The sequence below is a fragment of the Cervus elaphus genome, chromosome 30 (genome assembly GCF_910594005.1).
Source record: "Cervus elaphus chromosome 30, mCerEla1.1, whole genome shotgun sequence".
Classification (NCBI taxonomy): domain Eukaryota; kingdom Metazoa; phylum Chordata; class Mammalia; order Artiodactyla; family Cervidae; genus Cervus; species Cervus elaphus.
The window spans coordinates 28,395,207-28,463,893 of NC_057844.1; the positions used below are offsets into that span (position 1 = coordinate 28,395,207).

Here is a 68,687-nt window from a genome sequence, read left to right on the forward strand (position 1 = left end):
AAGTCATTTTATGATGCTGTTGACATTGTGTAACGGTATCCAGAAATAAAATATGCACTTGTCATTCGCGTTAAAAATATTGTGGATAAAAATATAAATTCATGTTAGCATGATATTCTTAAAGACTTTTAAAGACATCAGTGCAAGTCATCTTTGTGTGTATGCTCAGTCACTCAGTCATATCCAACTGTTTGTGACTCCAAGGACTGCAGCCCACCAGGCTTCTCTGTCCATGGGATTCTCCAGGCAAGAATACTGTAGTGGGTTGCCATTTCCTCCTCCAGGGGATCTTCCCGATCCAAGGATCGAACCTGCATCTCCTGCTTGGCAGGCAGATTTTTTTTTACAACTGAGCCACCTAGACAGCCCACAAGTGATCTTTACATGCATCAAATACGCACAGTTTCCACTTAACTTTAACAAAATCGCAAGGGTGAATCATGATGATGGATGTTGAAGAGAACCAGATCCAACTGTTCAGAAGTCCATCATATAAACAGTTACGATCCTTGGTAGACTTTGTACATTTGTGCTTTACTGCCAGGGTCGGAGAGATTGCTGAGATGTTCAGCTCAGTTCAGTCACTCAGTGGTGTACAGCTCTTGTGACCCCATAGACTGCAGCACACCAGGCTTCCCTGTCCATCACCAACTCCCAGAGCTTACTCAAACTCATGTCCATTGAGTCAGTGAGGCCATCCAACCATCTCATCCTCTGTCCTCTCCTCCTGCCTTCAATCTTTCCCAGCATTAGGGTCTTTTAAAATGAGTCAGCTCTTCACATCAGGTGGCCAAAGGATTGGAGTTTCAGCTTCAGCATCAGTGAATATTCAGGACTGATTACCTGTAGGACCGGTTTGATCTCCTTGCAGCCCAAGGGACTCTCAAGAGTCTTCTCCAACACCACAGTTCAAAAGCATCAGTTCTTCGGTGCTCAACTTTCTTTATGGTCCAACTCTCATATCCATACATGACTACTGGAAAAACCATAGCTTTGAGTAAATGGACCTTTATTGGCAAAGTATTGTCTTCTGCTTTTTAATATGCTGTCTAGGTTGGTCATAGCTTTTCTTCCAAGGAGCAAGCGTCTTTTAATTTCATGGCTGCAGTTATCATCTGCTGTGATTTTGGAGTCCAAAAAAATAAAGTCTCTTACTGCTTCCATTGTTTCCCCATCTATTTGCCATGAAGTGATGGGACCGGATGCCATGATCTTAGTTTTCTGACTGCTGAGTTTTAAGCCAACTTTTTCACTCTTCTCTTTCACTTTCATCAAGAGGCTCTTTAGTTCTTCTTCACTTTCTGCCATACGGGTGGTATCATCTGCATATCTGAGGTTATTGATATTTCTTCTGGCAATCTTGATTCCAGCTTGCGCTTCATCCAGCCTGGCATTCTGTATGATATACTCTGCATAGAAGTTAAATAAGCACGATGACAATATACAGCCTTGACATACTCCTTTCCCAATTCGGAACCAGTCTGTTGTTTCATGTCCAATTCTAACTGTTGCTTCTTGACCTGCATACAGATTTCTCAGGAGGCAGGTAAGGTGGTCTGGTATTCTCAGCTCTTGAAGAATTTTCCACAATTTGTTGTGATCCACACAAAGTCTTTGACTTAGTCAATGAAGCAGAAGTAGATGTTTTTCTGGAATTCTCTTGCTTTTTCTGTGATCCAATGGATGTTGGCAATTTGATCTCTGGTTCCTCTGCCTTTTCTAAATCCAGCTTGAACACCCAGAAGTTCTCAGTTCACAGACTGTTGAAGTCTCACTTGGAGAATTTTAAGCATTACTTTGCTATCATGTGAGATGAATACAATTGTGTGGTAGTTTGAACATTCTTTGGTGTTGCCTTTGAGACCTGGGTTTGATCCCTTGGTTGGAAAGATCCCCTGGAGAAAGGAATGGCAACCCACTCCAAAATTCTTGCCTGGAGAGTTCCATGGACAGAGGAGCCTGGTGGGTTACAACTCATAGTGTTGCAGAGTCGGACATGACTGAGCGACTTTTTCACCTTTCACTTTCTTTGGGATTGGAATTAAAACTGACCTTTTCCAGTCCTGGGGCCACTGCTGAGTTTTCCAAATTTGCTGAGATATTGAGTGCAGCACTTTCACAGCAACATCTTTTAGGATTTAAAATAGCTCAGCTGGAATTCCATCACCTCCACTAGCTTTGTTCATAGTGATGCTTCCTAAGGCCCACTTGACCTCACATTCCAGGATGTCTGACTCTAGGTGAGTGATCACACCATCGTGGTTATCTGGGTCATGAAGATCTTTTTTGTACAGTCCTTCTGTGTATTCTTGCCACCTCTTCTTAATACCTTCTGCGTCTGTTAGGTGCACACCATTTCTGTCATTAGCCATGCCCATCTTGCATGAATTGTGCCCACCTTTGCTGGGATGGTAGGGATTCTATTTTCCAACTGTACTGCAGTTGGGTTGACAATGGTCTCCCAGTTTGCTTTATAAACTCTACAGCATTTCACGGACCCTTTCCTTTCTTTCTCTATCTCTTTAGTGATGATGGGCAGCAAGTCATTGCTCCATCCTAACAACAGGTAAAAAGCTGAACAGACTGAAAAATCAATAGTTGTTCTGGGGTCCATAAGACAGGGTAGGACATGGGGCACACTGCTGCCCCCAACTGGAGAGATAAGACAGACACACAAAGGACATCAAGGCTTCCCAGGAAGAGGCTCATAAATGGAAACCACCTCAGGAGTCAATACAGGGTAAGAAAACCTGAACTGTAATTCATGAATTGCCAGAGGTTCCGTGTGGACAACTCAGAGATAAAAACTTGCTGGTGGTCCGTAGTTAAGACTCCGTACCTCCACTGCAGGAACATGGCTTTGATCCTTGGTCGGGATCATGCCACACAATGCAGCCAAAAACTAACCAACCAAACAAAAAACTCCAGGCAGACCCAGTCATAGGAGAAAAGAAATCATTTTGAAACATGCCAGAGCACTCTGGCATATTAAATGTAAGACCAGATAACTATAAAACTTTTAGAGGAAAATATAGGCAGAACATTCCTTGACAGAAATAGAAAGAATGGATCTACTTTCTATTTTGAATCCACCTCCTAGAGTAATGAAAATAAAAACAAAAATAAACAAATGGGAGCTAATTAAACTTAAAATAATTCAAAAAATACATACACCCCAGTGTTCACTGCAGCATTATTTATAATAGCCAAGACATGGAAGCAACCTAAATGTCCATTAACAGAGGAATGGATAGAGAAGGTGTGGTAAATATATACAATGAAATATTACTCAGGCATAAAAACAAATAAAATACTGCCATTTGCAACAAAATGGATGACCCTAGAGATTTTCATACTAAGTAAAGTCAGCCAGAGAAAGACAAATATCATATTATATCACTTTTATGTGGAATCTAAAAACAATGATACAAATGAACTTATTTATAAAACAGAAACAGACTCACAGATGTTAAGCAGAAACTTATGGTTACCAAAGGGGAAAGATTAGTCAGGGGGATAGATTAGGAGCTTGGGATTCTTACGAACTGGTTCAATAGATGTTGGAGGGGAGCTTCCCACATGGTGGTTTGAGGGATGGATATAGTTTGAGAGTAACACATACACACTACTGTGTATAAAATAGATAAGCAATAAGAACCTACTGTATAGCACAAGGAACTCTACTCAATATTCTGGAATAACTTACATGGGAAAAGAGTCTGGAAAAGAATGGATCTATGTCTCTGTATAGCTGAGTCACTTTGCTGTATCCCTGAAAATAACACAGCATTGTAAATCAACTATACCCCAATGTAATAGAAAAATTAAATTTAATAAAAACATAATTTGAAGAGCAAGTATCATTTGTATCATCATTTTAGATTCTTTCCTTAACTGTGTCCAGTCTACTTTACAGACAGGCTTAAAGCCCATCAAAGGCATTCTTCATTTCTGATACAGTGTTTTTGATCTCTAGCACTTCTTTTAGGTTCCTTCTGAGACTCCCATCTCGCTCCTTACCCTGCCCATTTGTCCTTGTATGTTGTCTTCTCTATTCGCTAGAGTCCTTAGAATATTAATCATAGCTGTTTTAAATTCCTGATCTGATAATTCCAAAATTCCTGACCCCCTTCACTCTGCCTGATGACCATGACACCCTGCCTTCTTCACCTATTTGGAGCTGAGCCCAATCTCAATCCTCTATTGCAGTAATCACGATCCCTAGTCATTTGTCTTTAATAATAACGTTGGAGAGGTACTGTTGTTTTGTTCTGTTCCTATTTGCTGGAGGTTTCTGTTGAGATATTCTCAAGCTCAGAGATTTCTGGTTCATAGTTTTAACTTTCCATTTTAATCACCTGGGAGCTTTAAACAATACCACTGTCTGGATCCCACCTCAGGAGAATCGGATTTAATCAGTCTGGGGATATTTTAAAGCTCCCACATGACTCTAACGTGTAACCAAGGTTGAAATCTACGGGTGTTGATAACTCCCGCTCTATACATACAAGAACAATAAGACTCCACGGACTTGGCGGCTTGCTCCAGGTTATAAAGCAAATTGAAGAGCGGGACTAGAAACCGGAAAATCCCAATCTGGTTTGGGGCCGCCTCCACCCTCCTGGAGCCCTTTCCTTCCACACTGAGGCCTCTGTTCCCAGCTGAGGAGCTGGCGTGACCCTTGTTCCCCGGAGACATCTCCATTCACCTGCTCCTGTTTCTCATCTTAGGAATGTTCTGGTTTTCTTGCTCTTGTTCAGTTGCTGTCATGTCCAACTCTTTGCGACCTCCATGGACTGCAGCACACGAGGCTTCCCTGTCCTTCACAAAGTTCCCAGAGTTAGCTCAAACTCATGCCAGCTGAGTCTGTGACGTCATCCAAACATCTCATCCTCTGTCGCCCTCTTCTTTTGCCCTCAATCTTTCCCAGCATCAGGGTTTTTTTCACTGAGTAGCTCTTTGCGCCCATGGCCAAAGTATTGGAGCTTCAGCTTCAGCATCAGTCCTTTCAATGAATATTCAGGGTTGATTTCCTTTAGGATTGACTGGTTGGATCTCCTTGCAGCCCACAGGACTCTCAAGAGTCTTCTCAAACAACACAGTTCAAAAGCACCAATTCTTTGGCGCTCAGCTTTCTTTATGGGCCAACTCTCACATCTGTACATGACTACTGGAAAAACCATAGCTTTGACTAGACGGACCTTTGTTGGTCTGGCTTTCTGGACACACCTTAATGCCTCTCTCACCATCGTTTTTGTTTTTGTTTTAATTGAAGGATAATTGCTTTACAGTATTGTGTTGGTTTCTGCCAAATATTAACATGAATCAGCCTTAGGTGCACATGTGCTCCCTCCCTCTTGATCATCCCTCCCACCTCCCTCCCTGCCCCCCCTCTAGCTTGTTACAGAACCTCATTTGAGTTTCCTGAGTCATACAGAAAATTCCTACTGACTATCTATTTTACAAATAGTAATATATGTTTCCATGTTACTCTCTCCATACATCCCACCCTCTCCTCCCCCTCACCCCACTCTGTATCCATAAGTCTATTCTCTATGTCTGTGTCTCCAATGCTGCCCTGCAAATAATTTCATCAGTACCATCTTTCTAGATTCCATATATATCTCTTAGAGGAAAACACAGGCAGAACACTCTATGATATAAACCACAGCAAAATCCTTTGTGGCCCACCTCTTAGAGTAATGGAAATAAAAACAAAAATAAACAAGTGGGATCTAATTAAACTGAAAAGCTTTTGCACAGCAAAAGAAACTATAAACAAGGTGAAAAGACAAGTCTCAGAATTGGAGAAAATAACAGCTAATGAAATAACTGACAAAGGATTCACTTCCAAAGTATACAAGCAGCTCATACAAATCAATACCAGAAAAACAAACTACCCAATCAAAAACTGGGAAACAGACCTAAACAGATATTTCTCTAAAGAAGACATACAGATGGCTAATAAACACATGAAAAGATGCTCAACATCACTCATTATTAGAGAAATGCAAATCCAAACTACAATGAGATATCACCTCTCTCACAGTTTTCATCTTTGTTTTACGTCCCTCCCCTCCTCCACTGGGCCCACTCTCATAAGCACTGAAATCATTCTCAGACTTTCCAGCCTCTTTGTAAATAAATGCCCTTCCCTGTATCCTGGACTAACATTCTCTGGGCAACATCACCTCCAATGGCATTGCTTCTCCACATGACCCTCTTGATACGAACCCAAAACTCATCGTGAGTTCTGACATTCCAGGGACTGGCTCAGTCCCTTTCTCCTTCCGTCTCCCTCACCTTCTTGCACCCACTTCTCTCGAGGGAGCCCCTTTGCCAGACCACAGGTGCTGCAGCCATCTTCCCAAGGGCACTTCAGAGAGTGGGGACTGTAGTTAAAGTCATCTGCATTTTGAAATCGCACCCCTTGATTCTGAGACCCAGCTCCACCCACAGGCTCTCCCCAATCCTGCAAGCCTTCCCAGGCTTCCTGGTTCCCTCACCTCAGCCCTTCCTGTCTATGAACCACCGCTGCCCAGACCCCCGCACTGCCAGGAGCTTGCAGCTCTAATCTTGTCAGTCAGGTGGACCAGTAACCCCCACTGTGTTTGTTTTGTTGGTTCATTAAATCCAAGACAGTCACAGATAAAATAAGGACATTTTAGAATGGTACCACTTTGGAAGAAAATCTGGTCGTGATGTCCTTTGCTAATGGAATATTTTCACCTGACTCGTCAATCTTTAGCTCTAATTATATCTCCATTTCACCGCTCCGTGGCTTACCACTACTGCCCCTGTCGATTGAAATGCTTTATTTTGAAGTCTTTGGACTACTTGCCAGAGACTTATAATACCCATAATTTAAAGAGGGAAAAAAAAAAACTTACAAAGCCTTCATGTCTTAAATGAAACAGCAACAGCCTTGAAACACTATAGAACCTTCAAATCTAACAACTTGAAACTAAATTAGCTAAAGCTTTGATTCACATACAGATGGAGATCAAAACAGGCTGAAATGCTTTAGGCAACATTTATGCTTACAGCCATAATTAGACAACCGCTATAATATTGAAAGAAAAACGAATTTTACAAACTAATCAATTGAGCCTTTCAAAAGAAAAAAAATGTCAGCTTATTCCAGCAATTTATTAAGGAGTAATGTTTCAGTTGCAAATAATTTATATCAAATAAGTAAATGCATTTAAAATTAATTAGCATTACCATAAATAAACATATTGAAGACTATACCAAAATCTGAAACTCACCAAACATTTTTGAATCACATAAAAATTTAGCTAATGGGCCTCCAATTATTACCAACTAAATAGCAAATAAACAAATTTCAGCATTTTGCCTGTGTCATTAGATTATTTCAAAAGAGCAGATGGCACAACAAACTGATATAGAAACATCTTTTGCCAAATTATCTTCAAGATTCTATCAATCCAACATTTGTAAAATTCAAATCCAAGAAAAGAATCTAGTATTATTAAGTAAATGTGGGAACTGGTTTTTGTTTGTTTATTTAGTTTTACCAAGGACATTTTATGAAGATGTATATTCAAAGCCACAAATAAAATAACTAAAGGGCTTCTGGGTGTATCATTTGCCTGTAATAGGCCCTGGTTTTATGTTACTGAGCTCTAAAAATCTGATTAACAAGAAAACACACACACGTTAACAGTAAGTGAAATCAGTCTAGGAAAAATTACTTCTAGGGTAGGTGCTTTATTTACTGAATACTTACTATGTTCACCACTGTGCTACAGCAGGTTCTCCCCATTTTACAGATGAGGAAACTGAAGCTCAGTGAATTTTGAACATGGGTCTTGCTGACTCTTTCCCCTATACTTTTCTGACTCCATTAATATGTAGGTTGAAGTGTTTTTTCTTCTCTAACCTATTTGATCAAAAAAGGAGCTGAATATCAATCACCATGTCACAGTCATGTTGTGAAATGGGATTTCACCATATTTTAGGTGTCTTGTCACTGGCATTTCCACTCTTTACTCAAGGTTCCTTGTAGTTCTTGACTTCTTTCTACTTGATATCAAAGGGCATTTACCACAAAGGTATGAAACAAAAATGGTTTAGGAAATGCACTATAACAAACAAAACTCCAACAATATTTAATGGTTATAAAAACTGATAAAGGTAATGGGTCTGAGCAAAAAGCTACATGTTCTAGGAGATTACAAGTATCCACAGAGGATGTAAAGAGATTCCTTCCAAATGAGCTCCCTATTTTTATTTACAGATAAAGAATTTAACCTGATAACAAGTCTTACAAACAAAAAAGGTTACTGAGTAGTTGAGGGACAGTGTGAATGATGAAGAAAAGAGCTATAATCCTCTCACCTAGTTATTAGTCTAGAGGTGATGACAGGTTAGCTATTTACTGCCTTGCCACCTAGAAAGACAGGTTATCAAAGGTTATTACAAGTAAGTCATCATTTGCTCCTCTGAATACAAAGAACCGAGCTGTGTGTCACCTAATACACAGCAGTTTCTCTTTCTTGACAGATGGTCTCTACTAAATCAGTCTCTGGACAAAGGTGGTATCAGAGAGCTGATTCTATTCATTCATTAACTCCATCATTCCTTCCCACATCTTTTGAACTAATAGTGTCTTTTTATATTTTTAATGTGACTACTAGAAAATTTAAAATATGTGGCCTGTATTATATCTCCGTTGGAGGGCTCTATAAAAAAATTTAAAAAAAAAAAGAAATGCTTCTGAGGCATTAGTAGATTCTAATTACTGTCTGTGGAGTCAAAAAATAGAATGAAAAATGACCTTAAATGAACCTGAAAGTCCATCCTTCCAAACTAAGGCAAAATGAATGGGGCATAAGTGCAGGGCCCCCTACCTCCATTTCCTCCCCCACCCCACTGTCAGTTCAAAGGAAGGAACCAGGGGGGCAATATGGGGGGAAAGTAAATATGACAGAAATTAGCCCAGAGACCTTGGGAGCCACAGCTTACCACTAATGCCCCTGCAGAGCTGACCCCAAAAAGTACTAAGGGATGCAGGACTTCCTGGAGAATGGTCTCTCTTTCTCTCTCTGTCTCTGTCTCTGTCTCTCTCTCTCTCTATATATATATATGTTTTAAAACACATGTAAAGTGGTGAAAAACCCAGTATTTATGAAAGTAAAGCATCAGTGAAGAATGTAAGGCCCGGAGAAGCCGGTGAAGAAATGAGGATTCTTCACCCCATTGGACCAGAAAGGCCTTCTAGCCCCTTCCACTGCCCCCAGTTTCCAGCCTCGTCTGGGAAGTGCCCTGTCTTCTTTACCGCCCGTGGGGAACCACCAATCTCCCACTGGGGACCAAAGGGTCTCAAAGTTAGCCTGATGCTCAGCTGATAACTTCGCTGAGTGGTGCTGAAGGATCATTTCCCTTTGGTTCTTTGGCATCTCTTTCAGGGTCTGAAATTCCCTCTCAGATCAGCCGTAGGGACTAGCCTGGGGCACCCTCTTCACCCTTATTCCAGCCTCGAAGTTCACTCCTCCTGTTTTCAGACCCCCTTCTTCACAACTCAGATCATATTCTATGTGGTTTAAGTAACTCAAAAGAAAAACACTTAAGAAATTTATCTAGTCATTTGATCATGTAAGAAGACAAAGTTGAGAGTAGATTTATTACAAGACTTTATCAAGGGACAGGATTACTTCTCTCTACACTCAAGGAAATTAAATATTATAGCAGGAAAATTATTTTTAAACAACATCCATTATTTCACAGTAATTAACAATAAGAAACTGGTCCAACAAATAGGAATGATTAAATAAATTGTGATAGTGGAGTTACTCTATAACTATTAAAAATCATGCTTTTGAAGACTAATGACAAAGGAAATGCACACAATGAAATTTAATAAAGACACATAACTATTTACAATAAGATCTGACTATACAAAATATCATACATACACTATGTTAACAGTGGCTATCTCAAGGTGGTGAAATTACAGGTAATTTTTTTTCTTTACATATAGTTTCTGTGATTTTAAATTTTTTACAATGAGCATATATTACTATTATAATCAGAAAAATATACACATAAAATAAACTATTATTCCCTAGTTTGTGATTTTAACAGTAAGTCCATTTTTAAGAGTACCACCAAAAAGCTTATCTTTCATGGAAAAAAATCATACCACCTCTAAAGATGATATATAATACAGTACAGTTTTTTTTAATTCACTAGAACCCTGTGTCAGCAAGATTAGTTATGCCAGATATGATATTGGTTTATCTTGCTTGATATCATTTTGGCTTATCTATAAAATCACCCTCAACTCCAGTGTAATAGACTTCCCTGTTTGAAAATCAGCAAGATTTATTTAAGGGGCATTAAAGGATAAGACCCAATTAGCCCTTTCTAAAAATCAGTAGCCAGTTTCAGTATAAAAGTTCAAAGCAAAACTCATGTAAAGCTAGCTCCACAGAAGTAGCAGCAAAAAATATAAAATGGACCTCAGCAATTATAGAAACAAACCTTCCAGTGTTATTAGACCAAATGCTTTTGAAACTATTAAGAATTTTTAAAACTCAATTCAAAGAAATTATGGCACATTCTAAAGAACAGAAAGTTGAGTCACTCCTCATAAAATGAGTTATTGTTTCATTCTTATTCTTTCAGAAAAGGTCACCTCATTCATTCCAAGGTCTGCTCTAAATAAAAGAGTTTGTAATCAAATTAATTGCAATGTTGCTTATAACAAGGATTTTTTCCTCCTTTCTGTCCCCTCCAGCCACTGCGCTATAATGCATTTCACAGTCGGTTTATGCTTTCTTAAGGGCCCAATATTGCATAATTCATGCTTATTTTTCTGCACACATTTAGTAAAAGTCCCCTATGTGCAGGCCCTCAATAGTGACATAAATCCCTCAAGGGCCTGGGGCTTAGAGAGTGTCTCAAAATACAAAGAAATATATTTTATACTTATATAAGATACAGAATTCTGTAATTTGCTCTGCTAAGCATATCATTAAAAAGATATATAAATTAATATTAACAGTATTTGATAGAAACCTTGCTTTTAAAAGGAACATTCCAACCTAGGGCCCTTTGTCATCTATTCTATATTCTGCCATCTTCTTTTTCAAGGGAAACTTGGTTCCACAAAGACCATCAGGCATATCATGGTAGTTCAGAATGGTTATTCAGGACTTAACATTTGATTCCAATGCTTGCAATTATGATTTAAAGGCAAACATTACACAAAGGAATGGGCACAGATAAAAATAATCTTAATCTTAATGTATGTAGAAATGTTACGAGATGGTTCCCATTCTTCATGCTTTGTTATAGAATGTGTGCAGAAACGATGGCCCTTATCAATCTTTTTTAACATACCTCCCCTGGAAATAGAACAAATTCAGGCACTATTCACATTATTCAATATTTTACAATCACGCTCATTTCAAAACCTATCACATGCCATGAAAAGGTTTTCTAGAAGTCAGATATATAAAGTCTACAGTTCACAACACTGAGAAGTGCAAATGTTAACAGCTGATGTGTGTGTACAATTATTTCAAATAAGAAAAGTATCAAGACTATTTGTAACCTCTTCTGCCTTTCTTAGAGTAGTAAAAAATCAGAGAAAGAGAAATAACAAAGGCAAAAAGTAGAAAAGCTATGAAAGCCAGTAAAGACTTTCGGGTATGAAAAAAGCTGCACTCTGCACACAGGGTGAATTCTTCTGGACAAAATCTTCCCAGAGTTTCAGGACCTGGAAAGCCATTGTTGTCTATAATTTTCCTGTAATATTTCATGGACGGTTTGGGCTCAAACTGATTCGCCGCATAACGATAGAGGCCAAACTTCGGAGCTGTGCGATCGTTAAATGAATAAGCAAAGTATCCACAAAGATTGATACCATCCAATATATAGGCTAGAAAAACAAAAGGACAGGAGAAAAGTTATTAAAATATTTTGCCCACAACATTTTGCCTTTACCGAGCCCTGGTGCATCAGAGAAAGTGTCAATACCATTTCAAACAACTTCCGATTAAATTAGATTTCATCAGTAAAGCTCCTTTTATCCGAAGACAAAGTGGCAACCATCAAGACAAATACTTAGCTATATTTAACATAGTAGGTTTTACATACTTTAAACCTGCTTTGATGTACTCGGGTTCAATCTTTAAGTGCATGAAGTAGGCAAGACTGCTATGAAGCCATCTGATGTGGAGAAGAGATGGTCCAGGCTCTTAGCCACCTAGAATAGGTTTGAGGAATTTTTTTCATCTTCCACTTTTAGTCAAACTCCTCTTTCCTCGGGAAAACTAGCTAGCGCTTGGGCTTTTTCAGTGTTATCAAGGAATGGATAGCACTTGCTCTGTGGGTGACAGTCTGTGTATATGTTTGAGAGTTTCTATGGATCAGGTTCTCAGGTGGCATAAACCCCAAGAGACCTCCGTACTGGGGGCGCCTTACCTTTCAGAGCTTCGTTCACATAATTCTGCATGTAATACACCCTCAGACTGTCCTGGGCTGCGTGCGGATCATCATCGATGCCGTTGGATATGATATACATGGGGAGGTCTCCGTACTTGGCCTTCAGCCAGTTCAGGACCTTGCGTAAGCCCCAGGGCACCACGGCCACCTGGCCGGGGGAGTTGAGCCAGGTGATGTCGGTCATTTCTTGCACGGCCAGGTAATCGTTGTATTTTATGGGATCTTCTTTCTCCCAGTCTACAAGGATCGTGGTGTAATGGCTCAACGCCAAAAAGTCAAAGGAACCCCGGATTAGCTTTTTTTCCTCGTCAGTGAAATAAGGGAGGAGGAAATTGTTTCTCTGGTTCAGCCAGTCTCTCATCACGCGTGGATAATCGCCGGAGCCGAAAATGGGCTCGGCCAGCCAGCCGATGTCAAATTCCAGAACTCGCTCGGCCACCTCGCGGTCCTCCGGGGAGAAAGGGCAGGCGGGTTCTATCCAGTCCGCCTGCAGGGCGATGGATATTTTTCCTTTCTGCGAGCGCCTGAACTTCTCATCGTAGGTGCGCCAGGCCAGCGCGTGCGCCTTCAGGAGGTTGTGCCCTGCGCTGTAGGTCATGTTCCGCGTGGACGGCTCGTGCATCGTGATCCAGAACTTGACGTGGCGGCCGAGGTCTTGAAAGCACAGGCTGGCGTACTCAGCAAAGGCCAGGGCGGTGTGGGGGTTCTCCCAGGCGCCGTGCCGGGCCAGGGGGGCCGGCAGTCCCTGGTGGGGGGCGGCCGGGCGCCATAGCGCCACCACCGGGGTGATGTTGGCGCGCACCAGCTCGCTGGCCACACAGCGGTAGAACCGCAGGACCGTGAGGTTGACCTGGGACCGGTTCCCCAGCGGCAGGATCAGCGCCCAGTCCAGCGAGAAGTGGAAGTGCGTCACGTGCATTTCCTGGAGTAAGGCGATCTGGGGTCGGATGGCGGCGAAGTCCACGCAGTAGGATTTCCTCGTCTTGGTCACAGCCCCGTCCACCTTGATGAGCCTCTTGCTGTGGTGCACGTCCCACAGGTAGACGTTGGGGTCGGTGAACTGAGACAGGGTGGTGTCCACCTGTCAGGAGGAGAGGAGCCGTGAGCCTCACCTGGTCAGTCCTGCAAAGTCGTCCAGTGCAGTGCTGGTTCTGTCAACAAAACCAGCCAGCACAGTAGGCAAAAATACTGTAGAAACATTCCTAGCTGAATTTTTAAACTGTTTTTCATAAATAGTTAAGTTCCTGGGGAAGAAAATATTCCACTTTGCTCGGTGCACATTTGTTTCACCCACAGTTCTCGGTAAGCCTGGAACTGTTACTTTAAAAAATCTGAATTTTGGAGGTCACTTCAGATAACAAGCATTAATAATCCTCACACATCTCTGGTCTGTGTTAAGCAAGCAGAGTATTTTGGACATTTTTCTTTTAGAATGAGAAATCGCCAATGATATGAGACTTTCAAATTAAAAAAAAAAAAAAAAAGACCAAAAAAATGATAAAGCTTAAAACCTGAGTGAGAGTCAGAAAATGAAATGATACTTAAAATTAAATTGTGTTTCTTAAAATCACATTCTAAATGGAGGTTTGCTAAAGGTCACGGACATGGGAAGTATGCAAAACTATTGCCTTTTATTGGCATTAGTGTCCATAAAAGAATTTAGCAAATTTACTCTGACTGATGGTAGAAAAAGAGAATGTGGAAATGATACTGTCATCCACATATAATGGGATATTTTAACATCGCTTTTAAAAATTTCTAAATTATTTTTCTGTGATGATCATGAGAATGATGATTCTCAATCTCTGATCTGTAAGACTACAAAATGAAAATAAGTATTTAGGAAACCTAGACAAACTGCAAAATCAAAATCACAAAATCCTCCCTCCACTTGCAAACAAAACTTTAAGTTTATCCCAAGGTATGTGTGTGTGAAAGTCGCTCAGTCATGTCTGACTCTTTGTGACCCCATGGACTACAGTCCATGGAATTCTCCAGGCCAGAATACTGGAGTGCGTAGCCTTTCCTTTACTCCAGGGGATCGAACCCAGGTCTCCTGCATTGCAGGTGGATTCTTTACCAGTTGAGCCACAAGGGAAGCCCAAGAGCACTGGAGTGGGTAGCCTACTCCTTCTCCAGGGGATCTTCCCAACCCAGGAATCGAACCGGGGTCTCCTGCATTGCAGGCAGACTCTTTACCAGCTGAGCTATCAGGGAAGCTCTTATTCCCAAGGACCCATCGCCTAAGCCAATTTTCTCCTCAGAAATAATCCTGTCAGAGTTGGTTCCTGGGTTTGACCCTCTGTATAAAAGCAAAGGTCAAACTCTGGTTTTGAATCTCTAGCAGAGGTTTCCTTGCACTTTTCAGGCCTGTTGCAAATAAGCTTCTGTTTCTCTAGCAGGGTCAGTGCTGTGTTTATAAAGGAAAGTAATAAAATATAGCATGTCAGAGGGAAATTGCTTTTTCTGGAGAATTGTCCCGTGTAGATCACCCACGCATACATTTCCTCTAATTTGTGGGAATGCTGTCAGAAGTATTTTTCCACTGTGATGCACCCACAAATCATGTTTCCTCAACTTCGCAAGAAAAATATTTGCATGCTCTTTGGAAGTGAAACTGTTCATAGCTTGAAGGAATTCTCTGGATTATTTTTATAGAGCTCTGAGTTGACAAAATTCATAACTTCTCTACCATAACAGTTCCAAAACAACAGCTCTTATTCAGTCCATCTGAAAACAAACATGAGAGACAAAGGTGTAATTTCTGAGCAAAAAGTCTATTTCTTAAAAATACAGGTCATTTATAAATGGGTGTTTAGGCAAAATTCTATAGAATCTCCATTAATTTGCTTGACTTATTTATTAATAAAAAAATAAGTTGAACCTTTCAGAAGGGTATGATGTTATGTGTTTAGTATATTATGGAAGAAATGTCTCCCTAACAGTAGCCAATGTTAAAAAAAAGCTGTCCGTCCCCAGTACATAGCAGATTCTGTGTTTACTATGAACATTAGTGATTATGGAAAAACAAACCTCTCAGCTGGGAAATTAGGTCCAAGGACAATGATAATCCATGTGAATAAGCCTAAGATCAGACTTCAGACAGGTCTGTCATCTTGACAGGTGAGATATAATTTAAATTTTTTTTCAGGTGAAATGCATGCCTCATTCATATTAGGAATTCTTGAAATACTAGCCAGAAGTGAAAAGATAAATTTCAATGGTTTAAAATTCACTTTTCAGAGCTCTAATACAATGCATTAAAAGTATAGAGACCCACTTGTAAATTAAAACTTATCCATACACTTATCAGAACTTCCCAAAAAAAAAAAAACCTCATTTTTGCTCTATCAATTAGGAAGTTAGCTTGGAAAGCACACTGCCAAAACAGTACAAAGCTCAAGGTGAAAAGCAGAGAGAATAAAATAGCAACCGCAGCCTTTTTCCACTGGCGAGCTCCTGGAGGAGTTCACGGTCGTGGTGGTTTGTGTCTGGCTGGGTCAGCGAAGGAGATGACCGCGGCTCTGCGAGGTGCAGGCGCCATGACCCTGAGCGGTGCAACCCGAGAGCAGAGCCCCCGGGCTGATGAGTGGCTGGCACTGGATCAAAGTCTAAACAACTGCTTCTAGGAAGCAGAAAAAGGAATTCTCTCCTCATCTCCCTTCCTCTTTGCTGCCATACTTGTTGCTTCTGATCAGTTTTCTTCTCTCTGGAGGAAACAGGATGTATTCTGAAAATGTTCTCACCGCTGACCAGTTCCCAAGACAAACACAATCCCTGGATGGGGAACAGAGCAGAAGTAAAAGACCTCCCCACAACATCCCCACTGCTCCCCGAGTTACACCGCCTGCACAGAAACACTGGCGGAGCCTTCTCTTCACGAAGGATGAAGCTGGGAATTATCAGCCCTGGCTGGGCTACTGTTGGAGATAGGACAGAGCACAAGCCCTAGGGTGGCCCAGGACCCAGCAGGAAGCAGGGCTCAGCAGAAGGTGGAGAGGCAGAACAGGGATGCGGGACCAACCAGGATGGATTGCGGGATAGCCTTCCTCCTCTGTCCTCCATCACTAGCACCTCTTCTGTCCCTTCAGATCCTACTTGAACCCCACCATGGATCCCACTTGCAGGAGAGAAGTTAGAATGGGGAGTTTCTAAATAGCAGTGGGTTAGCTTTATTGACTATGCCAAGGCCTTTGACTGCGTGGATCACAATAAACTGTGGAAAATTCTGAAAGAGATAGGCATACCAGACCACCTGACCTGCCTCTTGAGAAACCTGTATGCAGGTCAGGAAGCAACAGTTAGAATTGGACATGGAACAACAGACTAGTTCCAAATAGGAAAAGGAGTACGTCAAGCTGTATATTGTCACCCTGCTTATCTAACTTACTTGCAGAGTACATCATGAGAAACGCTGGGCTGGAAGAAGCACAAGCTGGAATCAAGATTGCCAGGAGAAATATCAATCACCTCAGATATGCAGATGACACCACCCTTATGGCAGAAAGTGAAGAGGAACTAAAAAGCCTCTTGATGAAAGTGAAAGAGGAGAGTGAAAGAGTTGGCTTAAAACCCAACATTCAGAAAACTAAGATCATGGCATCCGGTCCCATCACTTCATGGGAAATAGATGGGGAAACAGTGGAAACAGTGTCAGACTTTATTTTTCTGGGCTCCAAAATCACTGCAGATGGTGACTGCAGCCATGAAATTAAAAGACGCTTACCCCCGGAAGGAAAGTTATGACCAACCTAGACAGCATATTAAAAAGCAGAGACATTACTTTGCCAACAAAGGTCCATCTGGTCAGGGCTATGGTTTTTCCAGTGGTCATGTATGGATGTGAGAGTTGGACTGTGAAGAAAGCTGAGAGCAGAATAATTGATGCTTTTGAACTGTGGTGTTGGAGAAGACTCTTGAGAGTCCCTTGGACTGCAAGAGATCCAACCAGTCCATCCTAAAGGAGATCAGTCCTGGGTGTTCACTGGAAGGACTGATGCTGAAGCTGAAACTCCAATACTTTGCCACCTCATGCGAAGAGTTGACTCATTGGAAAAGAGCCTGATGCTGGGAAGGATTGGGGGCAGGAGGAGAAGGGGATGACAGAGGATGAGATGGCTGGATGGTATCACTGACTCGATGGACATGAGTTTGAGTAAACTCCAGGAGTTGGAGATGGACAGGGAGGCCTGGCGTGCTGCGATTCATGGGGTTGCAAAGAGTCGGACACGACTGAGCAACTACTGAACTGAACTGAACTGAGGGAGATGGAGGAACAAGGAAAACCCCAAACAGAACCAGGTAGAGCTATGAAGACAAGCTACTGGGCTCAGATATCCTTGAGAACATAGCGTTCTTGGTTGCCTTTGAAATGTAAGGTAGGGGGACTTCCCTGGCCATCCAGTAGTTAAGACTTCGCCTTCCAATACGAGGGGTGGGGCTTGATATATGGTCAGGGAGCTATGATACCACATGTCTCAAGGCCAAAAAAGCCAAAACATAAAACAGAAGCAATATTGTAACAAATTCATTGAAGACTTTTAAAATGCTTCATATTTTGTAAAATCTTAAACAATCATAAGGAAGGGATTATGATGGTTGGATGGCATCATCAACTCAAAGGAAATGAGTCTGAGCAAACTCTGAGAGATAGTGAAGGACAGGGAAGCTTGGCATGCTGCAATCCATGGGGTCACAGAGTCGGACATGATTTAGCTACTGAACAACAACAACAAAGGAAGGGATTAAAGTCAAGATTGTCCTTAAAACTAACTGGAGGTCTGAATAAGATGTAAGCATAATATGACTCAGCAGGGGAAAAAAAATTTTAAAAGGATCATGTTGATTTATTTCCTAATGAATCAAAGATTTCAACTAGATATTTACCAGGAAACAGCAACTCATCTCAACTAGAAGGCCTTTCCCCAGATCCAAGCACTCTCTCCAAATACCTTTTTTGAACCAAAAAGTAACAGAATATGATGCCCCAAAATACAACTGTAGAAGTCAAGGCATGCCACCCCTAAAATGCCCCTTCAGTATATTATTTTGAGCTTCAGGCACTTGAAAAAATAGCAAATCCAAGGGAAGGGCCTTCTCTGAATTCCCCTTATCTGCCTAGAGATGAATCCTCCAAAAGAAACTCAAAAAGACTGTCATAAATCCCCTTTGTGGGAGTTTTGCCAATGAGGGAAGCCTGACTGTTATCACAGAGGAGGGCATTCGAAGTCAACATCACATTCAGGCAAACTTTGTCACAAGCTATCAGAGCTCTCATGTCTTCTTTTAAGGACCTATTCATCTTTCCTAAAAATCACTTACTTTTCCCCTTTTCTAATTAAGATGCTATTTAAGCCTGAAATTTTAAGCCACCTTGGTGAGTTACTCACTCTTCTCAGGGTATCTCCCATATATACATGAGGTATACATACTAATAAACTTCTGTTTGTTTTTCTCATGTGAATCTATCTCTTACCACTGGGGTCTCAGTTAAACACTCATAAGGGTACAGGGGAAGTTATTTTTCCTCCCCTGCAGAACCAACAAATTGTCTAGAAGCACCCAACGTGCTAAAAAAGCTCAGTTTGTGGACACCAAACTTCGTTTCTATCTTGGTCTCTATTTTCACACACAGACTCTGTTCAGCAACACCTCCATCCCCTACCACCCTGCTCACTTGCCACCATGCTCTGTTCACACTCTTATACTATTTGTGACCCATTTCCCCTCAATAGACTCCTCTGAAAGCAGGAATCATATCTTACTCATCTCACTGTGTACTCCCCTCAACTGAACCCTCTTCCCTCCAACAATTAACAATATACACACGAAGCTTCCAATAAGTGCTCACTAAAGTATTTAATCAAACCCTAGAAAACAGATTCTTTTGAAGCTGGAAAAATGAAGAAAGATGTTGAGGGCTAACTGCATATAGGATGCTCAATAAATACTTGGGTGACCATTTTGAAGAACTTCCTTACCATTTCAATTCGAAAACTGTTGTTAGAAATGGCATTCTGATCAGTGCATCACTGAGCAAGGGCTCTCATTCCAGAGATACTTCCACAATCTTGGGGGTTCCACAGTTATGGTCAAGAGGGCTCTGCCTAATGTCCCTGCCTCCATCTCAGCAGCTCCAGCGAGATCTCAGATAGTGTGGAATTCTGTATTATGTCTTGTTTATGGAAGAATTCAACAACTACTTTAAAAGGGATTGAAAACCATGGTATTAAAAGAGAGCATTTTATCTTTTAGTATCTTATCAGATCTTAAAGATGGGTATATTTTAAATCTGTTCCCTTTCGGAGCTGATTTAAAGTGCAAGATGAAGCCAGGAAGATTTTTGGAGAGAAGTGTGCAGCATTCCACATGATGCCTTTCGTGCACTCGCTAAGGAACCATGTTTGGCCTGAGGAATGGACCACGTGCCATGACAACCTAATAAGGAAGCACTACTTACTAGAGATAGGGCTGGTGAGACTGCGGATTGATTTTGTCAGCTGACTTACTTGAATGCAGTTGTCAACAACTCCCCAAGCAAAGTCACAGGGAAATGTCCCTTCTAGGGGTTGGTTTTCAGGTAAAGGAGGGAAGCCATTGTTCTCTATCAGCTTTTGGTAGAACAAGGCTGAAGACTTCGGCAACAACTTCTTGTCCTGGCTTAGAAAGTCGACATAGAAGAGTCCACGTCTGATGCTGTAGCCCCGGTGCCACTCGAAGCCGTCCATGAGTGACCAGGCCGTGTACCCAATGACATCCACCCCGTCCAGCCTGATGGCTGCAAAGGAAAGAGGACAAGAGCATCGTGACCCTGTGATGGGCACTTGCTACATGATTCAAGAGCATTTGAGGATTTTACTATTTCAGGAAATAAATTAAGTATAATGTTTATTGTTTGGTAAACTGATGACCTTTCTCACAGATGAAAGGCTCTGATAGGACCTATTGCATGCATGCTCAATCCTGTTCAGCTCTTTGCAACCCCCATGGGCTATAGTCTGCCGGGCTCCTCTGTCCATGGGATTTCCCAGGCAAGAATGCTAGCGTGGGTTGCTATTTCCTACTCCAGGGGATCTTCCTGACCCAGGGATCAAACACATGTCTCCTGCACTGGCAGACAGATTCTTTACCACTGTGCCACCTGGGAAGCCAATAGAACCTAGAGAACTCTGCAAATAAATGTCCTCAAAAATAGGCTTATCTCCAAAAATTTTTATTTGGATTTCCCTTCTTTCTAATGGGCACTCTTTGGGCCAAGGTGTCTTGTTCTACTTTTCTATCCTAAGTACCTACCTTTGTGCTTGATGCAGTAAGTGAATTAAGTCTTTAAAGACATGAACTACTTACTCTTTGCCAGAAAGTATTGATATTCCTTTTTGTAAAAAAAACAAATACAAAGTGTTTTATTCAGTACAAGCAATCTAAGCCAGAAAAATGTGTACAGGGATCTAGATATCTTGGGATTTACTTAATCTTTAATATAATGTAAAAATCTAGAGTAGTAACTCTGAAAGTCAAGTAATTTCAAACATTATAACCTTTATAATTGTATAAACATTATAACATTTCTCATTTATGAAACAAACTTAAAAAATTAAGCTCCTCAATTCCCCAGATGAGAAAGGTGCTATATAAATGCATTCCTACTATTGCCAAAATGAATTTCTACATTCTGATTAAAAACTATAAATTCACACAGTTTATTAAGATCATCTTAAGGATTGTTTTTCCAGTGGATTTTGACAGGAAATTAGGATTTTATCTTCAATCCTACCTTTTAAGGTTTCCATTATGAATTTTTTCAGGTAATACATATATTTGGCATCATCTCTCTTGGTGGTCCCTGAAACAAACCAGCCATTCTCCACAATAAATATTTGAGGGTGGTTATACTCAAGGTCAATCCAGGAAAGGAGTTGCCTCAGGCTGGGAGATTCCAGTTGGCGGAATTTCATCTGAGGGTCCAACAGTTGAAAACTCAAGGTTGGGCCAAAAGAAAGAGCAAAAAAGTCGGCTGTTCCCTTGATGAACTTTTTCTCAGATTCAGTAAAATCAGGCAGAAGAGATGAAAGGTTATTCTTCATGCTCTCAGGATAGTCTCCATCAATAAATATGGGTTTGGCAAACCAGCCCAGGACAAAGTCAAGAGATTTTTGACATTCTTTGATGCTGTGTTCAGTCATTCTTCGAGGACTGATCCAGTGGGAGCTTAGGGCAATGGACACCTGGCCTCCCTGAGTGGGGCGGAAAGAAGTATCGTAGAGATGCCAGATTTTGGCATGAGCCTATAAAGAGAAAAAGCATGGTGAATTTATCTCTGATTGTGAGCAGAAAAACAACACATATTTGAAAGTCCAGTTCTAGTCCTGTTTCTCATCAAGTCTAACTAATGACTAATCCCTCAATGTAAAAGTCACCTGAAACCAATAAAAAAATTCAGTGGTAAGTCAGGTCACAGTGAGCTGCTACCATAACTGGAATCATTGTCATGTTTTTCAGAAGCCCATGGAAAAAATATGAATTTCTAGTATTGAATGTGTTATTATTCATACTTTGAAAAGTTAATGGAATAAGAATTTGTAATATCTTACTACTTAACTGACTTTGGATTATGTACTTTTTAATTAATAGGTTTCATGAAAAGAACCAATTCCACATCTGTGATTACATCAGGAATTTCTAAATAGGATTATATTTTTTTTTATCCTAAGAGACAGGGAGTTTTCAAGTTGACACAAGTTGTTGGAGTCAATTTAATATTTTGTATTCATCTCTCATAACAAAATTCTAACACGTGTTCTCACAATCTTTGTTCTTCTCTTTAAGAAGAATCAGTGCGTTAAATGAAAGAACCAACTCCAATATCTAACCTTGGCCCACTCTCCAGAACTCTGGGACACTGCTGGCTTATTGCCAACCCTTGCAGAGTACAAGACACAAGCCAAAATCAGAAAACACTTAAATGCAGCTTCAAGGAAATCAGATGTCCACAGTCAGCACTCAGCTGGGAGTTTCCTACAGCAATAAAATGGGCTTTGCTTCCATAAGATCAGCTGAAGACTCCCATAAGATCTTGCTGACTTCTGATATCTTATTTTCATTTGTTTCCTTTCTGTTTACAAAGAATAGTGTTTTTTTCCTTCCTTAAGTTTCTCTTACTTTTGAATTCCTGATCTACTCCCCCTGTTTGTATCTAAATACAAGAACTATTTATCAGCCTTTTGCTCTCCTAACATATTCTCTTAGAAAACTCCATTCTAATTCTGTTTGATTCACATTCTCCCAATGATCTTGCCAATTTTTATTCCACTCCCTGGCCCTGAAGAAGCTCTTGCACTCATATGCCAAATATCCTCTTCCTTGTCCTTTAATATTTTTCTCTTGGTTCATTTCAGTGCAAGTGTCCAAGAATGGCCTTATCCTCATTCTTATGGGTTCAGCCAAACATTTCAATGGAATAAAATAATGCATTCTTTCATTTTTATTTTCTTAGTAAATACCTGCTATTCTTCATTTAATGAAATATATTTTATTTATGACCTGAGGCAGCTATCTATATGCTAAGAAGAAAAAAGAGAATAAAATATTGATCAGAAGAATAATGGCCTTTGCCCATGTGATTCAAGGAACTAGGATTTGATTGTACTATGCTGCTGGATTTGTGAGGTGTCCCACCCTTCTCTGTCTTCCTCACCTCTATCATCCTAGCTCACCCTTCCCAGCTGAGAAGAAATCTCATCAGTTAAAGAGTTAAACAGAACAGAAAGGGAGAAATTCAGGCTACAGTAGGCAGAATGTTAGACTAGAGGACTTTCCTAATTTGGCTGGTATGAAGCCTACAGAGAGTCATCTAAACCTACCAGACATACCTCCACAGAACAAGTGCTGTGATGGGGAAAGTCAGAAGGCCAGAGAGAAGTGTGAGTAGCCAAGAATTTCCCAATCTGGGTCCGTTTAGCAGGTAGCTGAGTCAGAGCCATACAGTAGAACATCTACAATCACATACCACTCTTCTAACCTTGAGTGCTTTGACATGGCTCAGAGGAGGTTTAGCAAGGAAACAAATGACCTTGGCTATAGGAAAGTGCATATGTGGTATTTGATGGCAGATAAAATTCCTGTGCCACCACTTTCTATGTGTGCCTTTGACCATATGCCTTAACTTGAGTAGGTAAGACTAACTTTCATGTGTCTCTCATAGGCTATGCATGCATGCTAAGTCGCTTCAGTCGTGTCCAACTCTGTGCAACCCCGTGGACGGCAGTCCACCAGGCTCCTCTGTCCCTGGGATCCTCCAGGCAAGAATACTGGAGTGGGCTGCCATTTCCTTCTCCACTCATAGGCTATAATAAGGATTAAATGAAATACTTTATGTAAAACACCTAATAGAATTTCCATACGGTAGGGTCTCCATGAATGCTTATTCTTTCTTTCCCTAAAGGATCAACAGAATAAAAAGAAAAACACATTAAGGCAAAGGAAAGTCCACCTGCTAAGGAATTCAGCCCATAGCAGTGACTGGAGTCTGGGTTAGAAGACTCTTAGGTTGGGCTCCCAAATCCTCTTCCCATTATCAGTATGAGCCTCAGGTATTTCTTTTTTTTTTAAATTAATTAATGTATTTTAATTGGAGGCTAATTACTTTACAATATTGTAGTGGTTTTTGCTATACATTGTCATGAATCAGCCAAGGGTGTACATGTGTCCCCCATCCTGAACCACCCCCCACCTCCCTTCCCTTCCCATCCCTCAGGGTCATCCCAGCGCACCAGCCCTGAACGCCCTGTCTCATGCTTCTTTGTACAAATGGGAATAGCATCTGTTCTCCTGCAGGAATGTGGCAAGGATTAAATTATATGATACAATTCCAATGTTTTTCTAGTGGCCAATTATCTTAGAAAAGTGTAGTATAAATTTGTAACATTGGAAAGTGTGATGATTAGTTTTATGTGTTGATTGACTGGGCTAAGGGACCCAACCAGACTGCTGGTAAAATATGTGTCAAGAGTTTAACTAAGCTACTTCTTGGTGTTCTGCCTTGGCATCCCTTTTGTTGAACCTTGTGACCTGCAGGTACCTTGTGTCCACTAGCCCCATCAAGGTAGCACATGCCCTGGATAACAGCCCACAGTCACAAATTACTATGAGTTCCTAATATGGCTTCCCCACCAGCCCTTGTGATCGACAGTTCTCCCCTGTCTCCCACCATCTACATGCCTTATGCACCCCTGAGGTGAGACTCCCCTGGGGCTTACCAAAAGCCCGCTTTTGATTTGAATTGACCCATCTGGCCCAGGAACCCCAAAGCACTCACACATGGACCCTCTTAAAGGCATGTGTCCAGGGTCCTGTCTCCCTCTCTCTCTCTGTGTCATCCTGTGTGGTCCCTCAAGGGGTCCACGTACTTCCTCCAGGACCTGTCAGTAACAGACATCTCTATTTCAATTTCTCTTTTGATCTATTATTAAACCAAGGCTCAGCTTAGGCACCCTGTGTTCCACTTAACAAATTAGGTTCTGTTTAGGTCATGGGTTCATCTCAATGAAGATGCCTGGTTGGCAGCTGGGTAAATAAGTAAGTCTGAGGTTGGAGAAAACATGGGTGATATTAATCACTCAAATGTACTTCAGAGGTAATACTGAATGGGTCACTTTTAAAAATCATTCTTTAAATTTTAAAAAATTGAAATGGAATAATTCTTAAAGGATTAATTTAATCCTACAAATAATCTTAATTAAATGGACTGAGACCAATGGTGAAATAACTGAAATGCAGGCCATAAGCAGAAAATCATTCAGTTCAGTTGCTCAGTCATGTCCAACTCTTTGTGACCCCATGAACTGCAGCAGGCCAGGCCTCCCTGTCCATCACCAACTCCCAGAGTTCACTCAAACTCATATCCATTGAGTTGGTGATGTCATCCAACCATCTCATTCTCTGTCATCCCCTTCTCCTGGCTTCAATCTTTCCCAGCATCAGGGGTCTTTTCAAATGAGTCAGTTCTTCACATCAGGTGGCCAAAGTAAATTATTCTGATGGCTAATTTGTGTCCACTCCCTACCCAGGAAGAGCCCTCAAGATGTTGTTTTGGTTCTAAAATAAAGGTGTACTCTTCTGAGAAAGGTCAAAGGAGCAGACAGATTTCAGAGAGCACTGGAGATTTTTTTTCCCTCATTTGGCATCCTCTTACTACTAAGAACAGTATCACAATTACATAGCTAAGGACTTTTTCTTAAAAGTCATAGCTACCCTGCACTGTTATACAGGTACACCAACTAGCCTAATATTCATGATTGTAGACCAAATTATTACTCTTACTTCTATCAGCACAGCCTCATGGATTGTAAACTGAAGTTTATTAAGATAGAATTTCAAGCAGCCTCCCCCCAAAAGAACCATTTAATAGTGCACATAAATAATTTCCCAAAAAAAGCCATCTATAGCTTTTATCCCCCCAAATAGCCAGTAGCTCTGTGTGCAATTTGTCAAAAGTTTCCTGGAACCTGCTTCTATCACCCAGGCCCTAACCTGTGCCCAGAGCCTCAGGGTGTCACACTCCCTGACACCTTGTCACACAAATCATGGATATAGGAAGCATCTGAGCTGGCTTGACTTCATTTTGTACTTCATAGGCCATTCCCTTCTCCCAGGGATCAAACCTGGGTCTCCCACAATGCAGGCAGAGTCTTTACCATCTGAGCCACTTGAGAAGCCCTCTTAGGCAATTAAACAAGTAAAATTTCTAGCTCAGTCACCAAACCATACAGCCTCCCACAAATTAACACTTTCCTATCAACATATACCTCATCACTCCCCAACTCAGTTCTTTGGTTACAGTCAGGTCAGTTTCTCAGCACCCTTCATCCAGGCCTGTACCTAACTTGGATGACAATCTGTCAATCCTGAAACAACATTCTACTTTTTCCTCTACATCTATATCCCTTCTGTTTAGACTTGCCTCTTCCAAGAAGCAGTCCCTCATCAATCCTGATCACTCTTACTGCTGGGCTTCCCTGGTGGCTCAGTGGTAATGCATCTGCCTGATGCAGAGACCTGAGTTCAATCCCTGAGTCAGGAAGATTCCCCAGAAAAGGAAATGGTAACCCACTCCAGTATTCTTGCCTGGGAAATTCCATGGACAGAGGAGCCTGGCAGCCACAGACCACAAGAAAGCAAGAGTTGGATGCAACTTAGCAACTAAACCACCATCACCACTACCACTCTACTGCTGCTTTCCCCAGTTATTACTTCTTTGATGGTAATGGTACTTTACAAGATCAATCTCCAAAGTCTTTGGAGCTCAGTTCTGTGACTCGTCCCAGCATCTTTCTAATAAAGTTCCTTTGCCTCTTTAACCTAGTATTAGCTGGGCTTCAGTTCAGTTCAGTCGCTCAGTCGTGTCTGACTCTTTGCGACCCCATGAACTGCAGCACGCCAGGCCTCCCTGTCCAGCACCAACTCCTGGAGTTTATTCAAACTCATGTCCATCGAGTCGGTGATGCCATCCAGCCATCTCATCCTCTGTTGTCCCCTTCTCCTCCTGCCCCCAATCCCTCCCAGCATCAGAGTCTTTTCCAATGAGTCACCTCTTCGCATGAGGCGGCCAAAGTATTGCAGTTTCAGCTTCAGCATCAGTCCTTCCAGTGAATACCCAGGACTGATCTCCTTTAGGATGGACTGGTTGGATCTAGTTGGGCTTAGTCATTTGCAAATATAGAAGTCCTTAATATACATGTAACCAAATGAGAGTCTATAAGAACTCACTCAAAGGCATGCTTTTACATCCAGACAAGATAGAGATCAAGGTAGATTTTTTTTTTTTTCAGTGGGTTTTGTCATACATTGACATGAATCAGCAATAGATTTTTTAAAACCATGATGTAGTTTTGGAGTTTTGTTACTTATGATCAATTTGTCTGGATTTTTCCAAAGTAGGTTACAGAAAAGACCTTATTCATTTGTTTTACTTCAAATGAAGTTAAAAATTATTTCATAGCTCACTCTGGGAAAATATGTCAATAAATCAGAGATTAGGTTTTTTGCCTCATTAATTTATCTGTACAGAACCAATCAACACCAGTTAAATCATTCTATTTAATACTAAATCATGCTGCTACCAAATCCTTCTAAATCACTGATACTAGGTTGTTAACAAAATATCCGGCTTATGACCAGAATCTGTCTGGTCCATTAATCACAGCATTATCAGAGACACAGAGGAGTTCCAGTTCCTGGTGTTTGCATCTGTTTTTCTAACAGCAACAAAATGAGAGCTGAGAAAGGAACAGGTAGGGGAGACATTAGGCTAGATGAGAAAAAGCGACAAGAAAATCAAGGACTCAGATAAGGGATATATTCACAAGATCAGCAAAAGCATCAGAAGTTCCATCAGTCAACCAGGTTCTTTTCAATAAACATCTATCACTATAATCACCGAAGTAATCCTATAATACCCTCATGAAACAGCTACTCTCTGATTTCAACAAAGTTGAGAAAAATGGGTTTTTTTCCGTAACAGTCACCTTTACTTTATAAATGTTTACCTCTGCCTGCTCCTCTAATTCTCCTTCTTTGACTTATCAACAGCAGGTGCCAACCAACTGACTCTCTCTGAGACTTTAAGATCATTTCTCAGCTCCCAGGCTCATTTCTAGCTCTTTGCTTTGGAAATAACTCAATCTTTATTGCAGGAGAGAACACTTTTCACCTAAAGAAAAAGTGACATGTGGATGTGTCACGAGGGCTTCTATACTGTGAGACAGGATAAGATTACAGAAATAGGAAATATTTAGCTAATAATGAAAGTAATCTGCCTGCCCCCCTTCCCCTCTTTTTCCCATCTGCCTTACGTGGCTACAGTTTCTACACGGTTTTAAGTTAAAGTTTTTCATACTACTGATTCCAGTTGTGAAATCAAGTTCTGTGTAGCCACAATGATTTTCAAAATGAAAATAAAATAGAACTAATTTGAAAACATCAGGGGACTTCCCTGGTGGTCCAGTGGCTAAGACTCTGCACTCCCAATGCAGGGGGCCTGGATTTGATCCCTAGATCCCAAGTGCCACAACTAAGAATTCAAATGCCACAATTAAAGATCCTAGATGCTGCAATGAAAGATCCCACAGGCCTCAACAAAGATTGAAAATTCCATGTACTACAACTAAGACTCAGCGCAGCCAAAATAAACAAATATTTTTAAAAAAAAAAAACAAAAAAGAAAATAAAGCGCACCACATGTCATAAGGCTAAGTATTGCTTTGTGAAACTTCTCTGTTGTGAATGTGTCAACATGTGAAATGCCTTTCTTACTGTTGGGGGTCAAGGTCAAAAGAGTTTGAAAGTCACTGATCTACATTAAGGAATATTTTCCTTCCACAAGTATTTATTAAGCACCTACTATTTGGCAACCCACTCCAATATTCTTGCCTGGGAAATCCCAAGGACAGAGGAGCCTAACAGTGGACACTGGGCGAAAGCGTCAGATACGACTTGGTGACTAACCAGCAACAACTATAGGCTTGGCCCAGTTCTGGTGTTAGGGATCCGACAGTGAACAAGTCAGAGAAAAACATTTGCCCTCACGGAGCTTCCCTCTCAGGAGGAGGAAGGACAACAAACCACAAACATAACAAATGTGAACTAAAAAGAATGTTAAAGGGTGATAAGTGGGGAGTTGCCTGATGGTTCAGTGGTTGTGGGGTCCACCTGCCTACTAAGGGATGTGGGTTTGATCCCTGGTCCAGGAAGATCCAGTGCCACGGAGCAGCTGGGCCTGTGGCCACAACTACTGAGCCCGCACTCTAGAGCCGTGCCCACAACCCAAGAGGCCATCGCAATGAGAGACTGCTGCTGCTGCTAAGTTGCTCCAGTCGTGTCCGACTCTGTGTGACCCCATAGACGGCAGCCCACCAGGCTCCCCCGTCCCTGGGATTCTCCAGGCAAGAACACTGGAGTGGGTTGCCGTTTTCTCCAGTGCATGAAAGTGAAGTCTTTCAGTCGTGACCAACTCGTAGCGACCCCATGGACTGCAGCCCACCAGGCTCCTCCGTCCATGGGATTTTCCAGGCAAGAGTACTGGAGTGGGGTGCCATTGCCTTCTCCTCAATGAGAGACTAGCACACCGCAATAAAGAGTATCACCTGCTTGCAGCAACTAGAGAAAGCCTGCGTGCAGCAATGAAGACCCCGCATAGCCAAAAACAAGTAGATAATTTTTTTTAAACAGGTGATAAATGGTATGAAAACAAGGGAGGCCTGGTGCCAAGGAGAGGAGATGCAATTGTTTTTAGTGACACTCACAAAAGTATTCCTTTTACTTTCATTGACTATGCCATCGTTTTGATCTTTTCATTTTCCATTTCAATAAGACAAAATCCATATATGGATTGCCTATGAGGCAAGAATCCTTTCCATAAACCTCTACCCTTATAGAACCTAAAATACCCTGATCCACAGTAAACAGCACACCTAACAAAGGTCCACTCTCTTCTTTACCCGCAGAGTCAGAGAACGGGATTAACCTGGGCAGGCGCTCAGAAGGACACCAGTAATCCTTCTGCCCCATTTCCAAGTCTAGGAAAAATGTTCCTTACAGTCTCCCTTTGTGATCATAAATAATCCCCAAAGATTATTCTTTATCACACACAAAAAAAGCGGGTACACTCGGGCTTTCGTCAGATTCATTTACCAATGTTCATCAAGGGTGTTAATTAACACACATAAGCCTCTTGCCCCTGCAGTGTTGCTCACCTACTAAATGCAAAGAATGAGCTTCTGTCTGGGGGCTGCATAAGGAATCGCAGGCTGCCTTCTTAATAGCCACTATGATGCCAGAGGCCTTGCATTTGTTTTTGTTTTGTTTTTAATTGCTCTTCTAGGGTCTTCTATTCTGAAGCTAAAAACCAAACCCAAGAAATTCATGTTCACACATTTTATCTGCCGTACCTACGAAGCTGATGAACTCCTCTCCTCCAGGTTCCCAGGAAGTGCTTCTTGAGCCAGGAAGGGGTCCCCGTTAAGTCTGGGGTGCTGGGAGAAGCATTTTGAATAGAGTGTTCAGGATATACCACATTTGAGAAAGTGGTTCCTGAGCACAGGCTTACAGGAGGTGAGGGAGCTATGGATCTGGAGGTGGGGTGATGGGGAAGAACATTCCAGGCAGAGAGAAGAACCAGATAAAAGGGCCCCAAGGCACAGGAGCAAGTCCTTCCTGCTGCTGGAAAGCAGTGGGTGAGGGGACAGGGGACTGAGCTGAAGCCAGATATGTTAAACAGCTGTGAAGTGAGGATGCTTCCAGCACAGGGAACTGGAATCCTAACTGCTTGATCTGTCTTCTTCTATGACGAAAGGGAAAATTCAAAACCACAGGGCTTAAACATGAAAGGAAAAGAGAAAAAAAGAAGAAGAAAATCTTTTTAATCAAATTGTAAATGACATGGTTTTCATTCCCCCATCTTCTTTATTTCTCACAGAGTAGCAATAAACACCAGGAAACAGCCACATTCAGTTCCTGCTGTAACTCCTCCTGAGAGACTGTTTGGTTTCTTTCCGTTTTCAGAAATGAGAATGGTGGGGGAAGAAAAGAGCTCTGAATTGAAATGCACTTTTTCATGACTATTATTTGAATTATCATGGAATCATTATCTCACTAAGCAAATATTTGCACAACAGGCAATTTATGATGCAGGGAATATGCAGAGACCGCAGCACAGGTATACAACGTGATGATGACGACACCAGAATTAAAGTGTCATAAGAAGGATTTTTTTTAAAAAAAAACAATATTTGGGAAGGACTTCCCTGGTGGATCAGTGCAGGAGGTGTGGGTTCAATTCCTGGTCAGGGAGCTAAGATTCCCTGTGCCCCATGGCCAAAAACACCGAAACATAAAACAGAAACAATATTGTAACAAATTTAATGGAGACTTTAAAAATGGTCTACATCAAAAAAAATTTTTTTAATTAAAAATACAACAGGGATTCAGAGAAAATAAAAAGTGCTTCTTCTTGAGGGACATCATAGAAGTCTCCGTGGAGGAGGAAGTTTCTAAACCACATATTGAAAGATGTGTAGGTCCTGGGGAGATGGAAAAAAGGCATTCCCCGCAGATCACAGTGAGCTAGAAAGCCTGAGATGCTGTGCCAAAATGTTTTTTCTGAAGATAACACATCCCCCTTGGCTCTCAACATTGTGACCTTGCCACTCCTCACAGGGGGTGGGGGGTCGTGGGGGGAGGGGGGTGTTATGACTTCTCTGCCAGAAGCTGACACTGCATGACATCGAGGCTAATCAAAAGTCAGCACTACGTCCTCCTAGTTCTCTTGGGATGCTTGCTGGGGGAAGCCAGCTGCCGCACAGTAAGTCTAAACTAACCTGAGACCACCGTGTTGGTAAGGCTCTGCAACGTCTGGTCATTTTGGACGCCCAGCCTGGTCAAACCCTAAATGACTTGCAGCCCACTGAAAAACTGCCCAGATGCGCCTTTCCCCAATTCTGATCCACAAAATTAAATGTTTTCTTAAAGCCAAGAAGTTTGGGCATATTACACAGCAATAGTAAGAACAACAGTTGTCTATGGGTTAGTAGTGTTGTTTTGTTATTAGCAGTGATGAGTCTCCAGACGTTAATGAAGGTTAAAGACATTGATGACTCGGAACTTCCCTGGTGGTCCCATGGTTAAGACTCCATGTTTTCACTGAAGAGGGCACAGGTTCGATCCCTGGTTGGAGATTTAAGATCCCACATGATGCCCAGCAAGCCAAAAAATACACAAACAACCAAATAAATGAAGGCATTGGTGACGCCTCCATTTCTGAGCACTGCATGTGAGGACAAGGAGGGAACTCAGTCTTAGAGTAAGGCAGTGAGCACTGGAAACAGGAGTTCAGAAAACCTGGGTTCTGAATCCAATTCAATCCCTTGGTAGTTTAGATCCCTAACCTCTGAGCCTCTCAACTCATTTACCTGCCTGCCCCCCTAAAAAAAATACACAAAAGCATTTCAGAAACTTTAAAGCATTATTCAGTGGTACAGGTTTTTTCAAAATTATTTTAATAAATCCATTCATGTAGTTTAAAAATCAGAGGCTTATGAAAAACAGGAAACATCTTTCCTACCCCATCTCAAACTCCCACTTCTGCTCCCTGCAGACAACTACATTTAACTTTTTGCTGTTTCTTTTAGTAATTACTGCCATATTTCTAAATAATATGCTTCTTCCAACATTTAATAATTCATCATAGTAATCGAAAAGCCAACTTTCACACCTCTCAATTTTCTTCCCTCATTCTTCTAAATGTTTGCTCTTATTCAAATCATTAATCAATAGCCATACCCAGGATCTCATATTATTGTTCACTGCAGAGCCAGATAGGAGTCTATAACATTTCCCTTTCTTTTGTACAGCTTCTTGTTTTCCCTTGAATAAATAATCACCTCATTATTAAATCTGTGTAATATTTCCTATGTGTTTTAATGTTTTTGTGATTCTCCATCATATTCACTACCATACCCTCTATTCTACTGATTCTGCTTTTTCACTTAGAGTTCTTCCTTCTCTTGTATCCTTTTGGTTCCTCCTGGACTAGATGCTGTCTAGAACTGCTCTCATCCTAGGATTTTTCTTTATTTCTTACTGATGATAGTCATGGTTTTCTAGATCCGATTTCTCCCCATTTACTCTGTAATTTTGTTGATACATGCCTTAGCTTCTTGAGATAGATTACACAGAAGACAAGCTTTCTAAACCCCTAATAGAACTGTGCATCCATTGTGCAAGGAATTCAGAAGGATCTTTAAAGCTAAAGGCTTGTGTTCTTCAGTTCTGGAGGATTTTCCTGTATTAGTTCTTAATTTCCTGCTCTCCATTGCCTTAGTTTCTTCCTGGAACTCCTATTACTTTGACGTTGGACTTGTGTGTTTCATATTTTAAATCTTTTCCCCTTTCTTTAATATTTCCAGCTCTTGGTCGTTTTGTACTACTTTGGAGGCATTTCTTTTCCTCTATCTTTCGATCTTTTTACTAAGCATTTTATGTCAGCAATCACCTTGTTCAAGAATGTTTTAATATTCTCTGATTCTTCCTCTTTCAGTCTGTGTGTATTCAATTTCCTGCATAATGTGTTTTTTCCTGGTTTGTTTTTGTGGGTATTTATTTTATTCTCACTGTTTCATGTTGAGCACTTTCCTTAAATATCTTTTGATGACTTGCCATCCATTCATATTTAAGAGAAAAATACTTAAAAACTGGTCAAAATTATAGGCATGGGAACACCTTATGGGGAACAAGCTATCCCCTATGTTGATTTACCAGGAAGTCAGTCACTTCATTAGGGACTTGTGTATGTGCTCAGTTGCTCGACCCCATGGACTGCAGCCCACTAGGTTCCTCTGTCCATGGGATTTGGGCAAGCATACTAGAGTGGGTTGCCATTTCCTGCTCCAGAATATCTTCCCGACCCAGAGATCGAACCCGAGTCACTTGCATCTCCTGCACTGGCAGGCAGATTCTTTACCACTGTGTCACCTGGGAAACCCATATCAGGCTTACTTTTATTTTTTTGAGATGGCCTTTAAAAATCAAGAAATTTCACTCAAAATTCTAAGTTTCTAGCTTCTTTTACAATCAGAGAATCTCACAGGACCATCCCTCCTCCCTCCTGACAGAGGTTTACTTGAGGTACGTGCTCCCCAAGGGCCACAACTTCCCCCACATCAGCCCACTTCACTCGAGTGAAACAACCTCTTTGCCCTGTTAGGCATTACACTTCTCAGCAGGTCACCCAGCCAGGCATGAATTCATCAAGATATCAACCCCCATGTTACTCTGAGCTTGCTCAGCAGAACTGTATCTATGTGAAATAAAATCTAGGGCTACAAGCTGCGTATACAGTGCATGACGTGTACAACAGGCACAAACACTCAATGATATTCAAGTGGTTGAGCTTATTTGCACAAAAGACATCTATTTCTAAAAATCAGTTTATTACCCTCAATGTAATAAAGTTGATTTGACCATCAGCACTGCGTTGGGAGATTGACTGATCATTTTAATTATCTAACTTCCTTAATCCACTGCCTTTGTTGTGTCTCCTGAAGACCACCAGGCCTGCTCTAATCTTCCAGATCTTTCTTAGATTGTCTTTATCTATCCTGGAGAGTCCTTTTAACTACTGTTTGCATGTTTGACTCTGTTGCCTCTTGCCCTTCTATCGTATCTATCCTCAGACTATGTTCTAGACTTGGATTCCTAATCACAGCAAGAGGAAAGCACTCCAGGAGACTACATGCCATTCCAAATGCATCATCTCCAAAAAGGACCTACCAAAAGGATTTGCAGTTATAATTATGAAACGGCCATCCAGTACTTTGAGGGATCACCGAACATAAGGTGCTTGAAGATTGAAAATGTTCTTAATTTTTAACAGGGAATAAAATATGCATTTCAGAAACAACAGACCCATGAGCAAAATTACATAGCAGTTTAATAAAAATACATCAGTACAGGAAGAGAGGAAAATGAGGAAGCAACATGGATTCATGAAATAAGTGCCAAACCAGCACCCAATTAATTTTTTTTACAGTTTTATAGCTTGTCTGGAAACACAATAGACTCTCAATGTAACAGTTTTGACAACTGTCAGTCCTTCTTGGAATATTCTTGGGGTCAAGAAGAAGAAAAGTCAGACATATGCAAGGATACTATTGTAGATATATGAATAATGCTTGAAGGGCCATATTTTAAGAGTGTTTATTGATTAAACAAAAATTTACTGATTTGTTGTTAGGTGTCAAACACTGATAGATGTTTGAAACATGATTAGTGGGAGACAGTCCACTTGGGAGAATGTGATTAACAATACCCTATAGAGTTTACTCATGGCCCTGTTTCTTCTCAACATTTTTATTTTATCGAAAGGATGAAGACTCAGACAGCATTAATCTGAAACTTGGGAAATACCTCAAAGCTTGATTCAAAAATAATTCTCCAGGCTGAAATGCTGCAAATATGTGCTATAACAACAAAATTAAGTGATGGTAAAATATATTTCTTTTTTTAATTTTTGGGCAACTTAAAATAATAATCATAGTTTCCTGCCCTACTCCCCACCTCCATTGTCCCCAGTTACCTCCCCAGAGGTAGCCATCTATGACTTTTATGACATTTTCTTTTGATATCTACACATTTCCCAGGGGCTTCCCAGGTGGCTCAGTGGTAAAGAACCCACCTGCCAATGCGAGACACATGGCTTCGATCCCTGCGTCGGGAAGATCCCCTGGAGGAGGAAATGGCAACTCACTCCAGTATTCTTGACTGGAGAATTACATGGACAGAGGAGCCTGGCGGGCTACAGTCCACGGGGTTGCAAAAAGTTGGACATGACTAAGCACATAGCACATTTCCACACTTCCCTACTCTAGACAGGATCCGTTGACTTCCTGACAGGGTAGACGAGGATTTAGCTCTCTCACACAGGCAATGTCGTTATACAGCAGAATCTGGTTGAATAATATTCAGTACTGACATTACTCTGCCAACATGACTATGACTCACAGCTGGGCATTCTAATGTGGTAATTAAGGCTAAGTTTCCATTCTCATTTTTGTTTTCCTTGAAGTTAATCATTGCATTGCTTTTTTACTTCCTTGGTTTTCTTTGCACCTATGGTTAATTCTTCTTACACTTTCCAATAGCACAAACTTCTGCAAGGTCACATCAGCCTCCAATATTTTCCCTGGAGACACACTTCTGGAATCGTCCCCTCTTCCAGACTGGTTGCTCTTAGGTCTGCTGCACAGCAGATTTTCAATTCATCATCATGCCCCCAAGTTATATCTACTGTTCTGAACATTCTATGTCTTCTTCCGTCTCATCTATATCATGCTACATGGAGTTCTTCCTCCAATAACTTCTCTATAAGGCGTTCAAGATGTATCTTCTGAGACTGGATGTCTTGAAATCTCATTATTCTACACTCATGAATGACTGATAGTAGAGGTAAATACATTCTGGTTGGAAGTAATTTTCATTCCTTTCTTCTAAATGGCATAACTCGCTGGTGTTTTTGGTAGCAGTGAAAATGTGTCACTCAGTTTTCCTGCTGTGAGAAGCATAACTGATGGATTGCACCAGTTGCTACCCCCGTCACCCTCCACTGCACCGGCCCTGAGGCCATGCTTCTCAATGGCTACTCCCTTATGAATGAAACAAGCCAGGGGTACTAAGCAGACCTGTTCCTGCAAGCCATGGACTCCTCCAACGGGAATGATGACTCAGAACTCCTCACTGGCCTGGTTGGATCGTTCTTAGCCCTATACTGCCATCTGAGACTCTTCTCGTCCCATGCCCCCTCCTTCCCACGCTCATGTGTCAGACAGCCATCATGTCCTAAAGGCTCATCTGCCTTCTCTGGCTCCTCGCCCTTTTCACTCTACTGTTGTTGGCCATTAATAAATGTCCTGCACATCTAATGCTGTCTTGACATCTGCTTCTGAAGACCAACTAAACCCAACTGAGGCTTAATTTCCCAGAAGGCAAAGCAAATGCCATTCTGAGTGATATTCAGGGGGGCAGACTGTCCTCTGTCACAAGATGGTGCCCTAATTGCTAATTATTTCACCAGCAGTAACCAGGGGGAATGTCTTAGTTGGGAGGAATGCTGCTACAGATGCAATGATTCAAGCATTCCAATTCTTATGAAAAGAGAAGCATGAACTGGTTCCTGCTATATTGTATTGGGTCTTTACGGAGAGATATGAGAGCCAGAAGGTCTGATTGGTGGCCTACAGAGAGGCCCTTATCTCTGGTACTTTCAAGAGGGAGTTATCCAGAAAGAGAAAATTTCCTGCATGAAAGTAGTTATCAAGTTTTTGCTTGCATCACACTTGTTACTGTCCCATTGAACAAAACAAGTCACATGTTCTAGCCCATAGACTATGTGAGATGCAAGTATACAGAACTGAGAAGCATAGTTCAATGAGGTCCCCAGACACACTATTGCACCCTTCTCTTTCCAGAACTCCTGTTATCTCAATGTTGGACCTCTGGATGGTTCACTAATTTTCTTACTTTTATTCTACAATTGTCCATCTTTTTGCCTTCTTGCTCTATTCTTACAGAGATTTTATCACCTGTATTTTCTAATCTATTAAATTTTTCAATTCTGCTATATTTAATTTCCATGTGTTCTTTCCCCCTATCTATTTTATTGTATCATCCTATTCCTATTTTCTAGATGCAACATATTCTCTTAACTCTTTAAGAGTTTACTGAGGTTTCTTAAAATGTATTTTTCTTTATTGAGATATAATTCACATATAATGTTATATTAGCTTCAGGTACACAACATAGAATGTATATATTATGAAATGACCATCACCATAAGTCTAGTCAACATTTATCACCAAACACAGTTATAGTTTTTTTTTCTTGCAAGAACTTTTAAGATCAACCTCCCTTAGCATTCTCAAATACACAATACAGTACTAGCTATAACCACAAAGCTGTACATTACATCCTGTGGCTTCCTTATTTGTATAACTAGAACTTTGTATCTTTTGACTGTCCTTTTTTTTTCTATCTTTTTTTCTCCACATATATTCTCAGTTTCCTCCAAGTTTTCTCCCCCAAAAGTTGCTTTTTTTCCTCTCTATTTAAGTGGGTCTCAGTCTTTCACATTAGACACTTTCCTCAGATCCTGTTGATTCCTAATTGTCTACTCATGTTTAAGAATGAGAAATAACAACCCTGACTGGAAGATCTGAGCATGTGGGTGGGGTGTGTTGACTTCAAGCTTCACTGTGGCGTGATCTGTCTCCGTCATTTTGTTGTGGAAACTTTAGGACCAGCGTCTTAGGTCTTTCTGCATGAGCTCATCAGATTCCCAGGAGAAGATACTTCCAGTCCCTACCTGGAGAGCAGAATCACATGGCCAACATTCCAAGAGCCTGTTGGGCAAGAAAAGCTGGGGGTGGAATAAAATGAGGGGCTGGGAAAAGGGGTGCGGGTCTCCACTCCCAGGCTATATGCTCACTTAGTCCCTCCTTTCAGCATGGTGCTCATGCCCTCAAAGATGCCTGAGGTCCCTCAGTCCAGACACTGTCCATTTTATATGCTCCAGAAAATTCACTTTGAGTTTTCTCCTTGAGTGGAGAGGTGGCATACGCCCAACAGTGGGGATGATGGGGAAGAGATCCAGAAATCTAGTTTCTTACACAGCTTTCAACCAGTTCTCACTTTAGTACCCACGCCCTTCAGCACCCATTCCAGAGTACCTGGTCTTGCTATTCTCTGGGTTCTGCAATCGTAGGATTGGTTCTTGGCTTCTCCCACAGCCAATCTAGTAGTCAGCTTGCTCGGATCCACTGAGTCAGGCATACACCACCATCTGCTTCTCAGCTTTAAAGTTTTGTTTCCACCCTCTTCTCTCCACTCTGGGTCTTCCTCCATTTCCCTCCCCTCCTTCCCTCCCCTTGCCCATTCCCGTTTCTTTAACTGTTTCTTTGCTAATGGTTACCTTATTAAAGGGTTTCCCTCATGGTTCAGATGGTAAAGAATCTGCCTACAATGCAGGAGACCCAAGTTCTGTCCTTGGATCAGGAACATCCCCTGGAGAAGGGAATGGCTACCCACTTCAGTATTCTTGCCTGGAGAATCCCATGGACAGAGGAGCCTGGCAGGGTACAGTCCATGGGGTCACAAAGAGTTGGACACAACTGAGAAAGTAACAGTTACTGAAGTTTAATGGGGTTTCAAGAGAGAAAAATTCGATGGGTAAATTCAATCTACCATCTTTTCCCAGAAACACTACTTACGACTTCTCCACCACAAAAGTATCACATTTTGCTTATAGAACAATTAGAAAAAATCCAGACAACCAGAGAAAAAAAAACAAATTACCCGTAACACTACTATCTAGAAATACCCCCAAATGGCAAGTGATATAAACATGACTCCCGGCATCACAAAGCTGAGATCTTTGCAGGAGGAAGACCAAGAAAAAAATCATTTCAATAAAATGTGCGAAATATTATGACGGGCAGGACAGAATTTTATGAAGCAGAAAGCAGGGATAGCAAATCTAGGCTTGGCATGTCAGGGAAAAAGCTGGGGGAAAGGGCAGCATCTGGAGAATGCTCTCTACTCATTCAGACTCACTCACACAGCTAAGGTATGTAAGAAGCATAATACAGCAAATGGCATTTTTCTCTTAATAACATACCATGTGCAACTTTTTAATCACCATACATTAACTTAATGGCCAAACACTATTCCACTATGCCTGTGCACTGATACTCCTTTAACTGCTCACCCTAATATATTTAGGTGATGTTCAATTTTTAAGACGTATTCACCATCTGTCATAATCCTCTTCTCACCTTTACATATTGAGGATGAAATTTAATAAGATTAAAAGTTTAAAAATAAAAAACAAAAGGACATGACAGGGAAAATCTGGTTTAAGAACAATTCACACACGGAAAAATGTTAAAGCCTGAGAGGTTTTAGCTGACCTCAAACCAACCCGAGTCCGCAGGAAGGTGACAGCCAAAGCCATCAATGCAGTCTTGGATGGCAGGGCCAGGATCTAGTGTCCAGAATAAGAAATATGTGCTGAATCCTGGGGGCAGCTGAAACTTGGTTTGCACATCGAATCTTAAGAGAAGCCTCCACGTCCTTCTCTTTGCCCCTCCAGCCACTGATCCTGTGAACTGGGCATTGCTTCACCCGGTGTGACTGCACAGCTGGACCCCAGGACACAGAACCCAGAACACCCTTCCAACCCGGATGTCCTCAGTCATCTGCACCATCCGCAGCCCCTTGGTAAGGACGACGGCCACGGGCAGGTCCCACAGACAGCCAACTCTCTTCTGCACTGTTCTTCAAAGCCACACCCCCCCGGGGAGATAATAACAGAGAGGTCAACTGTTCCTTCTCCCTCCCCACCTTCTCCTCAAGGGTCAGAAGATAAAGAGGCCTCTCAAGGGTCACATTTGCTTTCTCAGAATTCACCTATCTTCCTATCTGCCCCACTGCATCTCCCCAAGAAGGAGCCCTGACTAAATGGCAGCTCCCTCTAATTCTTCTTGGAGGCGTGACCCTGAATGTGAATAAAGGAGAAAATACTTAAGAAGAACATAGTGGCCTTCTCAGATATTTGAAAAGCTGTCTCCACAAAAAGTAATTTATTTTTTGACACGAGGAAGGCAGAGACAACCAGGGGTGAGTCCTCTATAGAGGCAGGTTTCTAATCAATATAAAAGATAAAATCAAGTGGGCTACTTGAGAGAAGCTGGGTTGCTCTTGCTAGAAATCGTCAAGCAGAAGGCAGAGGATCCCAGGACAACTGCAAGGAGTTGGTCCAGAGAAGAAATCTGACCTAAGATTCCTCTGTTGCCTTTTTATTCTAATTATCAAATAATAGTGCATTTACAGACATGGAAATAATATCTCTTCAACCATTATATTTAAAGCATTAGCCACTCAGTTGTGCCTGACTCTTTATGACCCCATGGGCTATAGCCCGCCAAGCTCCTCTGTCCATGGGATTCTCCAGGCAAGAATACTGAAGCAGGTTGCCATTCCCTCCTCCAGGGAATTTTCCCAACCCAGGGATTGCATTGCAATCTCTGCATTGCAGCCAGATTCTTTACCATCTGAGCCACCAGGGAAGGCTTAATGTATAAAACTGGCTTCACTTTATTTTGACTATTTTATCAAACTATAAATGATACTGGTTCATGGCTGATGTTCTGACATCCATACTGCAAACAATAATGTTATTAATAAAAAAATATCTATTTGGACTGGGGCCATGCAAGTTAACTAAACATTTATTTTAAGTCAATATACCAAATTATATCAGCCATAAATTTTAGGAAACGTAGTAAATTTCCTTTAAACATCAAGAAAAGGTACTTGCTAATAGGTTTTATGTAAAATAGGTCATCTCAAACTGATTTGAAAATCTAGCCAAATGCTGCTGAAATAACTGCAAAGACTGTCCCACTGAATGCTGAGGGTTACGATTGAAGTTAAGTGAGGCAACAATTTCTAACGCATTTGTCTAATTCCTTTCATCTAAACAGCTCAAGAGGATCACTTCTCAAGTTCTTTTGCCTTTATTAACTATAAAGATTCATACCTCACCCTTGTAGAGCTCTTTACATTTTTCAGAACATGATGACATACCTGATTTTGTTTTAATTCTCACAATGTATCTGAGAGGTGGACAGTGTGGGGGAGATCCCGGCTTGTCCTTCATGACCTGTTCCCGATTGATTTGCTGAGCACACAGCTCCGCAGCTGCAGTACGCCTCCGCGCCTTGCACCACGTGACTGAATTCTGTCAATGGGAGGTGAGTGCAAGAGATCGTGCAGCCTTCAGGTGAAGCTCCCACAGGGTCACATACTCCTCCTTCCCTATCACCCCGTCCACTGGATGAAAATGGAGCTATTATCTGCCTTGGAAATGCACAAAGGTCACATTCCTGTCTGGGTAGAAATTGCTTCCCTTGTTCTTCCTCGCTTTTTAAAACTCCTTCCCAGATACTGGGTGAGAAAGCAGATTGCAGATATTCAGTTTACAAAAAAGAAAAGAAGGACATACTGAATTAAGTAAAGATTATTTTACATCTGTGTTTATTCATTCATTAAAACTGGTATCAGTATTTCCTCTGCTCCAAGGACTGAGATAAGTGCTAAAAATTTAAAAATAAATATGATATACAGTCTGTGGCCTCAAAGAGCTACAAATGAGTAAATGATTCTCTGCCTCTTGTTACTGCAAAAGGGGAGTACTTGAGTTAAGTCTTTGAAGGATAAATAAGAGTTTATCCCAAGATAGAAGAGCTATAGTGATACTTTAGTTTATCTCTGTACCCAGACTATATCAAGATAGAGCATATAAAAGGTAGATTAAGCTTATCTATTTAAATATATTATGCTTATCTGTTTAAATATATGCTTAAATTATTTTTAAGCACATAAATACATAATTATATAAATAAAGCATAATTATATATTTAAATTATGCTTATCTGTTTAAATATAGATCACTGACTTGATGGACATGAGTTTGAGCAAGCTCCGAGAGTTGGTGATGGACAGGGAAGCCTACAGTGCCGCAGTCCATGGTGTCGCAAAGAGCTGGACACAACTGAGCAACTGAGATTACACGTATCACTTTGTAGTTTCCTAAGATGTGGATCTTGAAGGATTCAGAAACCATATGCATTTTTACTTACCCTCTCTTTATTTCTTGTCCTCCCAATTTTGTTTTTTATTCTCTTCCTAGACCTAAAATTTCCTTTATGCCTTAAAAAGATAACATTCCTTTTAAACATCCAGAAAAGGTATTTGGTAATATGCTTTATGTAAAGTAGATGACTTCAAAACTGATTTGAAAATCTAGTCAAATGCTGCTGAAGTAATTACAAAGAAACATACTTTTTGTACAAATTAATTTTAAAATTCTGGCTTGGAACATCATATTGTTTGAAAAATTAAGATAACTCAGAAGACTTCTGTGTGCAAACTTCATGACTAACTACTATATTCAGGTAACACGGTTATGCATTTGGTTATTTTGCACTTGAGAAATGCACATTGACATTATTTGAATGCTTATTCCCTCTTCAACTCAAAAGAATTGACATTGTTAAATACTACTTTGATTTTGAAATTATTTTATTAGTTTTTTTCCTATTCTTAAATTTTTTCTTGGACTTGACTGTGACCTTCAAAAAACATTATGTTCAATCAGATATTCAAAGAAGAGTGAGTCAAGCTCTTCAGGAGATATTTTAACCATTTCTGATTAAATACACTATTGAATTCAGTAGTCTATAAAATACATTAACATTCAACTCAGTTGATTATTCCAGCAATGTTCCAAAAAATTTTAATGAGTGAAAAATTGGTAAAGTGCTTCACAAAAGTACATAGCCTTATAATTCGAACATGTATCTAATAAATAAATTGCCTCCACTATTACTTGGGGAAGGACAGCTCAACCAGATAACAAAGCCACTTCCAATACATTCTCCTAAAACCAGCCAGGAGCATTCCCCCATCTCCCATTCTGAAAACTTTGTCATAATGTTTCATAGTGATTATAGACAGTTTTCAGTTGTTTGGAAACTTTTACAATGGAATCATACATGTGATGATGAACCTTAAATTTTTACTGAAAATGTCAGATTCTGCACCATTATAGTTACTGATCTTACTCTCTGATTAGGATTTAATACTCCCTGTCCCATAAGAAAGTGGCTAGAAAATTGATGAAGAGAACAGATCCTAGGAACATGAGTTTATAAGGGCAAAGTCAGGCTGTTAAATAGCCAGAAGTCACTTACTGAGCACTTACCAAGGGCAAGATGGCATTTTAGGACAGAGGAAGTGAACATGTTTTCCTCACTTAAGGAACTACCCGGCTAGTGAAGCAAATGATTAAATGAAAGAAAAAGTGTGGTAGGGGGCATCAGAGTGAAGCACTGTGGGTTCCACAGAACGAACAGATGGCATTTGAGTGTAGGGCCAAAGGGAGCATGTGAGCTAGTTCTTAAAGAAAAAATCTGATTTTAATAAACAAGGGACTTTATCCTGTTCATACATAATGATATCCTTGGGAATATCCGCCATGGCAAACGGCAAGAAGCAAGGGCAGAAGCAAGGACATCAGTCATTAGGCTGTTCCAGTGATCCAGGCAGAATGTGATGGGCCTTGGACCTGGAGTTTTAGATAAAGAGAGAAGTGGCTGGATTCTGTATACATTTCGAAGGTAAGTAGAGCTATAGGATTGGTTGATGGATTGAATATAAGATTTAAAAGAAAGGAAGAAGTTAAGCTTTGGTGTCCAACCAACTGAAAGAACAAAACTACCATGATGGAAATGGAGAAGACAGGAATTTGCTTTTGGATGTTAAATGTGACATGTCTATTTGACATCAAAGAGGATAAGTTCTACACTCTCTCTGAGTATAGAGCTCAGGGCAGAAGTTCTGGTTGGAGACTCAAAATTTGGAGTCATCAGGATATAGAGTCTTCAAAGAACTCATTTGGAGTGAATCTAGAGCACAGGCCCCAGGAGGGAGCCCCCGGCACTCCAACATTTAGAGACATGATAGGGAGGAATAAGCAAAGGGAACTGGGAAGAAGTTGCCAGTGAGCTGAGAGGAGAAGGGAGAGACAGTGGGGTTCTGGAAGCCAAGCTAAGAAAGTGTGTCAAGAAAGAGAAGAACGGCTGGACAGATGCTGTGGACAGATCAGCTGACAGGAGCACTGATGGTCAGCACAAGTCAGGTCTGCACTATATGTAATGCGCAAAGTAATATCTCCCAGCCCCACCTCTTTAAGCAAAAGAAGCTGTCTTTTGGGACTTCCTTGTGGTCCAGAGGCTAAGACTCTGTGCTTCCAAGGCAGGGGGCCCAGGTTCAACCTCTGGTTGGGGACCTAGATCCCACAAGCCATAACTAAGAGTCCATGTGCTGCAATTAAGACCCAACACTGTCAAATAAATAAATATCCCCTCTGCCCCCCAAAAAAGAAGTTGTCTTTTTGTCACAGGTTCCCTGAACAAACATGGGCAAACTCCCTGGGAGTCCCATGTGTATCTTCATCTTGGTCCTGGTCCTCCGCAGAATCCCATGGGCAGAACAAAAACTCCCAGGCACCGTTGGAGCTGGACTCCAACTACTGGCCTTAACACTAGCTCTTCAGGGGCCGTTAAGACCCGTCTTTCTAGAGCTGTGAAGGCACAGCAGTCCCTCTTCAAGCCAGAGAGAAGAAGTTATGTCTTCTTTCCGGGTTATAATTGGATGAGCAAAGCAGTCTGGATTCCATGGGCTCTGCAGGGAAATCCTTCTGTCAGTTCGGGCTCTGTCAGGCTCCGTCTCTGTCTCTCATACATACACACAGAGAGGCTATTTTTATCAAGGGGACCTCAGTACCAAAACCCCACACAAAACAGGAAGACCTCCATTCTGAGCAAAGCTTCCCCATCCCACTATTCATCCTGCAGTTTGTCTGGTCTGCCTCTGTCCTCCAGGCCATCAGACAATGATTCTTAAGTATCTGGTGCCAGGGGAGGGGGTGGGGGGGTGCAGAATGTCAAATTTCCAGTCTCCCTAAGGTGTCTTCTTAGTCTACTTGTAAATTAGTGGAAACACAGAATGGGGGAGGAGAGGGGTGCTGGCCAGACTGATCCTTCACCAACATTAGATCCCCAAATGTAAATAAATGTGCTAAGGGCTCAGTAGCCCCTACCAGGAATACCTAAAACCTGGCTGAAAAGTTCTACTACTATCACCAAAATGTTCCATTACCAAAATCTGAGCATATGATTTATCTTTTCAAATAAGATCAAAACTTCCATAATCCCCTCCCTGTAACACAAATACCAAGAAAGTATATTAACATCAGAATGAAAATATCTCATAGGAAATAATTAAAGATATCATATTTGATCATAACAACTGACTTCTTCATAAGATCCAAGAATGACTACACTCTGAACCAAAGATATGTGAAAGCAAAATTAATTTTTTACAGCAACTGTAATTATGTTTGCAGCATCAGCAAAAGCAACTGTCCACTTGTTACTAATTTCTTATGAACACAAAGTCCACTGGGAAGGATGGTAAGTTTTTGGGTAAGGAGACAAAAATGTAACTGGGGAGTTAATTGGGAGGCAAAAAGTGGGCACAAGAGTCAAAAGCATGTTGACTATTTAATACACCAGAGTACCAGAAAGCTCCTGCAGTCCAAGTTCCTTATCTTATGTATGAAATGAATGGGTAAGTGGTTATAATAACAATTGATGAGTTTTGTATTCATACAGAGTTTATTACATGCATTCTAAAAATAGAACTCATATGATTTAAATCTACAATCGTAATTTTGCAGGAATGGTCTATTTGGTCCTTCAGTTGGTCCACAAATCTCTTGTTTCTGGTATGAACTGAAATTTGCTTATGTTTTCTTCAAAAGAGGGACCAGTTTTTTCCATTGTTTTCTGTCACCAATCATGAACAGGTGCTGTTTGGGTCTTCTGATTCCTTAAAAGAACTGACAGATTGAACAAGTTTGTTACCACTGCTCTAAAGTATCTTACTGAAATATATATATATATATATATATATATATATATATATATGTATCAATATGGAATCACTGAAATCACAAGTTTTGGTCAAACAAACTCAACCTTCTTTTATGACCTACAGTAGCAAGCAGGGCTTTTTGGAGCTGACACACAATCTAATTAGCCCTTATTACAACACAATCAGCAGCTCTGAGTGGTAAGTCAACTCAATGACCCAGGAACTGTTCTGCCTCAATTACCTATGGCTTCGAATAAAACAAGTCTTCATCTTGACTTTGTTCAAAATATGTGGCTTAATTCTAAATTTAAAAATAGGTCTTCCAGTAGATGCATAAGTCACCAAAATACTTTGCCAAATGTTATACATTTAAATCTATTTATTAAAATGTTTGCACATATACATTTAAAATATTCTCTCATGATACAAAACTACGAAGTGTATGAACAACTGATGTTATAAAGGAACCCTCAAATTGATGAACCTAACTTGAGTAAAGTAAAGGAGAAAAGGGTGAAAGAATTCTTTGGAAGACAACTTCATCATGGCACATTAATTCCACCTCTGTCAAAATGTATTAAGCCTTTTGCACAAGGGTGTTAAAATCAATTTTGTCAGGCTAATAATCTCATCCCTGAGGAATCCTTCCAATTGAAGCCAGCATCACAGACATACAGTTGTTGTAGGACACAATCTATACTGCCCTTTAGCAGTTTCTGTATCTTAGGTAGCTTTAAGACTGTACAAGGGGTCTTCACACTCCTGCTGATTAAGTAAGGTTGGCTGATGTAGTTCTCAATCCTGCCACAGAAAGAACTTCCAAAGACAGTTGAACCTCCGCTCTGCAGGAGATGCGATTTTAACATCTTCGAGTCTGCTGCAGTGTGAACTTGTGCCACAAGCAAGACAGATCTTATTGGATTAAAACTGAACTCGTGACATCTCCACAAACTCTAGCAGAGAGCAATGCTGTCTGTGTGGCTTCCGAGCTTCTTTCCTCGTGCTCTGGCGGCCGTTCCTAGACCTATTTCACCTCTAAGAATCCTCTACCCTCAAGAGAAAGGCGCTCCCATTTCTCATGGGAGAAACGAATCCCCATTTCTTTTTGGCGATGGCCTCAAAAAAGGCAGTCCCCTGGCGCGCCCACGGCGGGGTTTCCCTCCCATTCCAGACTCCAGGATTTCCTGGGAAGCCCAAGAAGCTCAGCGCCCCCCACCCTCCCTGGGCGTGAACCCCAGGAAACCGCACAGGTGTGCTCCAATGGAGCCTCCTCTGACTGGCACCCCCTCTTGCCCCCTGGCGTCTCCAGGGGCCCTCTCCCCGGCGTGGCCCTCCGCCTGGCCCCCTAGCACTCACCAGGAGGAGGTTGTGCGCCACCAGGTACCCGAGTCGCGGACTGCCCCGGACGCCGGGGGCGAGGCGCCCGGTGGCGTAGCCGTGCCAGGCCACCACGTAGGGGTTGTCGATGGTGATCCAGTACTTGACCTGGCCGCCGAAGTGGCGGAAGCAGAGCTCGGCGTAATCCCTGAAGTGGTCGGCCAGGGCGCGGTTGGCCCAGCCGCCGTAGGCGTCCTGCAGGCGCTGGGGCAGGTCCCAGTGGTACAGGGTGACCACGGGCTGCACGCCCAGCTCCCGCAACCGCTCCAGCAGACGCCGGTAGTAGCGCAGCCCCTCCCGGTTGGGGGCGCTGGCGCTGCCGTTGGGGAGCACCCGCGCCCAGGAGATGGAGAAGCGGTAATGGGTGACCCCGAGCTCGCGCAGCCCCTCCGTGTCTCGGAAGACATTGTTGTAGCCGTCGCTGGCCACGTCCCCGGTGGCGGGCGGGGGCGGCGACGGGGCGCCCGACGGCCAGCCGGCCGCCGAGGGGTCGCCTGGAGGCGCCGGGGGGCTGTGGGTGAACGTGTCCCAGATGGAGGCGCCTTTGCCATGCTGCTGCCAGCCGCCCTCCGTCTGGTAGGCGGCGCTGCCCACGGCCCAGAGGAAGCCGTCGGGGAAGGTGTCGTGGAGTAGCCCCGCGGCCTCGGGGGTCGGAGGGCGCGCGAAGCGGGCCCAGGTCTGCGCGCCGTCGCCGGGCTCGGCGCTCAGGGGGCGGCCGCCCAGGGCCAGCAGCAGCAGCCACAGCGGCGGCGGCGGCGGCGGCAACGCCCGCAGGCGGCGCGGCGGGGCGCGGGAGGGCATGCTGCGCGGGAGCCGGGCGCACGGGCGCCGCGCCGGGCCCCTTTATGCCCGCGCCCCGCCGCGCCGCCCTCCCCCGCTTCCCCCCGCGGGCCCCGCTGGCAATGATTACCTGTGGCCCCGCGCCTCCCCCCGCCTCCCTGGATGAGGGGAGGGCGGGGGCGACGGGGGCGCAAAGGGCGAGCGGGAGCCCGCGCAGGGGGCGCGATCGTGGGCCGGGCGCAGCGGGCGCGGCTCTCGGACGTCGGAGAAAATGCACCTGTGCCTCTCTGCGCCCAGGGGCAGCCAGGGATGTTTCCGCCGCAGGACTTTCCCTGCGAGCTTCTACACCCCATCCGCGCCCCTCCTGGAAGAAGCCGCCGAGCCCGGGCAGGGAGGCAGCCACCCCAACTTTCCCGAGTTCGGCGCGGGATCTGGGGGAGCGGGCTGCGCCCACAAGAAAAGCACCTGCTTTTCTCCCTACTCGAGGCCGAGAAGAGCGACTGACGCCGAGACTGGAGTCGATTAGGAACTGGCCGAAATTGTATTGGGAGGGCAGGGTGGGGAGAGCTAGGTTGGAACTTGAAATGTTGGGAGAGAAGGACCCGAGGTGGACTTTCCATTGCGGTCTCTAAGGAAGATGCTCGCGTGAAGAGCCGCCCCACGCGCGCAGCCCGAGTGGCGCTTCCCGCAGGCCCCAGTCTAGGACGCCTTCGAGGAAGACAAGGGAGACGCATGGGTTCCTTGAACTTTGCTTTCATCTCCCTCTTACGGTTATCTTTTAACCATTTCAATCCTGTACTTGTTCTTTAATTGGATCGTGCAGAATGACTTGGTGAATGTCTAACAACAGTTGTTGGTTGTTCTTCCAGAAGAAAGAGAAACGCCAAGGTTTGGACTTTGAATAGTTCTCATTCACCTCTGTTGTCCTTTTGCATCTGTTTTTTGAATAGTCACATGTTTTAGCTTTCAGCTCTGGCTTGGCAAGTAATTTATCTGAACAAACCGTGCACGCAGCTGCCGCTGGAGTGGGCGGACTCTGGATCCCTAATCAGTGAAGAGAAAAGGGAGGAGGGGTTTAGCCCAAGCACCTTCTACGACAAAATAGAATCATGACGCCTTTCCGGTCACCAAAGAGCCCTTTTGACAAATTGTGGAGACACTGTGAGTGTGTGTAGACCTGATCTGTGACTAACTGGGGACTGGACACTCTGGGCTCCACCTCCTTTGCGATCTTGGGCGGGACAGTCTCTCCAAGCCTTAGGATTCTTATTTATAAAATGGAGATGGTCATGTCTGCCCTGACACCTTAGACACTTGTGAAGCTCAAATGAAAAAAATGTGCACGCAGAGCAGGTGTGCCTCCATCACGGCACACCTGCTCCTATGATCAACGACTAAGATCTCATAGAGGTACATCTGTTCTTACCTAGTTATCACCCCTGCACTGCTGTTTCATACAAACTTAAAATCAATAAAGTTTTAAATTTTGCAGATGAAGGTGCTTCTATTAACTTCCTTAAAATGTAAGCACAACAAATTTATTCCAGTGTTTTATTAAATATTCCCAACTCTAGCCAGCATATATTATCGTGGTTTAGTAAGATTAAGCCATCAGGTCGGAACAAGACATTACTATTCTGTTACATGTGGCATCTACATTTTTCAATAAATGTGAAATAACAAACAATGACACTCCAGCAATTAAAAAAAATTATACCATGCAAGCATACAGTCACACTCTCTTCCAGATAAATTAAAAAGCTTCTATGTCCGCACCCAGGCTCACATTTCCCTTCTAGAACTGATGATTAGAGTGTCTGCTTCTTGTAGCTTGTTAAGTTTCAATTAGAAATGCTTCATGGATCTCATGGAAAATAGCTTAGGCTAAGTGTTCACTTATTGATGTATGGTCTGTTTGCTCAGGGCAGATTGTATTTATTGCTACTTTCATTTAACCAACAGTGAGAGAAAGAGAGAGAGAGATTTAAAGAGATGGATTTTTAAAGCAATGATTAAAAAATAGAACCAAGGTGACTAATAAATGCTTCACATTTGAAGTCTTCTGAGGGATACATAAAGTCTATGTATCTCCAGTTGAACATCATAGCTTTCAGTATTTGCAAGGATGTTTCCAGGTGATAGTTGATTCAACCCAATGATAAAGATTGCATGATAATTAAACTTTATTTCCAGAACTTGCTGTTTATCAAGGTTCTGTTCATAGTTATTAAATTCTGGATTCCTGGAGTGTAAATAATTGCTGCTGCTGCTTTGCATTTGTTCAGTTTTATTTTTATTCTTTCACATCTAAAATGTGGGTTTCATTCAATGCTTTGTTCTCCCACAAACAAGAGATTAATTACTTGCTGTGCTTTGAATATGAAGGTAAAGTTATTGATGCATCAAAGGAAAGGAGGTTTTTTTTGTTTTTGTTTTTTTTTTTTTTTGAGGTACAGAGGACAGATTGGAGGAGATTTTTAAATTTACTTACTTTTGTCGTGATGATGATTTTCAACAGCCTAAAGGGAGTCGTCAAGGTGACCAAAATCCTTCATCCCATCCCTTCTCCTGGCTGCTCCTGGGACCAGCAGAGCCCTTGCCTGCTAAGGGAGCAGAAAGGGGTTCACTGACTCACATGGGCCTAAACAAAACATCAACCCGATGAGGGGCTCCCAGCTCCCACCAGTCACAGACACTAGCTTCTCTGAGGAGATACTGAGATCATCAAAACAATCTCTCTCAGCAGCCACCATGGGCAAAGCAACCACAAGGAGTTCAAGCCTTCAAAACAGGTGACAAACCCCATCCTCAGAAACAGTAGTGATGGGGACTTCCCTAGCAGTCCAGTGGTTAAGACTTCACCTTCCAATGCAAAGGATGTAGGTTCGATCCCTGGTCAGGGAGCTAAGATCTCACATGCCTCACAGCCAAAAACTCAAAATATAAAACAAGCAGTATTGTGACAAATTCAATAAAGTCTTTATAAATGGTCCACATCAAAAAAAATCTTAAAAAAAACAGTAGTGATTGGAAGAAACAGGACAAAGAAAGTCGGTAATAATGTTGTTCAGTTTATTACATTGAGTGCTAACAAATGACACCTATGACAGGTATTTGAAGAATTCAGAAGGAGAAATTATTCTATTTTGAGTTGGTTAGAAAAGTTTCACAGATAAGACATGGTACTATCTGGGGTTACATAGTAAAATTTGCAAAAAGTCTGGGATGTAAGGATATGGGGAAGCAAACTATGGAAGAAAAAAGTGTCCTCAGTGTATTCATGGTAAAAAAAAAAAAAAAAAAGTCTATTTGACAGTGCAAGGAAATAGTGGGCTGAAAATGTAGGTACGGATAAAGAGTCTTTAATAGGTTTTATTATTATATCACATCAGAGCTGCTTTTACTCATTAAATAAATATTTGTTTTGTGCTGAGCACTATTCTAGACACTGGGAATGCAACAGTTAACAGTTAACAAAACAGACCAGCAACCCTTGCCTTTTTGTCATACCACTCTTTACTCTGTTCCAGCCACACACACCTCCTGCTTGTCCTTGGAACTAGCCAAACTGGCTCCCAACCTCAAGGCAATTTCTGGAATGCTTTTCAGAACCACCTGCTTCTCTTCAGTCAGGTCTTAGAACAAGAGTCACATTCTGAGAGCAGCCTTCTTTAACTCTCTGTCCAGAGTAGTTACCCCCAGTCACTCTCAATTACATTGTCCTGTTTTATGTTTCATATCGAGCTCAGGACTAACCCAGATTATCTTGTTGGCTTACTTTTTTCCTTTATCTTCAACTAGAATGTAAGCCCAATGAGAAAAGGCATGGGGCTTTTTCTTTGCAGTACCTGGAACACCTAGAATAATGTCTATCCATTATAGCTGCTACACTAATATTTATGGAATGGAATGAATGAAACCATTAGTAACAGAGAGGGCTGAAGCACATGCTGAGAATTCTGGAGCCACATCCCAGTTTACAAAAGAGCCTTGATTAGTAATGTCTACTAATCAATCAAGTTGATTAGTAATGTCTGTCTTAGCACAGGCAGCAGAAGTGGTAACAGCAAAGGAGTATTTGACATCCTGCATCTAGGTGTATTTCAGGGGGCAATAGCCCAGGCCCACTCCACTAAAACTGCAGATAAGTCTGATGCTACAACAGGAAAAAGAACACAAAACAATGTCACTGTGGAATAGTTTAACTGCCAACATCCCCACTTCCCCTGGCACGCCTCTGACAAGCTCCAAAAGATTGAAAAGGCACTGAGCCTAGGGCTCTGAGCTTCTCTGACCTGGTAAGGTAAGTTCTTCATTTCACAGAGGTTTTCAGAGCCACTAAGTATCAGATGCACCTTCCTAAAGAACTAGGAATGCAACAAGGCTCTGTTCCCACCTGCTTTATCCTTGTTCTGCTTATTTGTCATTGAAACAAAGCTAAAGTTGATTTACAATCCAGTAGCTTAATTTCAAATCTGTAAGGGCTTTTGTGGTCAGCCAACTCAGGAGCCACAGAAAGTTTTTGTAGTGGAGCTACAAGGGCAAACAGCAAGATGCCTCAATTTATTTTAAGAAAGGGGACAATATTAGTCAATTGATTTGTCAGTAAATTGAGGGGGAAATACTAGAACCTGAAAGATCGCTTTAAAAGCAACTGTAGTAAAGTACATAATGAGTTAAGGAAGGCTTCTGCCTAGCATGGTAAAAAAAAAGCAAAAAAAAAAAAAGAGAGAGAGAGAGAGATGAGCGACAATACCAAAAATGAAAACTGATTGCATGTGACAGGTAGGTGAGAGGGAAAAGTAAATGATGATTTAAATGTTTTGAGATGAGCTGAAAATAAAAACGACAGCACCATTGATGTTCCTGAGTACATCAGGAGGTGCAATTAATATCTGATGAAAGATGACTTCAGTGCTAAATATGTTAAATTTGAAGTGTCAGTCAAATTTGTAAGCCAGGTATTAAGCAAATAATTGGAGTTATCACTTTGAAGCTCAGAAGGCAGTTACAGATTGGAGATTAGGATCAGAAATTTTGATCCCAGGATAGTGGATGAGGACATTCAAAAATCAAAATTGTGATTTCCCTGATGGTCCAGTGGTTAAGACTTCCCATTGCAGAGAGTGCTAAGATCCCACATGCCTCCTGACCAAGAAAACCAAAACATAAAGCAAAAGCAATATTGTGACAGATTCAATAAAGACTTTTAAAAAATGGTCCACATCAAAATATATATATATATTGAAAAAAAAATCCAAGGACAACTAAAAGCCAAGGGCTAGCCTTATCTCCATTTGTAGGGAGTGGATAGGGTGGAATTAAAAGAAAAAATAAAAAGAACCCACAGGGTGGGCCAGAAGTCTAGGGTAATGTGTTTTTCAAGCTAAGGAGGTAAGCATTTCAAAAAGGAAAGATGATCAAACTTGGTGAGAAAAGACAACTGACCTAGAAATTAGATCATTTGGAGATTTTGGAGACAGATGTTTTAGATTGTAAGAGGGCTTAAGCCAGATTACAGTGTAAGGCATTAAGTGAGAGTCTGTGTGAGATGAAAAAATAAAGGCCACGAGCACATTATCTTCTGACAAGCTGGCCAGGAGAGCAAATGAGAAACGATGGTCACTTAAAGGGTTCTCAGAGTTCAGAGAAAGTATTTTCAAGATGAGAAACCCTGCACACCTTTGTACACAGAAGAGGAAAGGCAAAGGAGAAGGAGAATTGGAAGTTTCGGGAAAAAGATGATGTAAGCGTACAGTCACAGCTGTGATCTAAGGCAGCTGACTGTGGGCTTTTAAGCCATGAAATTAAAAGACGCTTACTCCTTGGAAGGAAAGTTATGACCAACCTAGATAGCATATTAAAAAGCAGAGACATTACTCTGCCAACAAAAGTCCGTCTGGTCAAGGCTATGGTTTTTCCAGTGGTCATGTATGGATGTGAGAGTTGGACTGTGAAGAAAGTTGAGCACCGAAAAATTGATGCTTTTGAACTGTGGTGTTGGAGAAGACTCTTGAGAGTCCCTTGGACTGCAAGAGATCCAACCAGTCCATCCTAAAGGAGATCAGTCCTGGGTGTTCATTGGAAGGACTGATGCTGAGGCTGAAACTCCAGTACTTTGGCCACCTCATGCGAAGAGTTGACTCATTGGAAAAGACCTTGATGCTGGGAAGGAGTTGGGGGCAGGAGGAGAAGGGGACGAGAGAGGATGAGATGGATGGCATCACTGACTCGATGGACATGGGTTTGAGTAAACTCCGGGAGTTGGTGATGGACAGGGAGGCCTGGCATGCTGCGATTCATGGGGTCGCAGAGTCGGACATGACTGAGCGACTGAACTGAACTGAACTGAAGGTCCCAAAATATTAAACATGAAGACGTTAAGAAGAGCAGAAAAACAAGATTGTGCAGCTAGAATGCTGGAATGGTGGGGAAGGAGCAAAAGACAAGGAATGGTAGACAGAAAAAATCACTAAAAAAAAAGGCAACAAAAAGGAGCTCTGTGAAGTCTTTTTTTTTTTTTTTGCAAAAAATATGCATATTTAAAATGCTATTGAAGTATATTTGATTTACAATGTTAATTTTTGCTGTACAGCACGGTGACTCAGTTATACATATTTATACACTCTTCTTCATAATTCTTTTTCATTATGGTTTATCACAGGATATTGAATACAGTCCCCTGTGCTATACAGGAGGATCCTGTTGTTGTAATGTCAAGACAACAGCAAACGTGTTCCCAGGAAGCTGCAGCTCTACTGAGCTCCCTGAGGCTCAAGTAGACCTTGGAGACACTATTTTGGGCTCTGTGTGCTTCTGACGTATCTATGCTTTCAACTCTTCTGAGTGGAGCAGGGAGTCCGAAGGCTCAGATCCTCCCCTTATCCTCCTAAGTAACACCACTCACTGCCTCTCTAGCCTGGAACTATCTTGCTACACCAACTAAACACGTGCTGACACCAGGTTCATGTCTAGCAGCAAAGAGCATGGCCATTAGGGACTTAGGGCATTGCCCTGCTAGAGTGAAAATGTGTCTACTTCCTTTTTTTCCTCAACTCCCCCCACCCCAATACAACAAGGAGAGGCACAGCCATCTCTGTAAAATTGAGAGAGGTTAGTGTACATGAAGGAAATGAAGATGAAGGGCTGGTGAGTGAGTTAACTGAGGGAGAGGTGCATGAGAAGCAAGATGGTGTACCTAACATGCTCCAGAAAAGATCAAGATCGGGGATACTGTGAAAAGAGAGGGGCAGCTGGAGGGCTGGAAATGGAGCCAGTAGATCCCAGCTTTCTGTCCTAAGCACAGACTGGCTCTACGCATCTGCTAGCTCCACAGGAAACTTATTCTTTCTGGAGAAATGGATCCAGAGAGCCTACTGCCTTGGGAACAGCATGCATGGAGAAGAATGTGGGTGAAACAGGAAACTAAAAATTAACTAAGTAAATCAAATTCTGTATAGCCAGCAGTGGGACCCCCATTGTTCTCCCAGGCTAGTTCCCGACCCCATCAGGGTAACTGGTGGTAACACTCCATCTGTTACAAGCTCTGCCTGTGCACATAAAGATTCCAGACAGCTTCTTAGTGATTTATTCTTTTATATATATATATAATATATAAATATATTTATATTAAGATATATTTATTCTATATAATATATAAATATAAATGTTTATAAATATACAAATATATTTATATATAAATATATAAATCTTATTTTATATTAAATATAAAATATATTTAATATATATTTATGTTTAATATATATAATATATTTAATATATTAATGTAAATAATATCTTCCTTTTTTATTGGTGGATAATTGCTGTCCAATGTTGTGTTGGTTTCTGCCATACATCAATGCAAGTCAACCATAATTATACCCAGACCCCCTCCCTCTCGAGCCTCCCTCCGGCCCCATTCCACCCTTTGAGGTCATTTCAGAGCTCCAGGCTGGGCTCCCTGTACACTAGTTATCTGTTTTATACAGGATAGTGTGTATATGTCAATGCTACTTTCTTAATTTGTCCTACCCTCCCTGTCCCCTGCTGTGTCCACTAGTCCATTCTCTATGTCTGCATCTCCATCTCTTCTCTGTAAATAGGTTCATCATTATTGTTTTTCTGGATTCCATATATATGCATTAATATACAATGTTTATTTTTCTCCTTCTGACTTACTTCACTCTGAATAACAGACTCTAGTTTCATCCACCTCACTATAGCTAACTCAAATTCATTCCTTTCTATGGCTGAGTAATATTCCGTAGTACATACATACCACAACTTCTTTATCCATTCATCTGCTGATGGATGGACATCTAGGTTGCTTCCATGTCCTAGGTGTAGTGATTCACTCTTAAATATAAAGAACACAGCCAGGAAGCACCAGATAGGTGAAGGGGACCTCCTCATGGAAGAGTCCAAAAGCCATCATTAATAATTTCAATCAAGAGAAAACATTGCATCTATGATACAAGAAAAAGATAAGGATAAATATTGGAACAATTCATTTCAGTTCAGTGGCTCAGTCGTGTTTGACTCTTTGCAACCCCATGGACTGCAGCACACCAGGCCTCCCTGTCTATCACCAACGCCCAGAACAATGGAGAGCCAAAAAAAGAACCCTTGAAAATTAAGAATATGCTAACAAGTAAAAATAAAATTTTTAAATTGGCAAAAGTATTGGAAAATAAGAAAATCTCTCAGAAACCAGTACAATAAATAAATAAAGCATTGGAAAAGAGGAAAGAAAAATTTAGGAAAATTTAGGAAATCAAACATCCAACTTCTAGGTGTTCAAGTGAGAGAATGGAGAAAATGTAAAATGTCTTGGTGTTTAAGGACATGCATTTCTACTTAAATAGGTCTGAGAAGCACAATAATGATTTTTTTTTTTTTAAAAAGCCAAAGTAAGGCACACCATTGCAGAACTTCAGAATCCCAAAGATAAAGATAAGATTTTCTAGTAGCCTTGGACTTCTCAAAAGAAACATTGAAAATTAGAGAACAGCGGAGCCACACCTTCAATATTCTGAAGGAAAATTATTTTCAACCTAGAATTCTGTACCCCACCAAACTAATAATCACAAGTGACAGCAAAATAGACATTTCAGACATTAAAGGTCTTTTTAAAAGTGCTTTCCAGGCACCTGAAGTTATAAAAATGTGTTCCATGAAAACAAGGAAGTAAATCCCAAAAAAGAGAAAATGTAGATTGCATGAAACAGAGGATAGAAGGCAGGATAAATACAAAGGGAATTTGTAGGATTATAGCGAAAGGAAATCTCAGGATGCAGCCAATTTAGGGCAGAGCATTCCAGATTAGGGCAGGGGTGGGGGACTTCCCTGGTGGCTCAGACGGTAAAGAATCTGCCTGCAATGCAGGAGACCTGGGTTCGATCCCTGGGTGTGGAAGATCCCTTGGAGAAGGATATGGCAATCCACTCCAGTACTTCCGCCTGGAAAATTCCACAGACAAAGGAGCCTGGTGGGCTACAGTCCATGGGATCGCAAAGAGTCAGACACGACTGAGCAACTAACACACACTCCCTCATTCCAGATGGGAGAAGGAGGAGAGACGGCTTCAGGAGAAATGTCTCCAGGAAACAAATAAAACACAAAAGGGACAGGGGAATATCCAATATGCTTTGTTGAGAGAGATTTTATAGGGTTTTAAGAGTCAATAAGAAAACTTAGAGATTTGAGATAAAGGGTTTGAGAACATATTGTATAGCACAGGGAACTCTACTAAATGCATTGTGGCGATGGAAGTCGAAAGGGAGGGGATATATGTACATGGAGGGCTGACTCATTTTACTGTAAAGTAGAATCTAACACAACTTTGTAAAGCAACTCTATCCAATAAAACTTAATTAATAACTAAATAAAATGCACTCTCTAAATAAAATCACTCTCTGTCCTCGTCAGCAAGACTTGCCCTCAAGGGAAACTGTTGTTCCGGAGCCTGGTCAACCTGTATAAATCTTCCAACTTTGGGAAAGGGTAATTTATCATCATCTATAAAAAATACACATACCCAGGCCATCTGATCCAGAAATTCCACTTCACGGACTCTATCTTATAGCAATAATAGCAACAAATGCATAAAGATATACATGCACACACACCCATTGCAGTGATGTTTGCAACAGCAGACAATAGGGAAATCCCCAACCAGAGAATGTTACATAAATTATGTTGCAATTTTAGATTTAAAAAAAAAAAATCTCGTGTGATTGAAAATACTTATCTTTGAGACATGGAATCAGAGGAGGGAATTTTCTTCCTTTTGTCTTTACTTTTTAAATACTAACTCTCCATCCCTTACCCCAGAAGAGAAAGAAAAAGGACAGGGGGGCAGGGGGTGGGGGGAGAAGCTGTGCTATAACATAAAAGGAAATTCCAAACAAGTAACCCATATTCTGATGAAGGCTACATCAAAAAAAGAAAGAGCTGCATCTTGAGGAGCAGATGGTAATGACAGAGAAAGGGCAGTGAAGGAAGGAAGGAAGGACAGGGAGGCCAGGTCTCAGCAATCATTCTTGTGGTCATCTACTGATCACCCCCTGGTGACCTCCCAGCGCTTGGCGGCAACAAGAGCGGGAGTGGTTTCCTGTTCCTGGAAGCACAGCCTCCACCGTGTTTTGAAAAGCATCCCAACCATTGTGTGAGTGACTTAACATCCTTTCATAAACAAATCCTTTTTCTGCTTAAACCGGCCAGAGTGGGTTCTGACGTTTGATGCTGACCATGACCTATATACCTAATCTTATGGCTTTATACAGGCTGGGACTCCACCCTAACAGAAAAAAAAAAAAATTGGAATCTTGGAAGGAAGCTTTGGAGTCATATGATCTAAACTCCCACCGGTGGAGGAGTCTCCTCCAATCCTGTCAGTCTTCTGCCTAAACATTCCCTGTGACTGTGACGGGGAGATCGCTACCTGGTGAAGACACAACAAATCAAATATCTCCCCTCCCACAGAGTCTGCCTTGCTGCACCTCCTACCGGAGAGTCTGGCTCTGTCCCCAGGAGCCACACACCGCTGGTGTAGGGCAGCAGCATCTTTGTGGTTTGGAGGGAACACATGTCTCTCTATCTCTCTCTGTGTGTGCTCCTGCGGCATTTTCTCTAGTGGACTTCTCAAGGGCAGAGCCTGGTCCCCTGCTGCCTGGCAAAGTGCTCAGTAAACACTGGTGGAATGAATAAACAAATGAGCGGCAGATTAATATCTCCCCTTAGGTGCTGTAGCAGCTACAGTATAGTTGAGCTTGTGACCAATCGTTCTTACAAAACTCCAACCTATGGCCACTGAAGTACTGGCCCCCCAGTCCTGCTCCCCATGGCGGGAGGAAGGGAGAGACCCCCAGCACCCTTGTAGGAAGTGTGACCTGGGAATGGTGTTAGAGGAGATGAACCGGAAGTGCTGAGAGGCAATACTGTGGCACAGGCTACAGCGCATTCTGAGGCTTGGGAAACCTGGAAAGCAGAAACAGGAATGAAATGGGAGCCGTCACCAGTTTGCACTATCCAGCGAGCTGACTGAGCCTCCACGGGAGGAGAGCTGAAGCAAGAGTTCAGGGGAACTGACCCGGGGCTGTGTCACCAGAATGGGGGTGGTGAGCTTCCACCACCGAGATCCTCTGGGAACAACCAGTAGAATGCCAGAGGCGAGGTCGGTCTGGCCTGATCTAAAATTAAATGTACAGCAACCAGACCAAAACCTGAAACTTATTGAATATTCCAAGGAGTTTATTCACTCATTCAACAAGAAAGGGAGTTCTCTCCCCTGAACCCATCCCTGTGCAGTGCTGTGATCAGTCAGGTCCAACTCTTGGCGACCCCATGGGCTGGAGCCCCCCAGGCTCCTCTGTCCATGGGATTTCCCAGGCAAGAATATTGGATTGGTTTGTCATTTCCTCTTCCAGCAGATCTTCCCCACCCAGGGATCGAATCCACATCTCCTGCACTGGCAGGTGGATTCTTTACCACTGAGCCACCAGGGAAGCCCCCAAACCCAACCCAGCCTGTACCCTAATCTCAGACTTCCAGCCTCCAGACCTGGGAGAAAATTCATTTATGTTGTTGAAGCCACCCAGTTTAGGTATTTGGTTACTCAGTTCAGTTCAGCTTAGTCGCTCGGTCGTGTCCGACTCTTTGCAACCCCATGAATCGCAGCACGCCAGGCCTCCCTGTCCATCACAAACTCCCGGAGTTTACTCAAACTCGTGTCCATCAAGTCGGTGATGTCATCCAGCCATCTCATCCTCTGTCATCCCCTTCTCCTCCTGCCCCCAATCCTTCCCAGCATCAGGGTCTTTTCCAATGAGTCAACACTTCGCATGAGGTGCCCAAAGGATTGGAGTGGTCTGCTTCAGCATCAGTCCTTCCAGTGAACACCCAGGACTGATCTCCTTTAGGATGGACTGGTTGGATCTCTTGCAGTCCAAGGGACTCTCAAGAGTCTTCTCCAACACCACAGTTCAAAAGCATCAATTTTTCGGCGCTCAACTTTCTTCACAGTCCAACTCTCACATCCATACGTGACCACTGGAAAAACCATAGCCTTGACCAGACGGACCTTTGTTGACAAAGTAATGTCTCTACTTTTTAATAAGCTGTCTAGGTTGGTCATAACTTTCCTTTCAAGGAGTAAGATAGTAAGCCCAAACTAATATACCAGGTGGGCCCAATGTAATCACGTGTCCTTATAAGGGAAATAGGGAGGAAAAGAATAGAAGATGTCCAGTACATCATCAGAGAAGATGTAATGATGGAAGCAGGGGTTGTCATGAAGCACAGCCATGAGGCAAGGAATGTCAGCAGCCTTTCGAAGGGACAAAAGCAAGGGAACATATTTTCCCTAGAACCTCCAGAGGGAGGAACACAATTCTGCTGACAAGTTAACATTAGAGTTGTAAGATAATTAATGTGTTGTTTTAAGCCACCAAATTTGGGGTAATTTGTTACAGCAATGATGGGAAACACAAACACCTACTATGTGCCAGGTGTTGGCCTATGCATTTCACATAGAGCAGCAATAAAGTCCTTATTCTCATGCCATGTATATCCTAGTGAAAGGAGACAGAAAATAAACAACAAGCTTATTAAGTAAATGTTTTTTAGTATTTAGTATATTCGGAGAAGGTACATGCTATAGGGAAATAAACAGGGAAGAGAACAGGACTGCCAGGCTGACAAGACTGCTTGCAGTTTTAAACAGTGTGGTCAGGATGAGCTTCGTCGAGGCAGCATTTCAGCAGAGATCTGGAGGAGGTGAGAGTGAGCCATGAATATATCTGGTCAGAGAATAAACGACAGAGGGAAGAGCCAGTGCAAAGGGCTTTGTTCAGGGTGTGCCTGACCCATTCAGGATGAGCAAGGAGGCCGTTGAGACCACAGCAGAGAACGCCGGCTCTTGCTCTGGGTACGATGGGAAGCAGGAAGGTTTGAGCAGAGACATGACACGAACTCGTGTTCCTTCTACAGGATCCCACCTTGCCTGCTCTTTTGGGAAAAGATGGGAGAGGTAAGGGGGCTGGGAACAGGATGGCTGGTAGCCATGGAAGTAAGGAGTCAGATTTCTGGATCTATTTGGAAAGTAAAGACAAAACATTTCTTGAAGGTTAGAAGTGACTTTGCGAAAGAGAAGTAAAGGGTGACTCCAGAGTTAAATTAGGTTGAAAAAGTGAAAATGTTATTCACTTAGTCATGTCTGCCTCTTTGAGACCCCATGAACTATAGCCTACTAGGCTCCTCTGTCCATGGGATTTTCCAGGCAAGGATACTAGAGTGGGTTGCTATTTCCTTATTCAGGGTAAATTAGGTTAAATTGGGTTAAATTAGAAGCAAAACGTGGAACAGCTTGTTAAACTTCCAATTAACAAATCCAAAGTAATTCTATTACCGTTAAACATGTAAATAAAAGAAGATAGAATTTGGGCCATCATTAAAGAAATACAAATTAAGAAAGAGAAGAGTTTGGGTCTTAGATTGCAAAGTGTTGGTGAGGATTTGGGGGGAGATTCTCCTAAATGTTGCTTATATGAACTGGGTGCAGGTTTAGCTACACTGCATATGTGTGCTTAGTCACTCAGTCATGTCCGACTCTTTGAGACCCCATGGACTGTAGCCCACCAGGCTTCTCTGTCCATGGGGGTTCTTCAGGCTAGAATACTGCAGTGGGTTGCCATGCCCTCCTCCAGGGGATCTTCCCAACCCAGGGATCAAACCCAGGTCCCCCGCATTGCAGGCAGATTCTTTACCATCTGAGCCACGAGGTAATAACAACAAAAATAGTGGGTTGGCCAAAAAGTTCGTTCAGATTTCTCCATAATAAGTCATGCAAACCCAAGCAAACTTTTTGGCCGACCCAATACATGTGTAAAAACAGTATGGAAGTTTATTTCTCACTCCCTTGACAATCTAGGAGAAGATACCCCAGAGTCTGTCCTGGCTCTGCCATCCCCAGCATGTTTCCCAGGTTCTCCTGTTATCACCATTTCTCAGCCGTCAACAAGGGAATTAACAGGAGAATGTCCAGAGTACAGATCTATCAAGTAAGGACCCAGAGTTGCAAACACATCCTTCCCTGCACATCCCACTTGCCAGAACAAATCTTACAGCCATACCTAGTCACAAGGATGCTAGGAAATTAATCTGCAGCTGGAACGCTAGGTGCCAGCTACAACTTGGGGAGATCTATCACCCTGAGACAGGGGGAAGCATGGACATCAGAAGAGACTCGGAAACCTCTGCTGTACCATCACCAGGGGCAAAACTGATGATGTGTTTCCCACGAGCAACTGGGCAAGATGGATCGAAAACTTTGAAATGTTGAATCACAACTTCACTTCTAAAAATTAACCTAAGGAAGTCATCATGATATTTTACCCAGTGTTGAGGATATACATTTTAAATTAAATTCTAAACTATACAACATTCTAGGGAATCAGAGAATTAGAGTCTAACCCTTGCCTCATAAGTTTAAGCCTATTTACTTGTCTGTTTTCCTGCCCTAAAATGTGTGAATCTTGAGGACTGGGGTGGTTTCATATTTGGTTTTGATCCCATGGGTTCAACACACAATATGTATTTGAAAAATAAATGAATAAAGAAAAAATCATGAGTATGAACAAATATTTAGCTACAAGAATAGCTATTGCAAAATAATTGAATGTAGCCAAAAAACTGAAACAACCTTAATATTCAACAAGAGACGGTTGGTACAATAAATTATACGCATGGTGGACTTTAATGTGGTTATTCAAAATGTCACTGTAGTAGGCCAGGCAATGACCTAGAAGGTTTACCACATATTGTGAAGTGTTAAAAGAGCAGATTATACAATTTTAGGTAAATAATGATACAATTTATACTTCAAAACACACATATTGATACTAATCAGGAAAATGTATACGAAAAATTTACCTCTAATTATTTTTTCTTTTTATTTCCCAATATTTTATCATACAAGGACACAATGACTATGTGTTGCTTTAAACTATATCTTTAAAAATGAGAAAATTATCTTGCTTTCAAATTGAACCCTCCTGCTCATTTCTCTTTCTCTCGGTGGTGATGATATCAGATACTCTCTCATCTCCAGGCTTAAAACCCTGGAGTCAGCTTTCATTTCTCTTTTCCCTTGCCTCTGATGCACAGTGTTCAGATAGAATGGGTTGGTTTTTTCTTCAAAACAGTTCTTGCTTTTGTTCCTTCCCCCTTTCCTTCCACACTGCTGCTCTGTTCAGGCATTTAGTTATTTCTCCAAAAAGCAGAAGTTGAGTTTCAAAGAATGAACATGTCTCAAATCATAACTGCAAAATGTGAAAGGAGACACTCCAGGAGAGAAATGGAAAGGAACACAGACAAGCAACATGACAGGAAAGCAGAGGCCAGGCAGGAGCCTCCTTGACCCTCTTCATTTCCTTGGGACATTGGTTTCTGCATTTTCTCTGTAGACCCCAGGACTTTAAAAGGTGTTCCATCAGACTACAAACAGCCACTAGTTGTGAGATATCAGTTTTTAAGGCGATACATACAACATGAAGATAACAGTTACTGAGTGGTGTGTGTGATTACATTAAAGAAAGTCTATTGGGACAATCACAGAAAACTAATCAAACTGATCACATGGACCACAGCCTTGTCTAACTCAGTGAAACTATGAGCCATGCCACAAGGGCCACCCAAGATGGACGGGTCATGGTGGAGAGTTCTGACAAAAGGTGGTCCACTGAAGAAGGGAATGGCAAACCACTTCAGTATTCTTGCCTTGAGAACCCATGAACAGTATGAAAAGGCAAAAAGATATGACAATGAAAGATGAACTCCCCAGGTTGGTAGGTGCCCAATATGCTACCAGAGAAGAGTTGAGAAATAACTCCAGAAAGAAGGAAGAGATGGAGCCAAAGCAAAAACAATACCCAGTTGTGGATGTGACTGGTGATAGAAGCAAGGTCCGATGCTGTAATGAACAATATTGCACAGGAACCTGAATGTTAGGTCCATGAATCAAGGCAAATTGGAAGAGGTCAAACAGGAGATGGCAAGAGTGAACATCGACATTTTAGGAATCGGCAAACTAAAATGGACTGGAATGGGTGAATTTAACTCAGATGACCGTTATATCCACTACTGTGGGCAAGAATCCCTTAGAAGAATTGGAGTAGCCCTCATAGCCAACAAAAGAGTCTGAAATGCAGTACTTGGATGCAATCTCAAAAATGACAGAATGATCTCTGTTCATTTCCAAGGCAAACCATTCAATATCACAGTAATCCAAGTCTAAGCCCCAACCAGTAACGCTGAAGAAGCTGAAGTTGAAAGGTTCTATGAAGACCTACAAGACCTTTTAGAACTAACACCCAAAAAGAATGTCCTTTTCATTATAGGGGACTGGAATGCAAAAGTTCAAAGTCAAGAGATACCTGAAGTAAAAGGCAAATTTGCCCTTGGAGTACAAAATGAAGCAGAGCAAAGGCTAGCAGAGTTTTGCCAAGAGAATGCACTGGTCATAGCAAACACCCTCTTCCAACAACACAAGAGAAGACTCTACACATGGACATGACCAGATGGTCATCACCAAAATCAGATTGATTATATTCTTTGCAGCCAAAGATGGAGAAGCTCTATACAGTCAGCAAAAACAAGACTGGGAGCTGACTGCAGCTCAGATCATGAACCCCTTATTGCCAAATTCAGACTTAAATTGAAGAAAGTAGGGAAAACCAATAGACCATTCAGGTATGGCCTAAATCAAATCTCTTATGATTATATAATGGAAGTGACAAATAGATTCAAGGGATTAGATCTGATAGATAGAGTGCCTGAAGAACTATGGACAGAGGTTCATGACACTGTACAGAAGGCAGTGATCAAGACAATCCCCAAGAAAAAGAAATGCAAAAAAGCAAAATGGTCTGAGGAGGTCTTACAAATAGCTGAGAAAAGAAGACAAGCTAAAGGCAAAGGAGAAAAGAAAACATATACCCATTTGAATATAGAGTTCCAAAGAATAGCAAGGAGAGATAAGAAGGCCTTCCTCAGTGATCAATGCAAAGAAATAGAGGAAAACAATAGGATGGGAAAGACTAGAGATCTCTTCAAGAAAATTAGAGATACCAAGGGAACATTTCATGCAAAAATGGGCACAATAAAGGACAGAAATTGTATGGACCTAACAGAAGAAGAAGATATTAACATGAGGTGACAAGAATACACAGATCTATATACAAAAGATCTTCACGACCCAAATAACCATGATGGTGTGATCACTCACCTAGAGCCAGACATCCTGGAATGCAAAATCAGGTGGGCCTTAGGAAGCATCACTACGAACAAAGCTAATGGAGGTGATGGAATGCCAGTTGAGCTATTTCAAATCCTAAAAGATGATGCTTTGAAAGTGCTGCACTCAATATGCCAGCAAATTTGGAAAACTCAGCAGTGGCCACAGGACTGGAAAAGGTCAGTTTTCATTCCAATCCCAAAGAAAGGCAATGCCAAAGAATGCTCAAACTACTGCATAATTGTATGGTCTCACATGCTAGCAAAGTACTGCTCAAATTTCTCCAAGCCAGGCTTCAACAGTACATGAACTGAGAACTTCCATATGTTCAAGCTGGGTTTAGAAAAGGCAGAGGAAATAGAGATCAAATTGCCAACATCTGTTGGGTCATGAAAAAAGCAAGAGAGTTCCAGAAAAACATCTATTTCTGCTTTATTGACTATGCCAAAGTCTTTGACTGTGTGGATCACAACAAACTGTGGAAAATTCTTAAAGAGATGGGAATACCAGACCACCTGACCTGCCTCCTGAGAAATCTATATGCAGGTCAAGAAGCAACAGTGAGAACCAGACATGGAACAACAGACTGGTTCCAAATCGGGAAAGGAGTATGTCAAGGCTGTATATTGTCATCCTGCTTATTTAACTTCTATACAGAGTACATCATGAGAAATGCTAGGCTGTATGAAACACAAGCTGGACTCAAGATTTCCAGGAGAAATATCAGTAACCTCAGATATGCAGATGATACCACCCTTCTGGCAGAAAGTGAAGAAGAACTAAAGAACTTCTTGATGAAAGTGAAAGAGGAGAGTGAAAAAGTTGGCTTAAAACTCAACATTCAGAAAACTAAAATCATGGCATCTGGTCCCATCACTTCATGGCAAATAGATGGGGAAACAATGGAAACAGTGACAGACTTTATTTTGGGGGCCTCCAAAAATCACTGCAGATGGCCACTGCAGCCATGAAATTAAAACACTTGCTCCTCAGAAGAAAAGTTACGACCAACCTAGACAGCAAATTAAAAAGCAGAGACATTACTTTGCCAACAAAGGTCCATCCAGTCAAAGCTATGGTTTTTCCAGTAGTCATGTATGGATGTGAGAGTTGGGCCATAAAGAAATCTGAGCACCGAAGAATTGATGCTTTTGAATTGTGATGTTAGAGAAGACTCTTGAGAGTCCCTTGGACTTGAAGGAGATCCAACCAGTCCATCCTAAAGTAAATCAGTCCTGAATATTCATTGGAAGGACTGATGATGAAGCTGAAACTCCAATCCTCTGGCCACCTGATGCGAAGAACTGACTCATTGGAAAAGACCCTGATGCTGGGAAAGATTGAAGGCAGGAGGGGAAGGGGATGCAAGGATGAGATGGTTGGATAGCATCACCGACTCAATGGACTTGAGTTTGAGCAAGCTCTGGGAGTTGGTGATGAACAGGAAAGCCTGGAGTGCTGCAGTCCATAGTTGCAAAGAGTTGGACACGACTGAGCGACTGAACTGAACTGAGATTGCTGACAAAGATGATATCCCTGCTGCTTTATAAGCATAAGCCTTTCTTTAAAAGGCATTTAATGGCACATGAAATTATTCTATTAAGGGGAAAAGAGCAGGATACACAGAAGTATGCATAGAATATATCCCAATTTTAATAGAAACAAATATGTCATTGGAAGTTCCAGACGTCACTAGCGTACAAATGCAAATAGCATCACACTAGTATTTAGATGCCAAAGTTTCTGTTCTCATTCCCACCTGCAGAAACTGGGACTCCTCCTTAAAAGACTCTCCAAAAGGGACCCCCACGTGATCATATGTGACACTCAGGTACAGGATGCTACCTCGCATCCAGCGTGTTCCCCTGATGCTGTCCACTGCTGTGAAGCCACATGAAGGGCTAATAACGCCCAGCAGGAAATGCCAATGTCTGAGCAAGGTGAGCTCTGTGCCTGGAGACATCACATTGCAGTACCTGGAAACACAGCAATGGCCTTCTCTCCGGCTCCAGTATGTTGTTGCCTATACCCCAACGCTACATTCTCTGTGTCTCTAACTCAAAAGTCCATAAAAGCAGGCCATCTTGATGCTATTTCAATTCCTCTCTCCCTAAAGGCTGTGAGTCTATCTGGAGGGCCTGGTGGGAAAGAGATGCCACACTTT

The 68,687-nt window shown here is 42.0% G+C and overlaps 1 protein-coding gene across 1 annotated transcript; it reads right to left on the reverse strand.

Annotated features, from left to right (window-relative positions):
* Nucleotides 1-9,601: 9,601 nt before the first annotated feature.
* Nucleotides 9,602-48,784, reverse strand: KL (klotho). Its single transcript, XM_043892332.1, has 5 exons — nucleotides 47,932-48,784; nucleotides 21,248-21,758; nucleotides 19,983-20,251; nucleotides 12,454-13,555; nucleotides 9,602-11,908 (listed from the first exon to the last, which is right to left on the reverse strand). Exons 1-5 carry the CDS (start codon nucleotides 48,751-48,753, stop codon nucleotides 11,571-11,573), a joined length of 3,042 nt encoding a protein of 1,013 aa, XP_043748267.1. The 5' UTR covers nucleotides 48,754-48,784; the 3' UTR covers nucleotides 9,602-11,570.
* Nucleotides 48,785-68,687: the final 19,903 nt, after the last annotated feature.

Bases quoted from the DNA above. Each gene is read 5' to 3' on its own strand.
- KL (XM_043892332.1), bottom strand. From the start codon at position 48,753: ATGCCCTCCCGCGCCCCGCCGCGCCGCCTGCGGGCGTTGCCGCCGCCG. The intron at 21,759-47,931 runs GTGAGTGCTAGG...TTCTCTTTATAG, and splicing joins TGGCGCACAACCTCCTCCTG to GCTCATGCCAAAATCTGGCA. The intron at 11,909-12,453 runs GTAAGGCGCCCC...TTGTTTTTCTAG, and splicing joins TGTGAACGAAGCTCTGAAAG to CCTATATATTGGATGGTATC.